This window comes from Pan troglodytes, chromosome 11 (assembly GCF_028858775.2).
Source record: "Pan troglodytes isolate AG18354 chromosome 11, NHGRI_mPanTro3-v2.0_pri, whole genome shotgun sequence".
Taxonomy (NCBI): Eukaryota; Metazoa; Chordata; class Mammalia; order Primates; family Hominidae; genus Pan; species Pan troglodytes.
The window spans coordinates 50,404,090-50,475,927 of record NC_072409.2 but is presented as its reverse complement, the minus strand read 5'-3'; the positions used below and the strand labels follow the sequence as shown (position 1 = coordinate 50,475,927).

Here is a 71,838-nt window from a genome sequence, read left to right as displayed (position 1 = left end):
CCCTGTCTCTACAAAAAAACTCATAACACTAGCCAGGAATGGTGGCAAATGCCTGTACTCCCAGCTACTTGGGAGGCTGAGGGAGGAGGATCACTTAAGCCCAAGAAACCATGGAGGCCACAATAAGCTTTGGTTGCACCATTGCACTCCAGACTGACCAACAGAGCGAGACCCTATCCCCCATAAAAGAAAAAACCCTGAGCAGACAACCAAGATTTACCAGACAAAGCCTCTAAAATGGAAGATACTGGCCAAAACAAGCAGAGACAGAAGCAAGTTGGAGGAACAAAACTATGGAAATGTATTATCGTGTTCACATATTTAGAATTTCTTTGATGATATTACACATCTATCTATGCCTATTTAGAGTATGTACATGAATATATAACTATGAAAAACAAAGAGGTTGCTGTTAAAAAGAGCATTCAGAACAGAGGAAAAACAAAAGGTGAGTAATTAAAAACTCAGTAGAATAGTTGGAAGAGCAAGTTGGGGAAATCTCTCAGAAGGTGGAGCAAAAGTACAGAGATGAAAATGAAAATGTTAAAATCAGAGATTAAGTTCACGGATTCCAATGTTATGACAGGATTTCCAGAAGACAGAATGGGAGGAAGAGGAGTGTTGGGAAAGAGGGAAGGAAATTAAATGTTGGACTGGCAAGATTCTTTCATTTTTGTTCAACTGATAGCAACAACTATTCTTATTAGTGGTATTGGCCAAACTCTCCTAAAGTCATTTTTTTTTTTTTTTTTTTTGAGATGGAGTCTCGCTCTGTCACCCAGGCTGGAGTGCAGTGGTGCAATCTCGGCTCACTGCAACCTCTGCCTCCCGGGTTCGAGTGATGCTCCTGCCTCAGCCTCCTGAGTAGCTGGGATTACAGGCGCATGCCAGCATGCCCAGCTAATTTTTGTATTTTTAGTAGAGACGGGGATTTCACCATGTTGGTCAGGCTGGTCTCGAACTCCTGACCTCGTGATCTGCCCGCCTCGGCCTCCCAAATGCTGGGACCACAGGCGTGAGCCACCATGCCCAGCCTAAGATTCTTACAGTTTTAGCTTTTATAGTTAGGTCTTTGATCCATTTTGAGTTAATTTTTGCATATGGCACTAGGTAAGGGTCCAGCTTCATTCTGTTGCATGTGGAGACTCAATCTCCCTACAACATTTATTATTTTTATTTTTTCAGAGATGGGGCCTCACTATATTGTCCAGGCTGATCTTGACCTCCTGGGCTCAAGCAATCCTCCTGCCTCAGCCTCCCAAAGTGCTGGGATTACAGGCATGAGTCACCATATCCGGCCTTTCAACACTATTTTTTGAAAAAACTATTCTTTCCCTGTAAATGGTCTTGGTATCATTGTTTAAAAAAATCATTTGAAAGCCTGGCGGGGTGGCTCACGTCTGTAATCCCAGCACTTTGGGAGGCCAAGGCGGGTGGATTGCCTGAGGTCGGGAGTTTGAGACCAGCCTGGTTAACATGGTGACACCCTGTCTTTACTAAAAATACAGCAATTAGCTGGGTGTGGTGGTGTGTGCTTGTAGTTTCGGCTACTCGGGAGGCTGAGGCAGGAGAATCACTTAAACCTGGGAGATGGAAGTTGCAGTGGGCCAAGATCATACCACTGCACTCCTGCCTGGGTGACAGAGCAAGACTCCATCTCCTAAAAAAATAAAAATCATTTGACCATATATATAAAGGTTTATTTCTGGGCTTTCTGTTCTATTCCATTAGTCTATGGGGCTGTTTCTATGCCAGTACCACACTGTTTTGATTACCGTAGCTTTGCAGTAAGTTTTCAAATCCAGATGTATGAGACCTCCAGCCTTATTGTTTTTGAGATTGTTTTGGTTACTTAAAGTCCAAGAAAATAACATTTTGACAGACACAATGTGATGCACTGACAGCAAATTATACCATTATTTGTAAAATGCTTGGTCAGGCACTTATACAGAGAACTACAGTAGTTTCCCCCCTCCTTATCCATGGGGGACACATTCCAAGACCCCCAAGACCCCCCAGTGGATGTCTGAAACCTCAGATAGTAACAAACCCTATATATATTATACTCTGGGTTTTTTTCTATGCATACATAACTATGATAAAGTTTATTTATTTATGTATTTTTTTTGAGACAGAGTCTTGCTCTGTCACCCAGGCTGGAGTGCAGTAGTGCGATCTTGGCTACTGCAACCTCTGCCTGCCAGGTTCAAGCAATTCTCCTGCCTCAGCCTCCTGAGTAGCTGGGATTACAGGTGCATGCCACCACACTCGGCTAATTTTCGTATTTTTAGTAGAGACAGGGTTTTACCATGTTGGCCAGGCTGGTCTTGAACTCCTGAGCTCAGGTGATCTGGCAACCTTGGCCTCCCAAAGTGCTGGGATTACAGGCATGAGCCACCATGCTCGGCCTTATGATAAAGTTTAATTTATAAATTAGGCACTGTAAGAGATTAATAACTAATAAAATAGAACAATTATAACAATATACTGCAATAAAAGTTATGTAAATGTGGTCTCTCTCTCTGTCTCTCAAAATATCTTATCCTGTACTTACTTTTCTTCCTGATCTGATAACTGAGACAGCTAATAAGTGACTAATGGGCAGGTAGCATAGACAGGGTGGATATGCTGGACAAAGGGGTGATTCATGTACTGGGTGGGACAGAGCTGGACGGGGCAAGATTTCATCCCACCACTCAGAACAGAATGCAATTTAAAACTTATTGTTTATTTCTGGAATTTTCCATTTAATATTTTTGGACCAAGGTTGACCTCCTGTAACTGAAATTGTGGAAAGCGAAACTCCAGATTAGGGGTGATGACTTTAGGTGTATTTCTTGTCTCATGTCACAGAGGAGCAAGATAAAAATAAATTATAGAGCCGGCTTCAGGCAGCTGCTGCCTAAAGTCAGGGCCTAGAGGGAAAATGTAAAAACTTACTCAGTTTGTTACCTGAGGCATTTTATTTTTCTGCCAAAGGCAGAATGAGCCACCGTGAGCTCTGCAGATTCTCCAGGCAAAAGGATTTAAATGGCTTCTGGGTACCTCTCCAGGGACAGTCACCACATTTGGGGGTCTTGAAACATTTCGGGGAGCATCTGCTATTTCAGTTCTTTAACAGGATCAGTCTGAGAAGCCGCTATTCCGTCTGAGGCACCCCTGGCATTCTTGCTATGTGGCCTACTTTTTCCTTTCTAGGTTCTTCCAACCCTTGAGAAGTCCCGCCAGACGCCTCTTCACCTTCCCAGCAGGAGGGGCTGGGCTGCGGGAAGAGTTGGGGGTCGGAATCACGCCGCCAAAGGGCAGGAATGAGCGTCTGTGACCTCTGAGCGCTGGAAGCACACCCACATAAGGTGTGAGCCAGCTAAGAGGAGGAAAGAAACCAAGAAAATCTTTAGCAGAAGAGAATCTGGAGAGGAGGGAGGTTAGCGTGGCTTACCGCAGGAGTCTGCTATGAGGAGAGGTGGGGACTTCCCAGACAGTTCTGCAAGTCATGTGAAATTTCCTTTTACATCCTGTGGCTTAAAATGGAGCGGCAATAGCCTCTCAGAGCAGAAAGGAACACCTACCCACACCCCACCCCACCACACCACACTGAGGGCAGGGCATGGGGGTTGAGCCGGCCAGCTAAGGAATGGCCGGGACATCAGCGTTCAGATGCTCGTGCGGGCCCTGCCGTTTCCATCCTGAAGCTGGCCCGGGAGGAGCGCCGCAGAGTGAGCCTGGAGCCTGGGGAGTCCCCCCACGCGCGAGAGCCGGAGCTGCCTGGACCGGCCTCCCTACTCGCTGGCTGGACTGCGGCCTCCGGGGCTGCCTCGAGTTCTGGGGTCTGCAGGGACTGGACACGACATCTGAGCTTCCTTCCCGCCTTCCCCTGCTCTGCATCCTCAGGCGCTGGAAGTTCCTCGGACAGGATGTGCTCGGATGGGCAGTCCCCGAGTTGTCCTGTGGCGGGGCGGTCCAGGGACTGGGCCACCCTGGGGCTGGGTGGTCCTCGGATGAGACTGTCCCCCCGCGTTGGGGGGCTTGGGGTTCCTTGAGAGAAGCTTCAGGTCATGCGGCTGATGGGCCCCCTGAACCTGAGAGTAGGGATTATCCTGGAAGCGGCGCTAGTGCTGATCCGCAGGTCCCCACGCTCCCGCCAGAGCCGCGACCCGGCTTGTGCCACCCAGCTTCGGGGCCTGCAGGGAGCGCTGCTGCTTCTGAGCCTGAGCCTGGGACCCTCCTTGCAGTGTGGCTGTGGGGGCGCTGGTCCCATCACGGCCTTTTTCATAAAGTAAGGAGACTGTTTTAGGCCTAAATAGTAGGATTATACTGATTTCCCAGGCAGCCTTTTTCCATGATTTTGGAAACATTAGCCTCAAATAACAACAAAAAAATTCGTTGATTCACAGCTATGTTGCAAATCCTGGCTGGGCGCGGCGGCTCACGCCTGTAATCCCAGCACTTTGGGAGGCCATGGCGGACAGATTGCTTGAGTCCAGGAGTTCGAGACCAGCCTGGTCAACATGGTGAAGTCTCTACTAAAAATACAAAAATTAGCCGGGCATAGTGGTGGGCACCTGTAATCCCAGCTACCCGGGAGGCTGAGGCACGAGAATCCGTCTCAAAAACAAAACAACAACAAGAAAACACATCCAGCCATCTCTTATGGAAAGAACATATTAATTTATGAGTGTCTAATATACTTTGTGAATAAAAACATAGTCTTGACTATATCAACTCAACTCACTATGGAATGCCTTGTTTGTTGTTGTTGTTGTTGTTGTGGAGACAGAGTCTAGCTCTGTCGTCCATGCTGGAGTGCAGTGGCACCATCTCGGCTCACTAGAACCTCCACCTCCCAGGTTCAAGCAATTTTTGTGCCTCAGCCTCCTGAGTAGCTGGGATTACAGGCATGTGCCACCATGCCCGGTTAATTTTTTGTATTTCTTCTAGTAGAGACAGAGTTTCGCCATGTTGCCCAGGCTGGTCTTGAATTCCGGAGCTCAGAAAATCTGCCCGCCCTGGCCTCCCAAAGTGCTGAGATTACAGGCATGAGCTATTGCACCCGGCTGAAATGTCTTTTGAGGAAAAAAAAGAAAAAAAAACCAACAAAAATTAAAACAAAACAAAACAAAACTTAGTGTTTTTGTTGTTGCTGTTGTTGTTGTTGTTGTTGTTGTTGTTGTTTTTGCCTCTTTCCCTGTTATTCTTTGAAGGAATCCAGAACTTCGATGGTCTCTCATGAGGTTCATGGAATATTTTTGAAGCCATAAAACAAACCGTATTTTCCTTGTTTATATACTTATCTTTAGAATCTTACCCAGTAACTGACACTGAACAGGCACCACATAGCAATTACAATCACAGAATTCAGTTACTTACGAATTGTATTTCAGTTCACCTTCATTTTTGAAAGGTATTTTCTCTGGTTATAGAATTCTGGTCTGGCAGGGTTTTTTCTTTCAGCAAATATGACATTAGTTCCATTACTCACATAAGAAAAATGAGGTTTAGAGCATTTTTTGGAATCTTCCAACTTGAGGGAGCTAGAAGGGGAGGAGCCAGAACCACAACAAAACCCACCCGATCTCAATGCCACACTCCGCTCCCTGAAAGAAAAGAGAGAGCCAGGTGCAGTGGCTCATGCCTGGAATCCTAGCACTTTGGGAGGCCGAGGAGGGTGGATCATGAGGTCAGGAGTTCAATACCAACCTGGCCAAGATGGTGAAACCCCGTCTCTACTAAAAATACAAAAAATTAGCTGGGCATTGTGGCAGGCACCTGCGATCCCAGCTATTCAGGAGGCTGAGGCAGAGAATTGCTTGAACTCAAGAGGCGGAGGTTACAGTGAGCCAAGGTCATGCTATTGCGCTCCAGCCTGGGCGACAGAGTGAGACTCCGTCTCAAAAAAAAAAAGAAAGAAAAGAGAGAGGAGACAGGAGGGGGAGATGAAGGGGGGAAGGGACGGGGAGACAGGGAGCAAGAGATAGAAGGGAGAGAAACAAATATGAGAAAGAGAGATTAATATTAAGAGTGATTGAGAGAACTAAAACTATTCTTTCCAAACTTATCTTCACCAAGGCTCTGTGTATCAGCTGTCTTCAAGGCCATCCTCCCCCAGTTGACTGAAATGAACCAAACCCCTTTAATATTTTTTCCCACACGTTCTGACCGTGTTCTAGACGACTAGATTCCCTCAATCATGAAATACACACTCAATAATAATAATGGCAACTTAATTTGACTGTGTGCTTACTACATGCCAGGAACCAGTCTAAGCCAGTTCATGAATTATTTTAGATATTCTTGACAATTACCATAAGAAATCAGTACACATGCAGCTTTTCAATGACTTAGTATGATTTGGGGGCTTGGTTCTTAAATTCCTTCCCTATGCACAAGATGACAGTAAACAGCCACACTAGACAATTCCTGTGAACTTGCTTGTCTTTAATCCACATGGGACCTAAGCAGCTGAGTGTAACAGCAGGGTGTGGCAGGAATGCTCTGAGGGTGCCAGCCTTCCTTGCCTAAGGTATTCAAATTCAAATCCTTCCTAAAATACTCAATCTGTCCTCATGTTTTAATTTCTATGCCCAAAATTTGACCTGCACTTGATTTTGCTTTCTACATATCAGCTCAAAAAATATTAGTCCGTAATAACCATTAGAGAAGAAACTTTAAGTCTATAATTTTTACAAGTTTTTTTTTGGAAGTAATAAATGACTTTATGATGATAAAGGTGAGGGGAGGGAAAGCTAGAATCCTCACAAATTGGTAGCAATTGAATTAGGTTTATCACTTTCTAAACTATGAGCTTGGCTGGGCACAGTGGCTCACACCTGTAATCCCAGCACTTTGGGAGGCCAAAGCAGATGGATCACTTGAGCCCAGGAAGTCAAGTCTGCAGTGAGCTGAGATCATGCTCCAGTCTGGGTGACAGAGTGAGATCTTATTTCAAGAAAACACACACAAAACTATGAGCTTACAATAAAGTTCCTTAGGAGTATGAATAAATTATAATAAAGATATTTAAAATAACAAAATTATAATGAAATATAGCCAAGCAGTTATGGATCTGATCCCAATACTAAATTTTCCTTATCTCTGAGATGGAACTGGCTCTGTTAGCTTAAGGGAGCTGATTATTATTATTGTGTTTTTTTTTGAGATGGACTTGCTCTTGTTGCCCAGGCTGGAGTGTAGTGGCATGATGTTGGCTCACTGCATTCTCTGCCTCACAGGTTCAAGCAATTCTCCTGCCTCAGTTCCCTGAGTAGCTGGGATTACAGGTGCCTGCCACCACACCCGGTTAAATTTTGTATTTTTAGTAGAGATGCCATGTTGGCCAGGCTGGTCTTCAACTCCAGACCTCATGATCTGCCTGCCTCGGCCTCCCAAAGTGCTGGGATTACAGGCATGAGCCATTGTGCCTGGCCAAGAGAGTTATTATTAAATTATTAAATTTTGCAAGCTAATTTTTAAAAACACTTGTATTAGTCTGTTTTCACGCTGCTGATAAAGACATACCAGATACTGGGCAATTTACAGAAGAAAGAGGTTTATTGGACTTACTGTCCCATGTGGCTGGGGAGGCCTCACAATCACGGTGGAAGGTGAAAGGCACATCTCACATGGTGGCAGACAAGAGAAGAGAGCTTGTGCAAGGAGACTCCCATTTTTAAAACCATCAGATCTTGTGAGAGTAATTCACTATCATGAGAATAGCATGGGAAAGACCTGCTCCCATGATTCAATTACCTCCCACCAACACGTGGGAATTGTGAGTGTTAGAATTCAAGATGAGATTTGGGTTGGGGCACAGCCAGTTCATATCATTTTGCTCCTGGCCCCTCCCAAATCTCATGTCCTCACACTTCAAAACCAATCATACCTTACCAACAGTCCCCTAAAGTCTTAACTCACTTCAGTATTAACTCAAAAGTTCACAGCCCAAAGTTTCATCTGAGACAAGGCAAGTCCCTTCCACCTATGAGCCTGTAAAATCAAAAGCAAGTTAGTTTAGTTACTTCCTAAATACAATGGGGGTATAGGCATTGGGTAAATATAGCCATTCCAAATGGGAGAAATTGGCCAAAACAAAGGGACTACAGGTGCCATGGAAGTCTGAAATCTAGTGGGGCAGTCAATTCTTAAAGCTCCAAAACGATCGCCTTTGACTCCAGGTCTCACATCCAGGTCATGCTGATGCAAGAGGTGGCTTCCCATGGTCTTAAGTAGCTCTGCCCCTGTGGCTTTGCAGGGTACAGCCTCCCTCCCAGTTGCCTTCACAGGCTGGCATTGAGTGTCTGTGGCTTTTCCAGGCACATGGTGCCAGCTGTTAGTGGATCTACCATCCTGGAGGATGATGACCCTCTTCTAACAGCTCCACTAGGCAGTGCCCCAGTAGGGATTCTGTGTAGGCGCCCTCACCCCACATTTCCCTTCCACACTGCTCTAGCAGAGGTTCTCCATGAGGGCGCTGCCCCTGCAGCAAACTTCTGCCTGGACATCCAGGTGTTTCCATACATCTTCTGAAATCAAGGCGGAGGTTCCCAAACCTCAATTCTTGACTATTGTGCACTCCCAGGCTCAACATCAGATGGAAGCTGCCAAGGCTTGATGCTTGCACCCTCTAAAGCCATGGCTGGAGCTCTATGGTGGCCCCTTTCAGCCATGGCTGGGGTGACTGGGATGTAGGGAACCAAGTCCCTAGGCTGCACAAAACATGAGGACCCTGGGCCTGGCCCACAAAACCACTTTTTCCTCTAGGCCTCCATGCCTGTGATGGCAGGGGCTGCTGCAAAGGTCTCTGACATGCAATGGAGACATTTTCCCCATTGTCTTGGAGATTAATGTTTGGCTCCTTGTTACTTATGCAAATTTCTGCAGCTGGCTTGAATTTCTCCTCAGAAAATGGAATTTTCTTTTCTATTGCATTGTTAGGCTGCAAATTTTCCAAACTTTTATGCTCTGTTTCCCTTTTGAAACTGAATGTCTTTAATAGCACCCAAGTCACCTCTTGAATGCTTTGCTGCTTAGAAATTTCTTCAGCTAGATACTCTAAATCATCTCTCTCAAGTTCAAAGTTCCACAAATCTCTAGGGCAGGGGCAAAATGCCAGCAGTCTCTTTGCTAAAACATAACAAGAATCACCTATGCTCCAGTTTCCAACAAGTTCCTCATCTCCGTCTGAGATCACCTCAGCCTAGACCTTATTGTTCATATCACTAGCAGCATTTTTGTCAAAGCCCTTTAACAAGTCTCTAGGGAGTTCTGAACTTTCCCACACTTTCCTATCTTCTTCTGAGCCCTCCAAACTGTTCCAACCTCTCCTGTTACCGAGTTCCAAAGTCACTTCCACATTTTTGGATCTTTTCAGTAATGCCCCACTCCCGGTACCAATTTACTGTATTAGTCCATTTTCACACTGCTGGTAAAGACATACCTGAGACTGGGCAATTCACAAAAGAAAGAGGTTTATTGGACTTACAGTTCCATGTGGCTGGGGAGGCCTCATAATCATGGTGGAAGGTGAAAGGCACATCTCACATGACAGCAGACAAGAGAGCTTGTGCAGGGAGACTCCCGTTTTTAAAACCATCAGATCTCATGAGACTTATTCACTATCATGAGAATAGCATGGGAAAGACCCACTCCCATGATTCAATTACCTCCCACCAGGTCCCTTTCACAACACCTGGGAATTGTGGGAGTTAAAATTCAAGATGAGATTTGGGTGGGGGACACAACCAAACCATATCAACAATCATTTATGAAAAATTAAATCATATAAACTTGTAATTAAATACATTATATTAAACACACAGGTATTGAATACTCAAACTCATAACTTCCTATTTATTTGACTAATTATTAGAAGTCACCCATATCATTGCGCAAGTGAAGTTCTCTCATGTTGGCAACAAAACTATTAAATACTCTTCTGGATTTTACAAGAAATAGCAGTTCAAAGTGAAGTCATAGGTGCATGAAATTTGTGATAGAGTATTGTATATTTTACTATTAGTAGTAAATTGTGTGCTATATATTCTTTATATCAGTAAAATTTATAATAAACTCATAAAATATATATAATAACTCCCTATAAGGCCTGTTGATAGACATTTAGTCATACACCACTGAATGAAGCTGTTTTGTAGCACATGGAACTACAAGGAGATTTGGGATGAAAAGCTCTAGAAGATTTAGGGTAAAATACATAATCCAGCATTTATTATGCAGTACTTTAGATCCTTAAATACATTATTATTTAACTTCTCCAGGCTTGTAAAGACTTAATAATAACAAACATTTATTGAGGTCTTAAGGACTTACTATGGACAGGCCAGTAACATGATGATCTCATTAAATCATTGCAGTAACCCTCTGAGAGGAATATTATTATTATTATCCCCAATTGAAGAGGGGGAACGCAGTAGTTGTCATGGTACCCCAGATGGTGAAGAGCAGTTTGAGAAACCTACTGCAGATGGCTGTGCTCTGAGCCCTGTCTGAGCCTATACATGCTCAGGTAGAGACAGAAGCTCCCTGAGATCGAAGCTTGGTTCATGGGTCTGGGCCCAGGAGATGGCACATTATGGACACTCAGCAGAGGTTTACTGATTTATTACTTAATGGATCAAGTAACAGTGGATCAAGTCATGATTTAAGCATCACGGGAAGCCACTGATTCAGTTTTAGTCTTGAGAAAATAGTGAATTTGGGGAGATGAGAAGCTGTGGAGGGGAGCAGAAAGATTAACTAGAGCTAGAGTTTAAAACACTTGCTGCAAATATATTAATATTTAACCCTCACAAAGGTCCTTTATGAGAGCTGTTGTCTCCTTCCTTCAGTCGAGGAACTGCAGGCACTTGCGTAGAAAATGGGACTCATGTCTTCATGAAGAAGAGCTTATAGAGGGTTGTTCTTGACCCGTAGTGTGTATCTGAGTCATCAAGGGACCTTGTTAAAAATGCAGAGTCTGGTTCAGTAGGTCTGGGGTGCTGCTCAAGCATTTGCACTTGTGACGAGCACCTACAGGAGGCTGAAGCTGCTGGTCTGCCAGTAATACTTGGAGTAACTAGTCAAGAGGGTTTGTGTTGTTTGTTTGTCATTGAGAAAACTTTCAATGAAAGTTTCAGTTGAGAACTTTCAAGCTCATTGGCTTGGATGGGATAAGGCAAAATAACGTATTCTGTGTATTCTGAATACACAGAATAACCTGGGGTCCTGCATAGCTCCCTTTTGATAAATGAGAGCTCCCTTTTCTAGACAGATAACTCACTGTTAACTTATGGTCAGAGTATCTCACACAAGATTCCATGGAATCCTCCCAGCAGCTCTGGGAGATGGATATTGTCTGTGGATAAAGATGCTAAAGCATAAAGAGAATTCCACATTCTAAAATACATAAGAGGAGGAGAGAGAAAATTAATCTAGAGTAAGTGAATATAAAGTCCAGAAATGAGGGATCTATTGACATTACTCCTGAAGGACAAAAAGTTGTCGAGATGAGTTTTAGGCTCCTGAACCGACCATGTCACTAGGAACCAATTGTTATGGGAGCCAGAAGAGAAACTGAATGCGCTAATGAATTTTTGATTGCATGAAGCTGGAGGCTCAGTGAGGGAGAACAGAGGTCTAAAAGAAAGATAGTTCTATGCCAGTTCCACTACCATTACTTTTGTCTGGAAATTTAAAGTTTGTATCAGTGTGTAAAGTTTGTTATTCACTCCCATTTCTTCATATACACATAGACTACCTCTGTCAAGAAAGAACTGCTGGGGCCGGGGGAATGTGGCTCATGCCTGTAATCCTAGCACTTTGGGAGGCTGAGGCAGGTGGATCACTTGAGGCCAGAAGTTTGAAGCCAACGTGGTGAAACCCTGTCTCTACTAAAAATACAGAAGTTAGCCAGACATGGTGGTGTTTGCCTGTAGTCCCAGCTACTCAGGAGGCTGAGGCAGGAGAATCGCTTGAACCCAGGAGGTAAAGATTGCAGTGAGCAGAGATTGTGCTACTATACTCCAGCCTGGCTGACAGAGCAAGGCTCTGTCACAAACAAACAAACAAACAAACAAAAAACAAAGAACTGCTGGATACAGGTCATCTTGGCTGCAGAAAGGAACCTGCCTCCTTACTATATATCTGTGCTAATATTTATATTTTAATTCATGCACTTACTAATTTTTCAAATATTTTATATTAAAATCAGAATTTATGTGCTTGCTTCTGCAGCACATATACTAAAACTGGAACGATACAGAGAAGATTAGCATGGCCCCTGCACAAGGATGACACACAAATTCATGACGTGTTCCATATTTAAACAAAAAAAAAAAGAAAAAAAAATCAGAATTTATGATAACTACCAAAGTCTGTTGGGTTATGAGCTCAAATTTGTAGCATAAATACATAAACATATTTTGAAAGAATAAGTATATGAAGGTATACCAAAGGAGAGAGTAAGAGTGAGAATCCAACAGGATGTAAACCCAGGCTTCAGCAGGGGCTGTCCCTGGGTGGACATGATTATGGGGGTAGTTCATGACTTTTGCTCATCTGAATGGAGTGAGGTTGTTTTCACTGAACTTGCTTTGAATAGTGATAAGAAGGTGTCAGTCCATTCTGTGCTGCTATAACAAAAAACCTGAGACAGAAATTTATAAAGATCTGAAATGCATTTCTTACAGTTCCAGAGGCTGTGAAGTCCAGGATCAAGGTACTGGCATCTAGTGAGGTCCTTCTTGCTTCATCCTCACATAGCAGAAGGCAGAAGGGCAAAAAAGAGCAAACCCACCCTTAGAAGCCTTTTTTTTTTTTTTTTTTTTTGAGGTGGAGTTTCACTCTTGTTGTCCAGGCTGGAGTGCAATGGCGTGATCTCGGCTCTCTGCAACCTCCGCCTCCCGGGTTCAAATGATTCTCCTGCCTCAGCCTCCCAAGTAGCTGGGATTGCAGGCATGCACCACCATGCCCGGCTAATTTTGTATTTTCTAGTAGAGACAGGGTTTCTCCATGTTGGTCAGGCTGGTCTCAAACTCCCAACCTCAGGTGATCTGCCCGCCTCGGCCTCCCAAAGTGGTGGGATTACTGACGTGAGCCACCACGCCCAGCCAGAAGCCTTTTTATACTGGCATTAATCATGACCTAAATACCTCCCCAAAGGCCCATCTCTTAACACTGTTGTCTTGGAGATTAAGCTTCCAACACATGAATTTGGGGGGACAGAGTCAGCCCGTAGCAGAAGGGAAAGAGGAAAAAAGAAACAAGCTGCAAATGAACCTTTGAAACCAACATATTGTTAGACCTTTAGCTGTTCCAACTAATCTTCTGTTGTAGGACATTTTTGTTCTATGTAATCTTCTATTGTTGAGAATTCACTGATTTTTAATACTGTACCTGGATTAACCATGAGTAGTTATTATGTGTGATAAAATAAAGATAAAAGTTAAAAGTACAATTAAGAGGAAAAACAACAGCGGATTAAATCTCCAAAATTCTGTCCAATATAAAAGCAACAAGAAAAGTAGCAAAAAATGGTCAGAATCAAACATTTTCAGAACTCTGGAAATTAATTCAGAGAGTATTTATTCAAAGAAAGTGGCTGAATTTCAGGAAGGACAGTGAGCTTTGTGATACCATCACTGGTTCTAGTCCCATCCCTTCTTGACCAGCTCCATAAAACAGCTGACAACTGCCAATGAAACCAGCAGCTTGGCAGCTAATGGAGGGGCATAGCAGGATTTGAAATCCTTCAAACCCTCATTCCCAGAGAATTGTCATTATTTGACTCGTCTAGTGGTTTCCTGGATACCCTACTCAATAACGCTATCTTTATCTCACCTAACTTGTAGTTAACCCAGTGCAAAAAGCCTTTGCCCTGGGACATTAGAAGCAATTTATTGATTTTGTAGCTGCATGATGCAGTAGATAACAATTTGAGCAAACAACAGGCTAACCAAAAAGCTTGAAAGAAAAGGCTGAGGAATGAAATGCTGACAGGGCTTTAAAAACTCTGACATATTCCTGGGAATCTAGAAGGCCATGCACATGTATGGTAATGTGTGCATGCCCAAGGCTATGTGCCTGCTCAGAAGAGATGTGAGAAGGCCCTAAATTCTCATCTCTGGGTCATCTTGAGGCTCTATGTAAGGAGGAAGTGAAGGATAAGTCCCAGTTAGCAACTTCCTAGCTGAGTGTTGAAAGTGTGTCCCAGCACATACACAGAATCCCTCTGCAGGGACTAGAAACCTAGTGGTTTCAGGTATTTAAGGAAATTTCTCTCTAATTATTAGTTGATCACTAAGCTAACTAAGCAGAGATTTCAGAGGCCACCATGATAAGAAAACAGACATTACTCAACCAAGTCAGAAAATACACTAAAGAAGCAAACAACAACCAAAAGCAACAACAATAAACCTGTAGGAAGAAAGAGAATCTGATTTCCAGAGTTGCCAAAATACGTTACTTTAAAAGTTCAGTTTTCAACAAAAAGTTATGAGACTTGCAGAGAATTTAAAAAGTATGGTCCACAAGCCGGAAAGTAAGCAGAAAACAAAAATTATCCCTGAAAAGCACAGATGTTTGATTTACTGGACAGACCTTAAATCACCTATTTTATTTTTTTCTTTGAGACAGAGTCTCGCTCTGTCACCCAGGCTGGAGTGCAGTGGTGCGATCTCTGCTCACTGCAAGCTCCGCCTCCCTGGTTCACGCCATTCTCCTGCCTCAGCCTCCCAAGTAGCTGGGACTACAGGCACCTGCCACCACACCCGGTTAATTTTCTGTATTTTTAGTAGAGACGGGGTTTCACCGTGTTAGCCAGGACGGTTTCGATTTCCTCACCTCGAGATCCACTCGCCTCGGCCTCCCAAAGTGCTGGGATTACAGGCATGAGCCACCATGCCAAGCGACCTATTTTAAATATGTTCAAAAACTAAGCAAAACTATGTGTAAAGAACTAAAGAAAAGTATGAGAATAATCTCTTCCCAAATAGAGAATATTAATGAAAAAGAGAGGAAATATTAAAAAGAACCATATAGAAGTTCTGTAGTTCAAAATTACAGTAACTGAAATGAAAAGTTCACTAGGGAGGCTTGTCAGCAGATTTAAACATTCAGAAGAAAGAATAAGCAAACTTGAAAATACATCAATGAACATTATCTAGCCTGAGGAATAAAATGGAAAAAAAAATGAATGAAATTGAATACAAATGAATCAGTGGGATATTATTAACTGTGCCAATATATACACACTGAGAGTCCCAGAAGGAGAGAAGAGAAAGGGCAGAAATAATATATTAACAAATAATGGTCTAAAGTGTCTGACTTTATTTTTTTTGAGACAGTCTCATTCCGTTATCCAGGCTGGAGTGCACTGGCATGATCTCGGTCACTGCAAACTCCACCTCCTGAGTTCAAGTGATTCTCTTGCCTCAGCCTCCCAACTAGCTGGGATTATAAGCACCTGCCACCATGCCCAGCTAATTTTTGTATTTTTAGTAGAGACAGGGTTTCACCATGTTGGCCAGGCTGGTCTCGAACTCCTGACCTCAGGTGATCCACCTGCCTCAGCCTCCCAAAGTGCTGGGATTACAGGCATGAGCCACCACGCCCAGCTCTTGGGCAGTTCTTTATAGCATCCTGAGAACAGACTAATATACCTGCCCTATAAGAAATGCTAAAAGGAGACTTTTGTACTGAATTGTAGGGCTCTAGATAGTAATAAGAATCCACACCTATAAATAAAGAGTACCAATAAAGATAACTACATAAGCAAATGTAAAAGACAGTATAAATGTATTTTTGTTTGTAACTCTTTCTTTTATTTGATGTAAAAGACAGCCACACAGAGAAATAATTCAATAATTATAAATCTGTGTTGATGCATACTCTATGTATAAAAATTAGTTTGTTTGCCAGTAACAGCACAAAGGAGAAGGGAAAGAACAGAGCTATAGGACCAAAGTGTTTAGATGCCATTAAAATGAAGTTGATATTAATCAAAATTAGATTAATATAAGTTATTAATTTTAATCCCAAAAGCAACATTAAGAAGATAATGTTTTTAAATATAGAAGGCCAGGCGCAGTGGCTCATGCCTGTAATTCCAGCACTTTGGGAGGCTGAGACAGGTGGATCACTTGAGGCCAGAGGTTCAAGACCAGGCTGGCCAACACAGCAAAACCTGTCTCTACTAACATACAAAAATTAGCCAGGTGTGGTGATACACGCCTGTAATCCCAGCTACTTGGGTAGCTGAGGCACAAGAATCACTGGAACCAGGGAAGTGGAGGTTGCAGTGAGCTGAGATTGCGCCACTGCACTCCAGCCTGGGAGACAAGAATGAAACTCCATTTCAAAAAAAAAAAGAAAAAAGAAAAAAGAGTGGGGAAACCCAGTGTCTGTCTAGGTTTTTTGTGGTCTCTGTGAGCATGCTTTCTTTCCTTCTGGGTGTGGAGCAGGGTCCTCTCAGCAGGGATCGGAGCCTTATGACCTACAATCAAACAAGGTAGGTCAGATAATCCTTTATGACCAGTTTTTACACAGAAAGATGGAGGAAAGGCTAGATTCATATTTTTAGGTTTTATAGCTGGCTTTGGGGAAAAGGGGTTCTGGTTTCTATAACCCACCTTGTGGAAAAGGGATTCTAGGTGTCTCTGGCTAGCCTTGGTGGAGAATGGGACTGAGAGACAGGAGGGTAGGAGAAGGTCAGAGAAAAACTTTTTCTTCTGAGGCTGTTTCTGAGGCCGTCATTCTGGGGTATGGTTTTATGAATGCCAAAATTCACAATGGGATGAAATTAGATATCAACAACAAACTTGGCAAATATGTGGGAATGAAACAACACACTCTTGAATAACCAATGCGACAAAAAATAAACACAAGAAAAATGAGAAAATGCTTTGATATTAATGAAAACAAAAACGCAGAATACCCAAATTTATGGATGCAGCAAAATTAATGCTTAGGGTGAAATTTATAGCTATAAATGCCCATATTTTTAAAAAAGAAAGATTTCAAACAATAATCCTTCCATCTTAAGACACGGGGGGGCCAGGGATGATGGTGTGTGCCTGTAGTCCTAGCTACTCAGGAGACTGAGATGGAAGGATCACTTGAGGCTAGGAATTTGAGGCTGCAGTGTGCTATGATTGCACCTGTGAATAGCTACTGCACTCTACGCTGGGCAACTTAGTGAGGCCCATTTCTTAAAAAAAAAAAAAAAAAAAAAAAACGCTGGGGAAAAAGGAGCAAAATAAACCCAAGGCAATCAGAATTAAGAAAATAATAAAGATTAGAGGGAAAATAAATGCAACTGGGAAGATAAAAACAATATAAATAATTAACAAACCCAAAAGTTAGTTATTTGAAATGATCGATAAAACTGGCAAAACTTCATTATAGCTAGAATGACCAGGAAATAAGAGAGAAGACTTGTATCACTGAAACCAAGAATAAAAAATAGGACATGGCCGGGCGCGGTGGCTCACGCCTGCAATCCCAGCACTTTGGAAGGCCAAGGCGGGCGGATCACGAGGTCAGGAGATTGAGACCATCGTGGCTAACATGGTGAAACCCCGTCTCTACTAAAAATACAAAAAAAATTAGCCGGGCATGGTGGCGGGCGCCTGTAGTCCCAGCTACTCGGGAGGCTGAGGCAGGAGGATGGCGTGACCCCGGGAGGCGGAGCTTCCAGCCTGGGCGACTCCATCTCAAAAAAAAAAAACAAATTCGTGGAAAGACACAGACTACCAAAACTGACTGAAGAACAAATAGAAATTCAGAATAAACACATAACAATTAATAATTATAAAGCTTACCACAAAGAAAAGTGCAGGACCAGATAGCTTCACCGGTGCATTCTACCAAGTGTCTAAAAAAGAATTAACACCAAACTCTTACAAAACATAAAAGAGGAGGAAATACTTTTCAACACATTCTATGAGGACTGTGTTACATTGATACAAAAACCAGACAATGACATTGTAAGAAAACTACAAACCATTATCTTTTATGAAAACGGATGAAAAAAATTCTCAACAAAATACTAACACACCAAATCTAGCAACATATAAAGATTACATCAAAAGAATATTAAGACAATTCATAGACTGGGAGAAAGTATTTGCAAAAGACATATCTTACAAAGGACTGTTATTTAACCCAATTAAAAAATTGACAACATGTCCGGGAGCAGTGGCTCATACCTGTAATCCCAGCACTTTGGGAGGCCAAGGCGGGTGGATCATTTGAGGTCAGGAGTTTGAAACCAGCCTGGCCAATGTGGCAAAACCCGATCTCTACTAAAAATATAAAAATTAACCAGGCAAGGTGGTGCATGCCTGTAATCCCAGCTACTCGAGAGGCTAAGGCAGGAGAATTGCTCGAACCTGGGAGGCAGAGGTTGCAGTGAGCCAAGATTGTGCCACTGCACTCCAGCCTGGGCGACAGAGCAAGACTCCATCTCAAAAAAATAAAAAATAAAAATAAATTGGCAAAATCATCTGAGATATGAGGACTTGAAAATAAAAAAAAAAGAAAAAATTGGCAAAAGATCTGAACAGATACCTCACCAAAGAAGATATACAAATGACAAATAAGCTTATGAAAAGATGTTCAACATCATATTTCTTTAGGGAATTGCAAATTAAAACAATAAGTTATCACTACAAATCTATTAGAATGGTGAAAATCCAAAACACTGGCAACAGCAAATGCTGGCTAGGAGATAGAGCAACAGAAACCCCCATTCATTACTGGTGAGAATGCAAAATGATATATCCACTTTGGAAGATAGTTTGGCAGTTTCTTACATAAGTAAACATACTCTTAACATACATTCCAGCAATCATGTTCTTTGGTATTTACCCAAATAAGGTGAAAACATGTCAACACAAAAACCAGCACACACATTTTATGGCAGCTTTATTAATAATTGCCAAAACTTGGAAGCAACCAAGATGCTCTTTAGATGAGATCAGGCGCGTGCAGGGTGGTATGGCCATAGATCAAGATGTTCTTTAGTAGGTGAGTAGATAAATAAATTTTGGTACATCCAGGCAACAAAATATTATTCAGCACTAAAAACAAATGAGCTAACAAGCCATGAAAAGACATGAAGGAAACTTGCATATTGCTAAGTGAAAGAAGCCAATCTGGAAAGACTACATATTTTCTGATTCCAACCATATGACATGTTGAAGAAGGTGAAACTATGGAAACAGCAAAAACATCAGTGGTTGCCAGGGGTTTGTGTGAGGGGAAGAAGAGGTAGAGCACAGGCATTTTTAGGGCAGTGAAACAATTCTATATGACACTATAATGGTGGATATGTGCCATTATATTTGTGCCAAAACCTACAGAATGTATGACACCAACAATGAAACTGAATGTAAACTATGGAACGTGGATGATAATTAAGTGTTAATGTTGGTTCATCAATTCTAGTAAATCTCCCACTCCAGTGCAGGATATGGATGGTGAGGAGTGCTATGCATGTGTGGGAACTCTGTACTTTCTGCTCTATTTTCTGTGAACCTAAAACTGTTCTAAAATGTCAGGTGTATTTTTAAAGAAAAGGATTAGACACGATGAGTAGGTGCGAGTTACCCCACAAATGCAAACTGGGTTCAACATAAGAAAACCATTCAATGTAATACACTATATTAATAAAAGACAAACTCTACATGATAATCTCAAAAGACAAAAGATTTGACAAATCCGAAACCTTTTCAGGATACAAAATATTCAACAAAGTAAGAATATTCCTCAACCTAATAAAGCCATCTACAAAAACCCCACAAGTAACATCCTACTTAATGATAAAAAGCTGAAAGTGGCTGGGTTCAGTGGCTCATGCCTGTAATCCCTACAGTTTGGGAGGCTGAGGTGGGAGGGTCGCTTAAGCCCAGGAGTTCAAGACCAGCCTGAATAACATAGCAAGACCTTGTCTCTACAAATAATTTTTTTTGGAGACGGAGTCTAGCTCTGTCGCCCAGGCTGGAGGGCAATGGCACAATCTTGGCTCACTGCAACCTCCGCCTCCCAAATTTAAATGATTCTCCTGCCTCAGCCTCCTGAGTAGCTGGGATTACAGGCGCCCGCTACCACGCCCAGCTAATTTTTGTATTTTTAGTAGAGACGGGGTTTCACTGTGTTGGCCAGGCTGGTCTTGAACTCCTGACCTTGTGATCCACCCACCTCAGCCTCCCAAAGTGCTGGGATTACAAGCATGAGCCACCGTGCCCGGTCTTACAAATAATAATTTTTAAAAACTAGCCAGTCATGGTGCTGTGCACCTGCGTTCCCAGTTACTTGGGAGGCTGAGGTGAGAGAATCACTTGGGTCCAGGTGGTTGAGGCTGCAGTGAGCCATGATCATACCACTGCACTCCAGCCTGGGTGACAGAGAGAGATCCTGTCTCAAAAAAAAAAAAAAAAAAAAAAAAAAGCTGAAAGTCTTCCTGCCAATATAGGGAACAAAACAATGTCTGTTTTTTCCATTTCTATTCCACATTGTACTGAAGATTTTAGTCAGGACAATCAAAAGAGGAAGAAATAAAAGGCATACACATTAGAAAGAAGGAATAAAACCATCCATTTGCAGATAATATGAATTTGCACGTAGAAAACACTAAGGAATTCACATGAAAATTGTTAAAGCTAACAAATAAGTCTGGCAATGTTGCAGAATACAAGATCAATATATGAAAATCAATTATATTTATACACACTAATAGTGAACAATCTGAAAATAAAATTAAGACAATAATTCCATTTACAATAGCATAAAAATACATTTTTAGGAATAAACTTAAAAGAAGCACAACTTGTTGAGATAGTTTTGATATTTGTCCTCTCCAAATCTCATATTGAAATGTGACTGCTAATGTTGGTGGTGGGGCCTGGTGCAAGGTGTTTGGGCCATGGGGACAGATCCCTCAGTAGTGGCTTGGTGCCTTCCCTACATTAATGAGAGTTCTAGTGCCATTAGTTCAAGCAAGATCTGGTTGTTAAAGAGTCTGGGATCTGCCCTATCTCTCCTGCTCCCTCTCTCCCATATGACATGCCAGCTTCCCTTGCCTTCTACCATGAATAAAACTTTCCTGAGGCCCTCACCAGAAGATCAGCCAATGCTGATGCCATGTTTCTTGTACAGTCTGCAGAACTGTGTGCCAAATAAACTTATTTTGTTTATAAATTACTCAGCCTCAGCCACGTGCAGTGGCCTGTAATCCCAGCACTTTGGGAAGATGAGGTGGGTAGATCACTTGAGGCCATGAGTTCAAGACCAGCCTGGCCAATACAGTAAAACCCTGTCTCTACTTAAAAAATAGCAAAAAATTAGCTGGGTGTGGTGCACATGCCTGCAATCTCAGTTACTTGGGTGGTTGAGTCACAAGAATCACTTGAACTCGGGAGACGGAGGTTGCAGTGAGCTAAGATTGTGCCACTGCACTCCAGCCTGGGCAACGGAGTGAGACTCTGTCTCAAAAATAATAAATAAAAATAAAAAACAAACAAATTACTTAGCTTCAGGTATTCCTTTATAGTGGTGCAAAATGGACTAATATGGAAAATTAATGCTGAGGAGTGGCGCATGGCTATAAAGAAAGCTGAAAATGTGGAAGCAGCTTTGGAACTGAGTAATGGGCAATTTGGAAGAGTTTGGGGGACTCAGAAGAAGAAAGGAAGATGAGGGAACGTTTGGAACTTTTATGAGACTGGTTAAGTGGTTGTGACCAAAGTGCTGATAGAATTAGGGACAGTGAAGGCCAGGCTGATGAGGTCTCAGATGGAAATAAGGAACTTATTGGGAACTGGAGGAAGGGTCACCCTTGTTACACCTTAGCAAAGAACGTAGCTGCACTGTGCCCATGTCCAAAGACTTTGTGAAAGTCTGAACTTAAGAGTAATGATATGAAAAACTACAAAACAACATTGAAACAAATTAAGATCTAAATAAGTAGAAAGACATCCTGTCTTCATGGGATTAGTATTTTCATCTTAAGATTGTGTACAGATTCACTACAATCCTCACAAAATTTAGTTGGCTGTTTTTGTTGGAAACGTTGAGAAGCTAATCCAAAAATTTATATCAAAATTTTGAAGTCTTCCAAGGACAAAAAATTTTTTTTTAAATCCAAGGAACTCAGAATAGCTAAAACAATCTTGAAAAAGGGAGACAAAGTTAAAGGATTTACATTTCTTGATTTCAAAACTTACTACAAAGCTACAGTAATTAAGATCAGGTAGTACTGGCATAAGGATAGACATGTAGATCTATATCCATATGAACAGAATTGAGAATCCAGAGATAAACTTATACATTATGGCCAACTGATTTTTGACAAGGGTTCCAAGACAATGCCAAAGGGAAATAATAATATTTCCAACAAACACTGCTGAACAACTGGTTATCCCTACATCCAGAGGAATAAGTTGGACCCCTGCCTCACATCATATACAAAAATGAGCTTAAAATGAATCAAAGACATAAATGTAAGAGCTAAAGCTATAAAAATCTTCAAAGAAAATATAATCATACATCTTTGTCATTTGGAATACTCAATGGTTTCTTGGATATTACACCAAAAACACATGCAACCTCCAAAAAATAGGTAAATTGGACTTCATCAAAATTAAAAAGGTTTGTGCTTCAAATGACACTATCAAGAAAATGAAAGACAATCTCCAGAATAGGAGAAATATTTGCAAATCATATATGATAAGACAGCGGTCCCCAACCTTTTTGGCACCAGGGACTGGTTTTGTGGAAGATAGTTTTCCACGGATGGAAGTAGGGGGATGGTTTCAGGATGAAACTGTTCCACCTCCGATTGCATAATCTAGATCCCTCACATGTGCAGTTCACAATAGGGTTTGCGCTTCTATGAGAACCTAATGCTCCCGCTAATACAACAGGGAGGCAAAGCTCAGGCGGTAATGCGAGCTTACCAGCTGCTCACCTCCTGCTGTGCCAGTACTAGTCTGTGACCCTGGGGTCTGGGGACCCCTATGATAAGGAACTAACACCTAGAATAATACATAACTCTATTGTTATATAAGTCAGTGGTAAGCTACAAATATCTCTAACGAAAATGGGCAAAGGATTTGAATAAACATTTTTTCCAAAGAAGACATACACATGGCCAAGAAGCACATGAAAAGAGGTTCAACCTCACTGATTATCAAGGAATTGAAAATCAAAACCACAATGAGATACCACTTTACACCCACTAGGATGGTTGGAATAAAAAAGACAATAGCAAGTGTTGATGAGGATGTGAAAAAGTTGGAACCCTCATACATTGCTGGTTGGGAATGTAAAATGGTGCAGCCACTTTGAACAGTGTGGAAGTTCCTCAAAAAGTTAAACATAGAGTTACCATGTGACTCAGCAATTCCAATCCTATGCAGATACTAAAGAAAAGTGAAAACATAAGTTCACACAAAAATTGTACATAAATGTTCATAGCAGCACTATTTATCATAGCCAAAATGGAAACACTCCAAATGTCCATCACTGATTAATATATAAACAAGATATGCAGCCTGGGCAACATAGCAAGACCCCATCTCTACGAAAAATGTTAAAACAATTAGCCAGGTGTAGTGGCATGTACCTGTAGTCCTAGATATTCAGGAGGCTGAGGCAGGAGGATCTCTTGAGCCCAAGAGTTCAAAGTTACAGTGAGCAATGGTCATGCCACTGAACTGCAGCCTGGGCAACAGAGGGAGATACTATCTCCAAATAAATAAATAAATATAAACAAGATATGCTATATTTATTCAATGGAATATTATTCAGCCATAAAAAGAAGTACTGATATACATTTCAACGTGAATAAACCTTGAAAATATTATGCTAAGTGAAAGAAGCTAGGCACAAAAGGTGACTTACTGTATGATTCTATTTATATAAAATGTTCAGAAGAGGCAATTCCATAGGGACAGAAAGTAGATTAGTGTTGTCAAGGACTGGGGGAAGGGAGGAATGTATACTGACTGCTAATGGGTGTGGGCTGTTTTAGGAGGGTGACGAACTATCTGGATTAGATAGTGACGATGGTTGCAATCTTGTGTATATAACAAAAACATTGTAAATATGCTAAAACATTTAATCATACACTTTATAAGGGGGAATTTTATAGTTCATGAATTCTATGTCAATTAAAAACTAACAGTTGGCCATATTAGTGTTAGTCTACTCTTGAACTTGATTCCCTTCCATCTATTTGTATGTCTGCCCCTGTGCCATATCATGCTATCTTGATTACAGTAGCTATATAAAACCTCTTAAAACTGGGTAGGGTGAGTCCTCCAACTTTATTCTTTACCTTCAAAACTTTAAAAAAATAGCTATTCTAGTGCCTTTGCTTTTCCATGTAAATTTTACAACCAGCTTGTCTCCATCTACAGAAAATCCTGTAGTTACCTGGTTGATGGTGCTGTTCAGTTCCTCTATACCCTTGCTGATTTTCTGTCGGGTGATTCTGTCAATTACTGTAAAGAGTGTTAAAATGCCTGACTATAATTGAGAATGTGTCTACTTCTTCTTTCATTTCTGTCATTTCTTTTGTTTAGTGCATCCACATTTTTGATTATATCTTCTTAGCGAATTGATCCTTTTATCATGATAACGTTCTTCTTTGATTCTGGTAATTCTCTTTGCTCTGAAGTCCACCTTATTTTCTAATAATGTAACCATTCTAGCATTCTTTTGATTAGTGTTTTCATTGTCTATGCTTTTTTATTACTTCTTTTTTTCTCTTTTCCTTTCTTGTTTCTTCTTTCTTCTTGTATAAATTTAGGGGGTACAAGTGCAGTTTTGTCACATGAATGTATTGTGTAGTGGTGAAGTCTGGACTTTTAGTGTAACCATCACCAGAATAGTGTACATACTCATTAAGTCATGTCTCATCTCTCACCTCCCTTCCACCCTGTCAAGTCTCCACTGTCTATTATTCTACACTCTATGTCCATGTGTATACATTATTTAGCTGTTACTTATAAGTGTGAATATGCCATATTTGACTTTCTGCTTTTGAGTTATTTTACTTAAGATAGTAAGCCGGGTGTGGTGGCTCATGCCTGTAATCCCAGCTCACCCTGTAATCCCGGGTGACAAGAGCAAAAGTAGCTGGGTGTAGTGGTATGTGTCTGTAGCCCCAGCTACTCAGAGGCTGACATGGGATGGTTGCTTGAGCCTGGGAAGTGGAGGCTGCAGTGAGCTATGATTATACCATTACACTCTAGCCTGGGCAACAGAGGAGACCCTTTCTTAAAAAAAAAAGGAAAACGGGAAAAGAAAGCCAGGCACGGTGGCTCACGCCTGTAATCCCAGCACTTTGTGGGGCCGAGGTGGGCAGATCACCTGAGGTCAGGAGTTTGAGACCAGCCTGGCCAACATGGTGAATCCTCAACTCTACTAAAAAAATACAAAAATTAGCCGGCCACGGTGGTGTGTGCCTGTAATCCCAGCTACTCAGGAGGCTGAGGCAGGAGAACTGCTTGAACCTGGGAGGCAGAGGTTGCAGTGAGCCAAGATCCTGTCACTGCACTCCAGCCTGGGTGACAGAGCAAAACTCTGTCTCAAAAAAAAAAAAAATATATATATATATATATATGTATATACACATATATACGTATACATATATACACATATATACGTGTATCTATGTATATACACATATGTATACGTATATATGTATATACACATATGTATACATATATATGTATACATATGTGTATACACACATATATACATGTGTATGTGTGTATATATATAGATATAAAAATGATATCCAGTTCCATGTTGCTGTAAATGACATGATTTTATTCTTTTTTTATGGCTGTTGGGAAAAGGGCTTGTGGGGTGCCTGCATAAACTGGCCATAAAAATATGGGACAATAAGTTGTGGAAAGCCACAAGAGGCCTCTGAGGAGGAAAGTCTTCTAATTGCCATAACGTTCCCATGACCAGAGCGTGACCTGCTCTCTTATCTATAAACACTGTGCTCAAGGAGAAAGACACTCCTTTGAAGCATTGGAATGTGGCCAGATATGCCGGCTCCTAGTTATGCCCACTCCCGATAGCTGCTCTCCAATAAGTTAAAGAATAAATCAGTAGTTAAGTTTATACTGCTTCAGCACAAAGAAAATTTACCTAAACCGCCATTGCTATAGATTAGATGTATGTCACACCGCCCCCCGCTTTCACCGTTTCACCCCTGAACATCTGCTTCTTAGATCTAAGTGACTGTACTCGATAAATAGTGTGGAGACCAGAGCTTGGCACCTTCGCAGCCTCTGATTTGCTCTGGCCCCCTGGCTCCCACCTTTATGAACTCTTAACCTGTCTCTTCTCATTCCTTTGTCACCACCGGACTTTGGGTACTCTACAGGTGGTGTTGGGGTTGGTCCCCAACATATGGCTGAGTAGTATTCCTGTATATACACATACATATGTGTGTGTGTGTATGTTTGTATAAAACATTTTCTTTATTCAATCATCCTTTGATAGACACCTAGGTTGACTTAGGTTGATTCCATATCTTTTCTGCTGGAGATAGTGCTAATACATACATACAAATGCAGGTACCTTTTTGATATAATGATTTCTTTTCCTTTGGGTAGATACCCAGTAATGGGATTACTGGATTGAATGGTAGTTCTATTTTTAATTCTTTGATAAATCTCCATACTGTTTTCCATAGAGGTTGTACTAATTTACATTCCCACCAACAGTACATAAGCATTCCCTTTTCTCTGTATCCTCGCCAACATTTTTTTTTCTTTTTTCTTTCTTTCTTTCTTTTTTTTTTTTTTTTACAATTTATTTATTTTGAGATAGAGTTTCGCTCTTATTGCCCAGGCTGGAGTGCAATGGCACGATCTCGACTCACTGAAACCTCCGCCTCCGAGGTTCAAGCGATTCTCCTGCCTCAGCCTCCCTAGTAGGTGGGATTACAGGCATGTGCCACCATGCCAGGCTAATTTTGTATTTTTTTAGTAGAGACAGGGTTTCTCCATGTTAGTCAGGCTGGTCTCAAACTCCCGACCTCGGGTAATCCACCCGCCTCGGCCTCCCAAAGTGCTGGGATTACAGGCATGAACCACTGTGCCTGGCCTTTGACTTTTTATTAATAGGCATTCTGACTGGTGTAAGCTGATATCTCATTTTAATTTGCATTTCCCTGATGAGTAGTGATGTTGAGAATATTTTCATATGCTTGTTGGCCATTTGTATGTCTTTGTTTGTCAAATGTCTGTTCATGTTCTTTGACTGCTTTTAGTGGGGTTATTTGGTTTTTGTTGTTGTTGTTAAGATGTTTGAGTTCTTTGCATATTCTGGATATTAGTCCCTCAGATGCATAGTTTGCAAAATATTTTCTCCTATTCTGCAGGTTGTTATTCACTGCGTTATTTTTCTGCTGTGCAGAAACATTTTAGTTTAATTAAGTCTCATTTGTCTATTTTTGTTATTGCTGTATTTGCTTTTGAAGTCTTAGCCATGAATTCTTTGCCTAGACCAATATCTAGAAGAATTTTTCGTAGGCTTTCCTTATGTATATTTATTTTATACTTCGGTTAATAATGTACTATTCTATCCGGCTTTGCTAGGGGAGGTGAGTCCGGCCGCAGCGGAACCGGCGGCTGAGGAGGCGGCGGCTGAGGAGAAGGCGGCCGCGGCGGCTGAGGAGAAAGCGGCCGCGGGGACGGAAGCCGGGTGGGGGGGAGGGGGGGAGACGGAGCAGCCTTGAGCCCTGCGGGGCCGTTGCGCGGGGGACCCACCCGCTCTCCCCCCCAACCCTCCTCAGCAGAAGCAGCCGGCGGCGGGGGCAGGAGTCAGCCGGCTTCCGACCGTACCCCGCCCGCCTCCCGGGGCTCCTGTTCTTTGGCCCCGGGACCCTAACCTTCTCCCAGGGCGGTTCCCTCTGTCTGGGCGTCCGAGCGCTGCCCACATCTTTCATTCCTCCCTGCACCTCCTTCCCTTCACTTTTGCCCCGGCTCTCTTTCTCCTCTCTGTCCTGCTGTCGCCTCCTCTCCTCACTCCAGCCTCCTTCCCTGGCTTATTCTGCCCAGGAAAGTTTGGAACCCCCGCCCCCCCTCCCCAATCAGGTCAACCTGACTAGGAGTAGGGGGAGATGTAGGAAGGCCTGAGAGTTCGAGGGGGGGGGGGAAGCTGGAAGCTGGTTTCCCAGAAAATTTCCCCCCATCTTCTCCATTTAGGGTGGTGGGAATTTTTTTAAATCCTGTTTTTGAGGAGGTGGTAGGTGTTTAGAAAAGGATGTGGGAATGGAAGGGGTAGATGAGTCAACCCTCTTTCAAGATTCCAAGGGTGGTGTGTTACCTGATCCTTTTCGTGTGTGGAGTTCAGGGGGTCGGGAGGTTTGGCCTTTATTCCCACATTCAAAGTTGGAACCTCCCCCAAATTAAGAATGGAGTTTTAGTACCCACTTGTGGCAGGAATCCTGGGGGGAAGGGGTCCTTTTTTCCTTTTTCTTTTCTTTTTTCCCTTTTTTTTCCTTTTGGCAACCCACACCCTTCCACACACGCTCACCCCAAAATTAAACACCAAGATCCTCTAACTTGTTTGGATTGACTGATGAAGACATAAAGCCAGTTACGCTCTATGTTTTTTGAGGCGGAGTGAGTGGTTTTTCTTCATTTTTAAATGGCCAAATGACAGCTTGACCCAGTTTGCTTTCCAATCAAAGGGCATTTATTTTGAATGTCTCTTTGTGGCGCAAGAGCCAACGCAAAAATGATGGCGGCTTACAACGGCGGTACATCTGCAGCAGCAGCAGGTCACCACCACCACCATCACCACCACCTTCCACACCTCCCTCCTCCTCACCTGCACCACCACCACCACCCTCAACACCATCTTCATCCGGGGTCGGCTGCCGCTGTACACCCTGTACAGCAGCACACCTCTTCGGCAGCTGCGGCGGCTGCAGCTGCAGCCATGTTAAACCCTGGGCAACAACAGCCATATTTCCCATCACCGGCACCGGGGCAGGCTCCTGGACCAGCTGCAGCAGCCCCAGCTCAGGTACAGGCTGCCGCAGCTGCTACAGTTAAGAAGCACCATCATCAGCACTCGCATCATCCACAGCAGCAGCTGGATATTGAGCCGGATAGACCTATTGGATATGGAGCCTTTGGTGTTGTCTGGTCAGTAACAGATCCAAGAGATGGAAAGAGAGTAGCGCTCAAAAAGATGCCCAACGTCTTCCAGAATCTGGTCTCTTGCAAAAGGGTCTTCCGGGAATTGAAGATGTTGTGTTTTTTTAAGCATGATAATGTACTCTCTGCCCTTGACATACTCCAACCTCCACACATTGACTATTTTGAAGACATATATGTTGTCACAGAATTGATGCAGAGTGACCTACATAAAATTGTCTCTCCTCAACCACTCAGCTCAGATCATGTCAAAGTTTTTCTTTATCAGATTTTGCGAGGTTTGAAATATCTCCATTCAGCTGGCATTTTACATCGAGACATTAAGCCAGGGAATCTCCTTGTGAACAGCAACTGTGTTCTAAAGATTTGTGATTTTGGATTGGCCAGAGTGGAAGAATTAGATGAATCCCGTCATATGACTCAGGAAGTTGTTACTCAGTATTATCGGGCTCCAGAAATCCTGATGGGCAGCCGTCATTACAGCAATGCTATTGACATCTGGTCTGTGGGATGTATCTTTGCAGAACTACTAGGACTAAGAATATTGTTTCAGGCACAGAGTCCCATTCAGCAGTTGGATTTGATCACGGATCTGTTGGGCACACCATCACTGGAAGCAATGAGGACAGCTTGTGAAGGCGCTAAGGCACATATACTCAGGGGTCCTCATAAACAGCCATCTCTTCCTGTACTCTATACCCTGTCTAGCCAGGCTACACATGAAGCTGTTCATCTCCTTTGCAGGATGTTGGTCTTTGATCCATCCAAAAGAATATCCGCTAAGGATGCCTTAGCCCACCCCTACCTAGATGAAGGGCGACTACGATATCACACATGTATGTGTAAATGTTCCTTTTCCACCTCTACTGGAAGAGTTTATACCAGTGACTTTGAGCCTGTCACCAATCCCAAATTTGATGACATTTTCGAGAAGAACCTCAGTTCTGTCCGACAGGTTAAAGAAATTATTCATCAGTTCATTTTGGAACAGCAGAAAGGAAACAGAGTGCCTCTCTGCATCAACCCTCAGTCTGCTGCTTTTAAGAGCTTTATTAGTTCCACTGTTGCTCAGCCATCTGAGATGCCCCCATCTCCTCTGGTGTGGGAGTGATGGTGGAAGATAATGTACTACTGAAGATGTAATGTAGCTTTCCACTGGAGTCTGGGATTTGCAATTCTGGAGGTTAATCATGCTTGTACTGTAATTTTACTAATGAAGTTTTAAATTAACAACCACTACTTGTATGATATGAATAAAATTTAGAAATGTTACTAGACTTTTAATCTTGTAAAGTGGTTGTGGTTTTAGAAGAAAAATATTTTACCCAGAGTTGCACATGTTTTATGAATTTAGTGCAGCTGTTATGGCTCACCTCAGAACAAAAGAGAATTGAACCAAATTTGGGAGTTTGGGGTTTTATGTTTTGTTTTGTTTTTCTTTTCTAAAATGAAGTGAGATTGTTCACACACACACACACACACACACACACACAAACGCAAACACAAAGGACAGTCATACATTTTGATATTTGAGCCATTCCTAAAGATTTGGGGTTTTCTAAAACTAAAGAATCTAGGAACCTTGCCTGCGACCAATCATGGAGCCACGTGAGCTGATCGTGGCTGCACCTGGGGGGAGGGTAGGGAGGAGGGGCATGCCACCTAATGATCAAGCCCTATAATTAGCTTCTCATTAGAGCCGTGATGGTGATGTGTGCTGTCTAAAATCCAATGTTGTGGGTAGAGAGAATGAGTTTGTGACTAGGAGAGACTAAACTTTTGTTTTCCTTACCCAGTATAAATATATATATATATATTTTAAATCTATTTTTATTAGAAGTTTTTCTGCTCTTTCTTACATAAAAGAACCCCAAGCATGCAAAAAAAAAATAATAATAATGTACTATTATATTTTTTATTGTCTTGGTCAAATTGTTCTAGCTTTGGCCATTAGGAATTCTTTCAGCTGGCTCCTGTGTCTCTATAACATACCCCCATCACTTCTCTTTACAACTTCTTAGTTTTTGTCACTACTCGTTTTCAAACTATTTATATTGTTATATTTGGAATGAGTTCGTTGTAGATGGCTTATGGTTGGGTCACGTTTTCTTTAGATTCATTCTGTTTGGTGTTCACTCAGCTTCATGAATCTCCCTTTCTGTATATTGCTTTTTTATTCTGTTGTGTCCTTTGATGCACAGAAGCTTTTAATTTTGATAAAATCAAATGTGTCTATTATTTTAAAATTTTGATTGACATATAGTAATTGTATGTATGTATGGGGTACATAATGATGTTTTGACAGGTACAGTGTCCAATACATAATGTATAAAGATCAGATAGGGTAATTACCATATCCATTATCTCAAATATTTATCATTTATTTGTGTTGGAAACATTCAATATCCTCCTTCTACTTATTTGAAACTATATATTATTGTTAACTAATATATAGTCATCCCTCAGTGCTACAGAACACTAGAACTTATTCCTTTTATCTAACTAGTTGTAATTTTGTATCCTTTAACAAATCTCTCACTATGTACCCCCCCTTCTCCACTACAAGTATGTTCTGTTCTACTTTTTACTTCTCTGAGATTAACTTTTCTTGGCTTCCACATGTGAGAATATGTGATGTTTCACTTTCTGTTCCTGGTTTATTTCACTTAACATAGTATCCTCCAGTTCCATCTATGTTGCAGTGAATGACAGGATTTCATTCTCTCTGAGGCTGAATAATATTCCATTATATATATATACCACATTAAAAAATTCATTCATCTATTGTTGGACACCTGGGTTGATTCCATATCTTGGCTGTTATGAATAGTGCTGTGCTGCAATAAACATGGAGATGAAGATGTCTCCTCAACATACTGATTTCCTTTCCTTTGGATAAATATCCAGTAGTGACAGCACTGGATCTTATGGTAGTTCTAGTTGTAGTTTTGTGATGAATGTCCGTACTGTTCTCCACAGTGACTGTACTAATTTACGTTTTCATCAACAGCATATTAGAGTTTTCTTTTCTCCGCATCCTTGCCAGGATTTGTTATTTTAGCCATCCTAACTGGGATGAGATTATACCTTATTTTAGTTTTGATTTGCATTTCTGACAATTAGCATCATTGAGTATTTTTTCATATGTTTCTTGGCCATTTGTATGTCGTCTTTTGAGAAATGTCTTATCTAGATCATTTGCCCATTCTTAAACTGAATTGTCGTTTTTGTTTTGTTTTGACTGTTGAGATGTTTGAGTTCCTTGTGTATTCTGGATATTAATCCCCTGTTGGATGAATGGCTTGCAGATATTTTCTCAGATTCTGCAGGTTGTCTGTTCACTGTGTTATTTCTTTTGCTGTGCATAAGCTTTTTAGTTTGATATAATCCCATGTGTTTATTTTTGCCTTTGTGGCCGTGTTTTTGAGGTCTTACTCATAAAGTCTTTTCCCAGACCAATATCCTGAAGCACTTCCCCTATGTTTTCTACTAGTAGTTTTATAGTTTTTTGTGTTACTTTTAGGTCTTTGATCCATTTTGGGTTGATTTTTGTATAAGGTGAGAGGTGGAGGTCTAATTTCATTTTTCTGCATATGGATATCCAATTTTCCCAGCACTATTTGTTGAAGACATTGTCTTTTCCTCAGTAAGTGTTCTTGGTGCCTTTGTCAACAATCAGTTTGCTATATATATGTGGATTAATTTCTGGGTTCTCTATTCTGTTCCATTGGCCCACGTGTCTGTTTTAAGGTCAGCACTATGCAGTTTGTGTTACTACAACTTTGTAGTAGATTTTGAAGTCAGGTAGTGTGATGCCTTCAGTTTCGTTCTTTTTGCATAGGATTGCTTTGGCTATTCAGAATCTTTTGTGTCTCCACATTGTTTTTAAATCTTTTCTTCTATTTCTGTGAAGAATGTCATTGGCATTTTGATAGGGATTGCATTGAATCTGTAGATTGCTTTGGGTAGTATGGTCATTTTTTTTTTTTTTTTTTTTTTTTTTTGAGACGGAGTCTCACTCTGTCACCCAGGCTGGAGTGCAATGGTGCAATCTCAGCTCACTGCAACCTCTGCCTCCCGGGTTCAAGCGATTCTCCTGCCACCGTGCCTGGCTATTTTCTGTATTTTTAGTAGAGACAGGGTTTCGCATGTTGGCCAGGCTGGTCTCAAACTCCTGACCTCAGATGATCCACCTGCTTCGGCCTCCCAAAGTGCTGGGATTACAGGTGTGAGCCACCATGCCCGGCATAGTATGGTCATTTTAACAATATTAATTCTTATACTCCATGAGCATGGGATGTCTTTCCATTTATTTGTATACTCTTCTATTTCTTTTATCACTGTTTTTTAGTTTCCTTGTGGAGGTCTTTCACCTCCCTGGTTGGATTTATACCTAGGTATTTTATTATTTTTTATTTTTTGTAGCTATTGTAAATGTGATTGCCTTTCTTTTTCAGCTAGTTTATTGTTCAAATATAGGAACACTACTGATACTTATATGTTGATTTTGTATCCTAAAACTTAACTAAATTTATCAGTTGTAAGAGTTTTTTGGTAGAACCTTTAGGTTTTTCCATATATAAGATCATGCCATCTGCAAATAGGGACAATTTGACTTTCTGCTTTCCAATTTTGATACCCTTTATTTCTCTTGCCTAATTACCCTGGCTATTATTACATTTGTTGCCTATGTTTTTAGTGTTACATGAAGAAGTCACTGTCAGGCCAGGTGCAGTGGCTCACGCCTGTAATCCCAGCACGTTGGGAGGCTGAGGCAGGCAAATCATGAGGTCAAGAGATCGAGACCATCCTGGCCAACATGGTGAAACCCTGTCTCTACTAAAAATACAAAAATTAGTTGGGCGTGGTGGCATGTGCCTGTAGTCCCAGGTACTTGGGAGGCTGATACAGGAGAATTGCTTGAATCTGGGAGGCAGAGGTTGCAGTGAGCCGAGATCACGCCATTGTACTCCAGCCTGGCAACAGAGTGAGACTGTGTCTTAAAAAAAAAAAAAGAAGTCACTGTCAAACCCAATATTATGAAGCTTTTCCCTTATGTCCTTATGTTCTCCTCTAAGAGTTTTATAGTTTTCGCTCTTTCATTTAGGTTTTCTTTTTTTTTTTTTTTTTGAAACAGAGCCTCCCTCTGTTGCCCACGCTGGAGTTCAGTGGCGTGACCTCAGCTCACTGCAACCTCCACCTCCTGGTTTCAAGTGATTCTCCTGCCTCAGCCTCCCGAGTAGCTGGGATTACAGGCATGTGCCCCAATGCCCAGCTCATTTTTTTGTATTTTCAGTAGAGACAGGGTTTCACCATGTTGGCCAGGCTGGTCTCGAACTCCTGACCTCAAGTGATCCGCGGGCCTTGGCCTCAAGTGATCCTGCCTCAGCCTCCCAAAGTGCTGAGATTACAGGTGTAAGCCAGTGCACCTGGTGTAAATTTGGGTCTTTAATCCATTTTGAGTTAGTTTTTCCATATGATATAAGGGGTCAATTTTTTCATTTTCTTGCATGTAGAGCTCTAGCTTTCTCACCATCATTAGTTAAAGAGACTGTCCTTTCCCCATTGAATGGTCTTCATAATTTTTTAAAAAATCATTTGATCAGGTATGTGAAGATTTACTTCTAGGCTCTCCATTCTATTCCATTGGGCTGTCTGCCTTTATGTCAGTACCACACTTTTTTGATTACTATAGCTTGTGGTAAGCTTTAAAATCTGGACGAGTAAGACCTCCTCCTTTTTTAAGATTGGTTTTGGCTGTTTAGGGCCTCTTGAGAATCCACATTGGTTTCTGAATAATTTTTTTTTCTAATTCTGCAAAAAAGAAATCCCATGGAGATTCCATTAAACCTTTAAATTGTTTTCAGTAGTATTGACATATTCAAAATATTAAGTCCTTCAGTCCATGAACACAAGATGTCTATTTATTTGTGTCTTTCTTTCAGCAACATTTTTTAGTTTTCAACCTATGAGTCTTTTGCTTCCTTATTTACTCCTAAGTATTTTACTCTTTTTGATATTATTGTAAATGGAATTATTTTCTTAATTTCTGTTTCAGAGTGCTCATTGTTAGTATATAGAAACTATTGATTTTTGCATATTGATTTTGAATCTTGCTACTCTGTTTATCTTGTTTATTAGTTTTAACGGTTTTTTGTGGCATATTTAGGATTTTCTACATATATTATCATGTTGTCTCTAGACAGAGATAGTTTTTTCTTTCCAATTTGGATGCTATTTATTTATTTACCTACATTCATTTATTTATTTATTAGACGGAGTCTCACTCTGTCACCCAGGCTGGAGTGCAGTGGTGCGATCTCGGCTCACTGCAACCTCCGCCTCCCGGGTTCAAGCGATTCTCTTGCCTCAGCCTCCCAAGTAGCTGGGACTACAGGTGCGTGCCACCATGCCCGGCTAATTTTTGTATTTTCAGTAGAAACGGGGTTTCGCCATGTTGGCCAGGCTGGTCTTGAACTCCTGACCTCAGGTAATCCACCTGCCTCAGCCTCCCAAAGTGCTGGGATTACAGGCATGAGCCGCTGTGCCCGGCCTATTTATTTATTTATTTTTCTAATTGCTTTGGCTAGGACTTCCAGTATTATATAAAATAAAAGCGGCAAAAGTGAGGATCCTTGACTTGTTCTTGATCTTAGAGGGAAAGCTTTCAATCTTTCACCATTGAATGTAATGTTAACTGTGGGCTTTTCCTGCATGGCCTGTATTATGTTGAGGTGGTTTTCTTGTATTTATAGTTTGTTGAGTGCTTTCTTCATTAAAGAGTGTTGAATTTTGTCAAATGCTTTTTCTGCATCAATTGAGATTATCGTCTCCTTTTACCATTTCTTGAAGAGAATAGTGAAATAACTCCCATTACCATAATCATACTAGTCTTTGTGCTGTGATGTTATGCACAAAATGGTGCTTCATAAAGCATTTGATAATTGTACGACAGTCTTATGTGTGGGAAGATAAGTAAAATTTAGTCATGTAAAAGTCATTATGCAGTTATTTATTTGGCAAAAAAAAAAAAAGAAAAAAAAAAAAGTCACTAGTCCAATAAAAAGGCATTTGCTTTGAAACTTTTCTTGAACCTCAAACTAGCTAGTAAAACTTGACAAAGTGGAGCCGTGTGTGGTGGCTCAGGCCTGTAAGTCCAGTACTCTGGGAGGCCAAAGTGGGAGGATCCCTCAAGCCCAGGATCAGCCTGGGCAACATAGAGAGACCCTGCCTCTACAGGCGTGGTGGTACGTGCCTGTGGAAAAAAGTGCCAGTTTTTCCAAGGGGTTGTATGAACTTGCACTCTTAGCAGCAGTGTATGAGAGTTCAAGTTGCTCTTTGCTAGCATTTGGTATTATCTATCTTTTTCATTTAAACTATTCTAGTGATTACAATAACACTGTGTTGTGGTTTTAATATGAAATTCCCTTCTAGTCAGGGAAGTTAAACACACATATTGCAAAATTTATTGGCTGTTCAGGAATCACCTTTTGCGAAGTGTCTATTCCAGGTTTTTCTAATTTTTTTTTGTAAGATTGTCTGCTTCTTCTTCAGTGTTATAATAAAAGTTCTCTATAAATTCTACATGTGAGTCCTTTGTCAGATATATGTATTACAGTTCTCTTTTGCCTTTCTGTGGCTTTCTTGTTCACTCTCTAATGGTATCTTTTTTTTTTTTTTTTTAATTTGAGATGGTGTCTCACTCTGTCACCCAGGCTTGAGTGCAGTGGCGTGATCTTGGTTCACGGCAACCTCCACCTCCTGGATTCAAACAACTCTCCTGCCTCAGCCTCCTGAGTAGCTGGGATGACAGGTGCATGCCACCATGCCTGGCTAATTTTTGTATTTTTAGCAGAGACAGGGTTTCACCATATTGGCCGGGCTGGTCACGAACTCCTGACCTCAACTGATTCTCCCATGTTGGCCTCCTAAAGCGTTGGGATTACAGGTGTGAGCCACTGTGCCTGGTCTCTAATGGTATCTTTTGATGAACAGATATTCTTAGCATTGATGAAGGCCAATTTCTCATTTTTGTTTTTCTTTTAGTGTATTCTGTAACCTAAGGATCTTGAATTAATCCAAAGCCATTAAGATATAATTTTCTTCTAAAAGCTTCATTATTTACCTTTTATATTTAGATTGCAGTCCATCTGGAATCAATTTTGTGAATGGTGTGAGACTGGGGTCAATATACATTATTTTCCCCTTATGACTTCTCAAATGACCCAGCACTATTTGTGAAGACCATCCTTTCCCTACTGTATCTATCCTTTTTTTTTTTTTTTTTTTTTTTTTGAGACCAAGTTTTGCTCTGTCGCCCAGGGTGGAGTGCCTTGGCACAATCTCGGCTCACTGCAACCTCCGCCTCCTCCATTCAAACGATTCTCCCGCCTCGGCCTCCTGAGTAGTTGGGACTACAGGCCGAGTGCCACCATGCACGGCTAATTTTTCTATTTTTCTTAGAGGCAGGGAGTTTCGCCATGTTGGCCAGGCTGGTCTCAAACTCCTGATCTCAAGTGATCCGTAGGACTCGGCCTCCGAAAGTGCTGGGATTACAGGCCTGAGCCACCATGCCCAGCCTATCTTCGCCAGTTTTAATGCTAAAAACTATTCCATTCTATGGCACTCCCTTAACTTAACTTAGCCATTTTTCCATCTGGGTATTTGGGTTGTTTTCAGATCTCTGCTATCATCAAACAGGAGGAATACTTTGTATGGACATCAAGTCATTCTTCTGCAATTATTAACCCAGAAGTGAAATTTCTAAGCTAGAAAATATTTGCTTTTTTGGAAAAGTAATAAATTATATTCAAAACTCAAATAATGTAAAGAGACCCAGTGAAAAGTCTGCCTCCTATTCTGTCCCCCTGTCCTCCCAGTCCCTCTTCCACCAGGTAACCACACTCAGGAAATCTTGGGTATCTTTCCAGATATCTTGTAATGGATGTACAAGCATTATCTATATTCTTTTCTCCTTTTGTTTACACAGCCAGTGGTACTCTATGCATTCTGTTCTGCATCTTTCCTTTTTCATTTAACAACCTATTTTAGAAATCTTCCAATTGCTGTACATAAAAAGACATAATACTTCATTTGAAGGATGCACCACAATGATGGACATCTGTGTTGTTTCCAGTAGTTTGCTGTTGAAACAACGTTGCAATGGAATAACTTTGTACATGTCATTTCACATGTGTAAAAGGTGTCTATTGGGGAAATTGCTAGAAGTGGCTTTGCTGAGTCTGAGGGTCTGTGCATTTGTGATTTGATCAACATCGTCAAATTATACTGCCACCAGCAATGTATGAAAGTGCTTGTTTTCCCGTAGCTTGGTCAATGAACTATTAGACCTGAGATCTTTAGCCATCCAATATGTGAAAAACTGTAACTTTAGTTTGCATTTGTTTATTGTATGTGAAGTTGAGCATCCTTTCAGAAGTTTAAGGCCTACTCTGTCCTGTCTGGGTCAGAGTATGCCCTTTTATTTTAGTTTTAGTTTTAGTTTTTGAGACAGAGTCTCGCTCTGTCACCCAGGCTGGAGTACGGTGGCGCAATCTCGGCTCACTGTAACCTCTGCCTCCCGGGTTCAAGCGATTCTTCTGCCTCAGCCTCCTGAGTAGCTGGGATTACAGGAGCACACCACCATGCCCGGCTAATTTTTTTGTATTTTTAATAGAGACGGGGTTTCACCATGTTGATCAGGCTGGTCTCGAACTCCTGACCTGATGATCCGCCCGCCTCAGCCTCCCAAAGTGCTGGGATTACAGGCGTGAGCCACCGTGCCCGGCCCTCAGAGTATGCCCTTTTAAAAATCTGTGGGTACACGTAGCCAACTGACATTTTTAAGACAAGAGGACCCACAGACCCTCTTTCCACAACGCAGCCCGGGACCTGTCTGTCTGCATCAATAGTGTGTGGCTTTCGGAGCTAGAAAACAGCACTTGCGCGTGGTCGAAGCCGGAACCTCTACTTACAGGTGCGGAGCTTCCGGCTTGCCAGGGGAAGGAGCCCGCCCCTCCCGGCTGCGTGCACCAGCGCAGCTAGTCACGTGATGCCGGGGGCGGGGGCAGATAGGAGGTGCCTGCTGTCATCGTTCCGTGGGCCCTGCTGCGGGCACGCTCTCGGCGCATGCGTTTTTTATGCGGGATTAAGCTTGCTGCTGCGTGACGGCGGAGGGCTAGGAAAAGGCGCAGTGGGGCCCGGAGCTGCCACCCCTGACTCGACGCAGCTTCCGTTCTCCTGGTGACGTGGCCTACAGGAACCGCCCCAGTGGTCAGCTGCCGCGCTGTTGCTAGGCAACAGCGTGCGAGCTCAGATCAGCGTGGGGCGGAGGAGAAGTGGAGTTTGGAAGTTCAGGGGCACAGGGGCACAGGCCCACGACTGCAGCGGGATGGACCAGTACTGCATCCTGGGCCGCATCGGGGAGGGCGCCCACGGCATCGTCTTCAAGGCCAAGCATGTGGAGGTGAGGCTGGACCGCGGCCGGCAGCCTGGCGGGGGTGTGCCCCCGCCACCCACCGGCTAACGCTCTAAACTCTTTCGGTTCCCTTTTTACATCCAGTACAGTTTTTAAAACCTACTCATATTCTAAACCTACTTTGGGCCGTTGCGCTTCCCTCCGCACAGCTGGCTTGGTCCCCTACCCCAGCGGCTGGGTCCCAGGCTAGTCCTAGACCCCCGAGGAGGGCCTCTGGCCGAGCCGGGGTCGCGTGTCTCTCTCTCAACCACCTTCCCCCCACCCACCTTCATCTCTCTTTCCCAGCCGAGGGTGGGCTGGCAGTGTCTGTCTTCTATCCTGCAGACTGGCGAGATAGTTGCCCTCAAGAAGGTGGCCCTAAGGCGGTTGGAGGACGGCTTCCCTAACCAGGCCCTGCGGGAGATTAAGGCTCTGCAGGAGATGGAGGACAATCAGTATGTGAGTAGGGGAGGGGGGGCATCGTATTCTCACCCTCCGTCGCTCGTTCCCACTTCTTTGTGCCTTCATTTTCCCAGCTACGCCTTCACCAGCTTTCAGGGATTTCCTCCCGCTGTCACTCACACACACTGCTCATTCATCTGCCTCCTTACCCCCTTTTGCCCTTTTTTGTCCACTTGTTCACCTTTATTTACCTATTTCTTTCATTTCTCACACATTCACTCTCATTTGCCTACTTATTTCTTAATGTATTCATTCATTCACCGACTTTTTTTCTCAAAACATGTAGCGATTTATAATGTAACTAGCACCTATTGAGCTCCCGATGTGTTCTGCAGGCATTATATACATTGTCATTTTGAGACCTCTTACTACTGTACAATGCAGGTTTCAGGATCTCTGTTTCTCAGGTGAGAGGAGGAGGTTATGTCACCAGCTCTTGGGCCCTCCGTTAGTCAGTAGAGGGTTTGGCCCAGGTTTGATTGAGAGTCCAGACATTCTTCCCTTGGGACCTCCCATAGGCCCTACCCTGTGTTGGGCACTGGTGACACAGAGAAACCAGCTCCAGCCCAGCTCCTGAGGACTTAAGTGTGCTAACAAGAGACAGAGGCAACAGGGCCCACCTAGTGTGGTTCGTGCTGTGATAGGGTACCGGGAGGGGCTGCTGGAACACGAAGAGGGGCATCTTTCACCCCTAGTGTCATTACTCTTTTGGTGCTCTCTCTCACCCATGTCGAAATAGGGAATGTATTTGACTCCCTGGAGAGTAACGGGGTTGGGTCTCTGTGATCCTCTGACTTATCTTTGCTGTTCCCTGGAGATATGCATGATATATTGGATGACAAAAGCATGTTATAAAATTTTGTATCATCTGGGTTTTGTTTGGAAAAATTATATATGTGAATGTGTATTTGTGTGTGCCATATCTGTTGTAAAGTCTGGTAGAATACACTCTAAGATTGACTGTAGGATTTTTCTTTTGTTCTTTTTCTGTTGGATTTTATGTCTCACCTGAATGTGTGCATGTGTTTTGATCTGTTAAATGGTTGTGTACTACCTGAAAAATCCGAAAACAGCAATCAGGCCATTTTGATTTTTTGAGGAAGATAAAAGGGCTTCCAGACAGCCATGTGTGGGATAGGTGGAGAGAGATCCATAAGGAAGCTGGTGATACGGTCCCTACATCCAGTTGGTCAGAAATTCTGAAGGTTCTAACTTTAAAACATACTCTAGTTTTGCTCCTTGCCCAAGTCATCATCACCACTCATCAGAATGACAGCGGCAGCCTCCCCACTGCTCTCCATAGCCACAGTCCGGAGGGCTTTGTCAAAAGTGTAAGTTAAGTCATCGGCTCCCCTGCATAAAAAGCCCTGGTGGCTTCTCTTCACACTTAGAGCACTATCACCATGTGCCCACCTCCAGCTGGCCTCTCCCTTTTCTCTCATTCAACACAACTTCTTAGGCATCTCTCCAGTGACCAGCACCTATCTAGGGTCCAGGAGCACAGAACAAGGCAGACACATCCTTCCCTTAAACGACCTCATGTACTCACATCCCTCTAGCCTCCTCCTGTGCTGGCGTTAGGGCCTTGCACTTGCTTTTCTTCCCGCTCAGAGCTTTATCCCAGATCCCCACAAACTGGGTCCTCATCTAGCCCCACCCCACCTAAATAAAGAAGTATCCTTTTCTCCACTCACAGAATCACACTATCCTCTTCTAGTTCTGTTGATTTTTTTTTTCTTTTTTTGATACAGGGTCTCACTCTGTCACCCAGGCTGGAGTGTAGAAGTGCGATTTTGTCTCCCTGTAGTCTCAACCTCCTGGGCTCAGGTGATCCTCCCACCTCAGCTTCCCAAGTAGCTAGGACTACAGGCACGTGCCACCATGCCTGGCTAGTTTTTTGTATTTTTTGTAGAGACAAGGTTTCACCATGTTGCCCAGGCTGGTCTCAAACACCTGGGTTCAAGCCATCCGCCCACCTTGGCCTCTCAAAGTACTGGGATTACGGGCATGAGACGTCATGCCCAGCCCCCTTGTATTTTGGTTCCTGTACTTACAGAATCTGAATATATCCCTTTTATTCATTTATTTGTTAAATTGTCCTTTGTGCTGTGAGTTCATTAAGAGTCCTGTCTCTCAGCTCACTGCTCTGTGTAGCCTGGCTCCTCTGACAGTAGTGGCCTCAGTGTTTGTGATGTGTCTGTAGCTGTCCCAGCACTGGGAAAGGTGGGATTCCTGGTGTCCTTTCCTTGGTGCTGGGATTCGGTGGTTCTAGAGGAAACAGGAGGAGACCTGTCCATCTCATGTGTGACCATCCAGATGATTTTCAGGCGGGTAGGCTGGGTGGGCGGACCAGATGGTGCCACTAAATGACCTTTTTTAGACCTTTACTTTTAGTGTTCATGGAGAATTAGAGTGGGGGCACACCTTATCTCAGGAGAGCAGAGCAAATCATGAGCATCGAGCTCTCTGATTCTTAGCTCAGGTCCACGTCACCTTCTTTGCTTACTGCCTTTTTGGATACAGGGTCCTCTGTCAGGGCATGGGCTTGGGGTCTCAGGGTCACAGAGAGGGTCTGGTGACTCGAGTCTGGGGGCTAACAGGATGTCCTGCCCACAGGTGGTGCAACTGAAGGCTGTGTTCCCACACGGTGGAGGCTTTGTGCTGGCCTTTGAGTTCATGCTGTCGGATCTGGCCGAGGTGGTGCGCCATGCCCAGAGGCCACTAGCGCAGGCACAGGTCAAGAGCTACCTGCAGATGCTGCTCAAGGGCATCGCCTTCTGCCATGCCAACAACATTGTACATCGGGTCAGTCTCAGCATAGGCCGGGCATGGGGTCTGGGGAGCTGACTTGGCTTGGGGATGGGGCTAGCCCTTGTAAAAGGTGTGATAAGAAGTTGGGACAGAGCTGGTCAAGGCCTCCAGGTAAGTGGCCAGGGCATGGCCCTGGAGGAGGCGGGGACCGGGGCTGACCTGAGTGGTTAGACTGCCAAGCCCGCTTGTCCCAAGGTCCTGTGGGGGATTTGGAGGGACTGATGCTTCTTTTGGTACTCCCAGGACCTGAAACCTGCCAACCTGCTCATCAGCGCCTCAGGCCAGCTCAAGATAGCGGACTTTGGCCTGGCTCGAGTCTTTTCCCCAGACGGCAGCCGCCTCTACACACACCAGGTGGCCACCAGGTAGGGAGGGCCAGATCCCTTCCAGTCCTTTCCGTGGGGAAGAGATGCTTCTGGGCCTTTTCTCCAGACATTGCTTGTGGGGCTGGGGTCACCTCCCCAGGCATCCTTTTCTCAGCCCAGTGCCTGCCAGCCCTCTTCCTCGCAGGTGGTACCGAGCCCCCGAGCTCCTGTATGGTGCCCGCCAGTATGACCAGGGCGTCGATCTGTGGTGAGACCCCTGTGGGTGGTCAAAGGGTAACATGGCTCATGGATTTCTGCTAGGCTCTGAGGTCTCTGAGCTGTTTGGTGGTCTTTTCCCTGGTGGGAGTTTAGGCTTCCTTAAGGGTGTCTTCCCTGGTTGGGGTATTCTGAGCACTTTGGGGTTGGGGTTCCTCACTATGATGTTTTCGAGCTGGGTGGGGGCCAGGTGGGATGAGAATGGTGGTCCCAGGTGGGAAGCTTTCTGGGCTAGTTGGGGAGGTGGTCTGAGCCGATATGTGCTGGAGTTAGATCCCAGGATATGGCATCTCTGAGCTGGTCAGAGGCCTGTGTCCTTGGACATGAAAGGTCTGAGCTTGTTTTGCAGCAAGAAGATAGTTGGCAGTGCCCATGGGTCTGAGATTTGGGGCAGGTTTGCAGGTCTGCCCCAGAAGTGTCCTAGAGCAGGAGTCTCTGAGAAGTCTTGGAACAGCTGGGGCTTTGCTCTGGGTTCTAGGGTTGAGGGCTTTGAGGGTTCAGGGACTGGGCCTCTGGACTTGAGGCTCCAGGGCTGGCTTGTGGGGCCTTGCCCTGGAGTGCAGTGTTAGAGCTGCTCTGTGGGTGGGTCTGTGGTCCATGGTGGGAGATCTCTGACCTGCTTGGGGCTCTGTGTCCACAGGTCTGTGGGCTGCATCATGGGGGAGCTGTTGAATGGGTCCCCCCTTTTCCCGGGCAAGAACGATATTGAACAGCTTTGCTATGTGCTTCGCATCTTGGGCACCCCAAACCCTCAAGTCTGGCCGGTTTGTAGGGGCCCTTGGTGAGGTGGGTGTGGGGCAGGTTTACTCCACTCCCAACAGCAAGTAACCACTCCCTCCTCTGAACCTTCTCTCTCCTGGCCCCAACCCCCCTTGATGGACAGGGACCACTGTCCTGGCCCAACTCAGGGCTTCCTCCTTCCTGCTGTCATTTGGGTTGGGGTAGGTCCTGTCCTTTGTCCCTTTTCACCCCAGTACACACATGTGCAGTGTCTCAGCAAGCTGTGCACAGAGTCGTCATCTGAGAGGGCAAGGGGATGCATGAAGGAATACAGGGGTGGGTGAGTGAATGAATGATGGGTCAGGGAGACACATGGATGGGAGAGCACCCCCCATGTGAGTGTGTGTTAGGGGCTGAGAGTTGACAGCAGAGAGCATGGCAAGGGTCGGGGACTACTCTCATTGTACCCTGTTCCTTCTCCCTGGCCCAGGAGCTCACTGAGCTGCCGGACTACAACAAGATCTCCTTTAAGGAGCAGGTGCCCATGCCCCTGGAGGAGGTGCTGCCCGACGTCTCTCCCCAGGCATTGGATCTGCTGGGTCAATTCCTCCTCTACCCTCCTCGCCAGCGCATCGCAGCTTCCAAGGTAGGGGGAGAGGCTGTAGTCTCTGCTCCTTCAGCTCCCCTCCCCATCACCCTGGTACTCTGTACTTGGTAGCCATGTGACCCCATCACATCAGCGACCCTCAGAACCTATGATTGGCATGGACCAGCACCAGACATCTGGAACCCAGGGGACAGGGGCCTTGGAGCAGGTGTGCCTCTCATGAGTAGACCCCACTGGACATCCCCAGACTTCCTCTGAGGGTGGCGCATACGAGGGGCATGCCCAACTCTCAGGAGAGCGCGTATCCGGGAGTGCAGGTTTCTGGGCTGCCCCTGACCCTGTGGCAGATACAGTAAGAGAGTCACTGGGGACTCATTCCTTTATTCCATTAGCAAGTATTTTCTGCACATCTGGCACATGCAGGGATTGTCCTGGGCCCCGCACAGATGGTAAACAATCAGTCCTACCTCCGCGGGGCACTCCTGGTGGTGAGGTAGCTTCAGGTCCAAAAGGTCACAAGAGGTCATGTTCTCCAGCTGTGGGAGCCCCAGGAGAGAGGCGAGGCCGACTTTGGGGTCAAGCAAAGCTTCCTGGTGGAGGGCAGGTTTAAGCATGAGATGTTTGAGGAGGTGTTCGCTGAAGAGAGAAATGGTGGGCAGAGGCCTGGAAGAGAGGACCCAGGAAGGCTGGTTATGGCTGGTAGGCCTGGGAGGACGATGACCACAGGAGCATGGGCTGACAGGTGTCAGGGTGTCTCTCTCAGGGGTCCCCGCGCCCTCCCTGCACTCAGCACCAGCAGTGTGTGTTTACATATGCCCTCTTGGTCTCCACTGTCAGCAGCTCCTGTGGGCTCTGTGTCCACAGTATACCCAAGCCGTGTGACCCTTATCTCTTGGATTGCCTCCCAGAATCTGGGTCTCCCCTCATCCCATTTAATCTCTTCTCCACCTGGCAGACAGAGTAACTTTATCCAAGTAGAGCAGGACACATTCCTTCTCTGCCAGGGCCCTCCTGTGGCTCCATCTCAGAGGAAAAGCCAGGGTCCTTTTTGTGACCCACAGATGTCATATGCTTGGGTGCCATCACCTCATGACGCTGCCTGCTGTTGTGCCCTGTGCTCACTCCTCTCCAGCCCCAGGGGTCAGTATACTTTTGTCCCTGGCCTGGAGCCTCATGTCCCACTTGCTTATGTCTCAAGTCTTGGCTTAAATGTCACTTCTCAGATGGCCTTCCCTCATGACTCTTCAGATCTGCAACCTCTCTCCAGGATTCCTCATTCCTCTGTCTTGCTTTCTCTTTTCCACTGCACTAATCATTATCTGACATACTGTGTATTTTACTTCATCTTGTTTATTACCCCCCACCCTCACTTATGTCAGAAAAACAGAGCTTTTGTCTGTTTTATTAACGGCTATGTTCCTAGCTTCTGGAATAGTGCTTCAGACATAGTAGACACTCAGAAAACACCCAGACACACTGAGTCAGCTGAATGCATAGATGAAGGAACATCTGCTTGAGGCTGGGGACAGGGAGGTGACTAGTTTCCTTCTGCTGTTCCTTACTTGCCACCCTCAGGCTCTCCTCCATCAGTACTTCTTCACAGCTCCCCTGCCTGCCCATCCATCTGAGCTGCCGATTCCTCAGCGTCTAGGGGGACCTGCCCCCAAGGCCCATCCAGGGCCCCCCCACATCCATGACTTCCACGTGGACCGGCCTCTTGAGGAGTCGCTGTTGAACCCAGAGCTGATTCGGCCCTTCATCCTGGAGGGGTGAGAAGTTGGCCCTGGTCCCGTCTGCCTGCTCCTCAGGACCACTCAGTCCACCTGTTCCTCTGCCACCTGCCTGGCTTCACCCTCCAAGGCCTCCCCATGGCCACAGTGGGCCCACACCACACCCTGCCCCTTAGCCCTTGCGAGGGTTGGTCTCGAGGCAGAGGTCATGTTCCCAGCCAAGAGTATGAGAACATCCAGTCGAGCAGAGGAGATTCACGACCTGTGCTCGGTGAGCCTTACCTTCTGTGTGCTACTGACGTACCCATCAGGACAGTGAGCTCTGCTGCCAGTCAAGGCCTGCGTATGCAGAATGATGATGCCTGCCTTGGTGCTGCTTCCCCGAGTGCTGCCTCCTGGTCAAGGAGAAGTGCAGAGAGTAAGGTGTCCTTATGTTGGAAACTCAAGTGGAAGGAAGATTTGGTTTGGTTTTATTCTCAGAGCCATTAAACACTAGTTCAGTATGTGAGATATAGATTCTAAAAACCTCAGGTGGCTCTGCCTTATGTCTGTTCCTCCTTCATTTCTCTCAAGGGAAATGGCTAAGGTGGCATTGTCTCATGGCTCTCGTTTTTGGGGGTCATGGGGAGGGTAGCACCAGCCATAGCCACTTTTGCCCTGAGGGCCTCCTGTGTGCTTCACATCACTGAGCACTCATTTAGAAGTGAGGGAGACAGAAGTCTAGGCCCAGGGATGGCTCCAGTTGGGGATCCAGCAGGAGACCCTCTGCACATGAGGCTGGTTTACCAACATCTACTCCCTCAGGATGAGCGTGAGCCAGAAGCAGCTGTGTATATAAGGAAACAAGCATTCCTGGAATTAATTTATAAATTTAATAAATCCCAATATAATCCCAGCTAGTGCTTTTTCCTTATTATAATTTGATAAGGTGATTATAAAAGATACATGGAAGGAAGTGGAACCAGATGCAGAAGAGGAAATGATGGAAGGACTTACGGTATCAGATACCAATATTTAAAAGTTTGTATAATAATAAAGAGTATGATTGTGGTTCAAGGATAAAAACAGACTAGAGAAACTTATTCTTAGCCATCCTTTATTTTTATTTTATTTATTTTTTGATGGAGTCTTGCTCTGTTGCCCAGGCTGGAGTGCAGTGGCACAATCTCGGCTTACTGCAACCTCCGCCTCCTGTGTTCAAGTGAGTCTCCTGCCTCAGCTTCCCGAGTAGCTGGGACTACAGGCGCGTGCCACCACACCTGGCTAATTTTTGTATTTTTACTCAAGACAGGGTTTCACCATGTTAGCCAGGATGGTCTTGATCTCCTGACCTCGTGATCCACCCGCCTCAGCCTCCCAAAGTGCTGGGATTACAGGTGTGAGCCACTGCGCCTGGCCTGTCCAGTTCTTCTTGAGAAACTGGACTTTTATCATTTACATATTGAATTAGAAGTTGACACATCACATCCTCATTAGACCCAAACTTTGGCCAGAAGATTGAGGGATTGAGGATGGGTCCCTGAGTCCAAATAAAATAGTAATATTTTATCATTTGTTGCTTTTTCTTATGTTTAGTTCTCTCATTATCTTTCCAATATTTCAACATGAGACCTAGGGAACTATCGGGGGAATATCTTTATTGCTATCTTTATCCATTTTTTTTTGAGATGGAGTCTTGCTCTGTTGCCCAGGCTGGAGTGCAGTGGCATAATCTCAGCTCACTGCAAGCTCTGCTTCCTGGGCTCACTCCATTCTCCTGCCTCAGCCTCCCAAGTAGCTGGGACTGCAGGCACCCGCCACTGCACCTGGCTAATTTTTTGTATTTTTAGTAGAGATGGGGTCTCACTGTGTTAGCCACAATGGTCTCAATCTCCTGACCTCATGATCCGCCCATCTCAGCCTCCCAAAGTGCTGGGATTACAGGCGTGAGCCACCGTGCCCAGCCCTATCTTTATCCTTTTTACTCCTTGTCTTGCCTGGGGTATTTCCCATGTTGGGTTCCAATTAGGCTCAATCTCTCATGCTAGAGACTTCTTACCTATTCTTCTCTTGAGGCTTGCTGAGGCTCAATCCCTCATATTAGAGATTTCTTGCTTATCCTTTAACCCCATCTGCTGGAGGCTCTTTGCACCCTTCTCCCTTTGCTTCGTCCACTCTGGCCACTTTCCTCTTTGGAATGTTTCAGGCCCCTCTTAGCATTGATGGCCGGTCAGTATAAACCCCTGCTGGGACCCCCAAAGGACCTCCCTAAGCCATATGAGGTGACCACAGAACTGCAGATTGGACTCACTCACACTGCACAGCAGTCATGCTTGTTGCCATTCATGTGCTTTAAGCCTCCAGAATATCCCAACCACCAAGGAAGTACTTTGTTGCTGCTGCAAAGTTTCTTACCTTAGTATGTGCACAGAGTTACTTGGTCACCACGGTGTTGCAAGACATTTTCTCCTCGCGTTGCTGAGAGTCTGGGTTTATTCGTTGCACCAGGTGGGTCCTGATCCCTCACCCTGAGGCCACCTCAATGAGGCAGTGGGACGCATCTCCTCACGAGAGGTGACTGGAGACCCCTTTCCTGGAGGAAAATGGGGATCCTGGATGAGTCCCCAGATTTGTTGGAAACAAATGCTCAGAGCTGCAAAGTGAAACCAGCACTCAGGCAAAGGTTTTCTCAGCAAGGCAATTTACTTCTGCAGAAGGGTGCTGCATGTGTCAATCACGATCACAGGAGCACACTGAACAAAGGAGGGAAAGGGTTTTTATCCCTAATGCAGTCCCTACCTCTGTGTCACTACCCCAGGGGTTGGGGTTGGACCACACATTCTAAGTTGACCTGATTGGCTATTTGTGAATACTTTTCCAAATAAGGAAGGGAAGGGGGATGTGAGTTACAGTGATGGGACGTGCAGTTTCAGTGGGAAGAATGGGTGCAGAGTGGGTAACCAAGGGAAAGATGTGAGTTATTGATTAGAACTGGCGAGAAGGTTGTTACAGTAACTAGAGGCAAGGAGGCATGGAGAACAAGGAAGCTGAGTTTGAGAACAAAGAATAAGGAAGTTAACAGGCTAAATCTTTGAAGGGGAATTTACTGTATATTACATTCACCATCCACCCATTGCTCAGCAGATAGCCTGTGCTTTGCTCAGGGTCGTGCTATGAGTGCCCACCAAGGCCCTCACGCATTGGGACATCAGGCGGCAAGTACACATGGTAGCCCCAGGTGTGAAAATGCCCAAGGAGAGCATCAAGAGAGGCCACACTGTCAGCCACCGCCTCTAGACACGATGGTTGAAGAGAGCTGTCTCACTAGATTAGTGCTTCTCCAGAGAAACAGAGATAAGATGATCTATCTATCTATCTATCTACCTATCTATCTGAATGTAAACCAAATATAAAGTCTAAGCCTCCTAACTGACTGAATGGATCAGTGGCCAAAGGGATTCCAAAGACACGGGAAAAACTAGTTCAGGTCATGACAAGAAGGGACGAGGGGTCAGACATGCCTCATTATACTCCCTCCCTTTTGGAGTTTAGAAAAACTGACCAGTATTATCATTAAAATAGAGATCCCAAGACTGACAACACAGATTCTGTGTAGCAATGAGATACCCACTCTGAACTGACCCTGGTATAACATCCCAAGACAGATAACAGGCCCTAAAGGGAATCAAAGGATTTTACTCCAAAATTTATTTTTCTTTGACATATATTAAAATGGACCCATAAAGCTTTTTCTTTTCTTTCTTTCTTTCTTTTTTTTTTTTTTTTTGTGTGTGTGTGTGAAATGGAGTTTCACTCTTGTTGCCCAGGCTGGAGTGCAGTGGCATGATCTTGGCTCACTGCAACCTCCACCACCCAGGTTCAAGTGATTCTCCTGTCTCAACCTCCTGAGTAGCTGGGATTACAGACGCCCACCACCACACCTGGCTTATTTTTTGTATTTTTAGTAGAGAAGGGATTTCATCACGTTGGCCAGGCCGGCCTTCAACTCCTGACCTCAGGTGATCCACCTGCCTTGGCCTCCCAAAATGCTGGGATTACAGGTGTAAGCCACAAAGCCCAGCACAAAGCCATTTCTTGTGGGGAAAATCTATACTCTGTAGAAAATCCCCTTCCCTTTCCAGGTCTTTTCCTGACCCAGGAGAGATTTAATTAAGAGTCTGGCACCTTTTAAGGTCTGATAAGAGACAGTTACCATCTATTCTCTCTGAAGCGTGCCACCTGGAGGCTCCATCTACATAACAAGTACCTCAGCTTCCACAGCCCCCCTTATCTTAACCCCAAGCATTTCTATCTGCTGACTTCAACTCTTCAGTCAAAGTTTAATTCTTCCAACTAATTTCCAATCAGGAAATCTTTGAATCTGCCTATGACCTGGAAGCATCTTGCTTTGAGATGTCTTGCCTTTCCAGGCTGAACCAATGTATAGCTTACATGTATTAATTTATGTCTTTGCCTATAACTTCTGTCTCCCTAAAATGTATAAAATCAAGCTATAACCCAAACACCTTGGGCACCGGTTCTCAGAACCACCTGAGGATCATGATCCTCACATTTGTCTCAGAATAAACCTCTTCAAATATTTTACAGAATTTGGCTTTTTTCATCAGTCTGTCTATCTATCTATCTATCTATCTATCTATCTATCTATCTATCTATCTATCTACCTATCTACCTACCTATGGTAAAAGGAATATAAATCCTGGGATTTCCAAATCACTAAGCCAAAGGGAAAAGTCAAGCCAGGAACTGCATCAGGCAAACCTGCCTCCCATTTTATTCCTAAATAAGATAGCTACAAAGATGAAAAAGCTACATGTTTCCCTAAAATATATAAAACCAAGCTGTACCCCAGCCACCTTGGGCACATGTCATCAGGACCTCCTGAGGCTGTGTCATGAGCACATCCTTAATCTTGGCAAAATAAACTTCCTAAATAGATTGAGAGGTTTATTTTGAGGCACTGGTTCATATGACTGTGGGGCTGGCAAGTCTGGAATGTGCAGGGCAGGTGGCAGGCTGAAAACTCAGAGAAGAGTTGAAGCTGCTGCTCGGGCCCAAAGGCAGTTTGCTGGCAGAATTCCCTCCTCCATGGGGGAGGTGAGCCTTTTTCTTAAGGCCTTCAACTGATTGCATGAGCCCTGTAGGGGAGGAATAAAATATCTTTACCCTATCCATCTTAGGGTTCATTGGATGAGGCCCCGCAAATTAGACTAGTAGAAGACGGAGAAACAGGAGAAAAACAAACCAAAGTTTGCTAAAGCATGCTTACACATGGGAGGACTCAGAGGTGAGTCGTTGAAAGGGGTAGTTAGTACTTGGGCTTAGGGCCGGGCACGGTGGCACACACCTGTAATCCCAGCACTTTGGGTGGCTGAAGTGTTACAGGAAAAGGGTCCTGATCCAGACCCCAAGAGAGGGTTCTTGGAACTCACACAAGAAAGAATTCAGCACGAGTCCATACAGTAAAGTGAAAGCAAGTTTATTAAGAAACTAAAGGAATAAAGAATGGCTACTCCATAGGCAGAGCAGCCCTGAGGGCTGCTGGTTGCCCATTTTTATGGCTATTTCTTGACTACGTGCTAAACAAGGGGTGTATTATTCCTGCCTCCCCTTTTTAGACCTATAGGGTAACTTCCTGATGTTGCCATGGCATCTGTAAACCGTCATGGTGCTGGTGGGAGTGTAGCAGTGAGGATGACCAGAGGTCACTCTTGTCGCCGTCTTGGTTTTTGTGAGTTTTAGCCCACTTCTTTACTGCAAGCTGTTTTATCAGCAAGGTCTTTATGACCTGTATCTTGTGATGACCTCCTATCTTATCCTGTGACTTAGAATGCCTGACTGTCTGGGAATGCAGGCCAGCAGTTCTCAGCCTTATTTCACCCAGCCGCTATTCAAAATGGAGTTGCTCTGGTTCAAACTCCTTTGACAGAGACAGGTGGATCACTTGAGTCCAGGAGTTTGAGACCACCCTAGGCAACATGGCAAAACCCCGTCTCTACAAAAAAATACATAAAAATTAGCTGGGCATGGTGGCATGTGCCTGTGTTCCCAACTACTTGGGGGGCTGAGGCGGGAGGATCACTGAGTCTGAGAGGTGGAGGTTGCAGTGAGCTGAGGTTGCATGGACATTGCAGTGAGTCCATACCGCACCACTGCACTCCAGCCTGAGTAACAGAGTGGGGCCCTGTCTCAAAAACAAAAAAAGAACTTGGGCTGAGATTGTTGCGTCTTAATAAAGAACAATAACTTTGTCGAGAATTGACTAGACAAAGGAAAGAGGAGTTAGGCTTTTAGGGGCAGCAAACAGACAAGGTTAATGTCTGGGGAAAAGGCAAGAAAGGGCTTGTGTGAGTAGTCTTCCTTGGTGCTATCTCATCTTGGTGATCTGGCTGTTAGCCCCTTCCTGATACAGGAAAGTGGGGAGCACCTTCACAAATGAAAATTTGTGCTCTGTTTTAAGTAAGTGAGTGGGGCAGCAGAGAGCTCACTTTGTCTACTTTTTTCAGTTGCCTTCAGCTCAAAATAATATTTACGCCAGAGCGGCTTGTTCTGGGCGGCACACCCTGAACCCCTTCAGCCCCACCTGTATTACGCAGGTTCATCTGCTTCACTCAAAGTCTGGTTACTTAAACTTTAATCTCATCTGAAAAATACCTTTCCAGAAACCATCTAGAATAATGCTTGACCAAATATTTGGGTACAAGACCCAACTAAGTTCACACATGAAATTAACCATCACACTGACTAAGTGAAAATGATGAAGACCATTCCAGGAAAGTGGATGATGGGTCCTGACTTGGATGAGAAAAGGTGGGGAAGTGGTCTGAGTGCACCACAGTGAAGCAGGGAGAGGGGAGCTGAAGCCACATGGTGGAGGGCCCTGAGGATATATAGGGAGTTTTGAGTATTCTGAGAGGTATGGGGATGAAACTGCTAAAGGAAAAAAATATATATTTGTGGTGTTAGGTACCAGGGACTTCTATAAAGATCTTCTAGTTCTACATGGCAGGTGTAAAATAGGGTGCTCTGAGGAAGACTGTTTGCCCTACTGAAGAGTGAAGGCTGGATTCTAGTTGTGATGGGGAAGAACAATATTAAATGTGACAAGTAGCCCTCACTTTACACTTTTATTCCAAAAGGATACTTGAACCGTCACTGATACCCTAATCGCCACCTTTTTTTTTTTTTTTTTTTGAGATGGCCTCTCGCTCTGTCACCCAGGCTGGAGTGCAGTGGCTCGATCTCGGCTCACTGCAGCCTCCGCCTTCTGGGTTCCAGTGATTCTCCTGCCTCAGCCTCCCGAGTACCTGGGATTACAGGCATGTGCTACCATGCCTGGCTAATTTTTGTATTTTTAGTAGAGACAGGGTTTCACCATGTTGGCCAGGCTAGTCTTGAACTACTGACCTCAGGTGATCAGCCTACTTCGGCCTCCCAAAGTGCTGGGATTACAGGTGTGAGCCACCGTGCCATCCCCTAACCACTACTTTTAAACATTTTTTTATGTGATGTTAAATGGCATTGCATTGGCTTGCGCTACAGGCTCCTATAGTACTGAGGCTGTAATAAAGAGCCAGTTTCCACTAGAACACAACTGAAGCTTTTTTTTTTTTTTTTTTTTTTTTTTTGACTGCCTGGAAAGTCAGTTTCGCTTTCATAATGACAATTATTGCAAAAATGTCAAGAAACTTTCACCATGTTTTCTCCGGAATGTCTCATACAGCCCTTACTAATTTTTTCTTTTTTTTTTTTTTTGAGTCAGGTTCTCACTCTGTCACCTAGACTGGAGTGCAATGGCGTGATTTTGGCTCACCATAACCTCTGGCTCCCAGGCTCAAGTGATTCTCCTGCCTCAGCCTCCCGAATAGCTGGGATTACAGGCGCCTGACACCAGGCCTGGCTAATTTTTTTGTATTTTTAGTGGAGATGGGGTTTCACCGTGTTAGCCAGGATGGTCTCGATCTCCTGACTTCAAATGATCCACCCGCCTCGGCCTCCCAAAGTGGCAAAGCGATGGGATTACAGGCGTGAGCCACCGTGCCTGGCCACTGATTTTTAAGTAGCCACCAGGTAGCACTTGAGAGCAGAGAGAGGAAAAATGGACTCTCAGTGATCACAAAACCAGGCGGCTCAGGACCAAGGCCAGAGCTGAAATATTTATCAGGAGTCCCCTCCGAGTACTGTAAAGTGACCCTTTAAGAGTTCTTGAGAAAAAGAAGCCCCAGGAAGGGGGGCTGAGTGTGAAGAGGCCCTCCCCACCCCATCTATGGCTGTGTTTGGGTCTGTGGCCCCTGCGGGGAAGAGCTTCCAGAAGAGCCTCCTTTCTTTATCTGGAACTCAGCAGTGTTTCCAAGAGGCTTCTATTCCTAGCTCTCATTGCAATATGCATCTTGAGCCAGCTTGATGAGCGCAGAAGTACTGGAGAAAACAAAAGCGAACCGTAAGAGGCTGCGGGCTCTGGCAGGGTGTGGATGCCCTGCAGCAGTCTTTCCACCCTGCTGCCCAGGTGTGGGGTGTTGTCATGGAAAGTGCGGCGTGGCCCAGGGTCCAGCTGGTCTGTGCTGGTCCCCCCACCCCATCTCCCAAGAACTATCTTCCCAAAACATCTGCTTCATCCTGCTCTTTCTTCTCTGAATACGGCGATGGCTTTCAACTCTAGGACACCCAACCTAAAAAAAAACCCAAACCGAGCAGTACACCTAACCTGTTGTTCCCCAGATGGTTTTTTTTTTTCTTTTTGAGACACAGTCTTGCTCTGTCACCCAGGCTGGAATGCAGTGGCGTGATCTCAGCTCACTGCAATCTCTGCCTCCCGAGTTCAAGAAATTCTCCTGCCTCAGCCTCCCAAGTAGCTGTGATCACAGGCACCCGCTATCATGCCCGGCTAATTTTGTATTTTTTTTAATGGAGACGGAGTTTCATCATGTTGGCCAGGTTGATCTTGACCTCCTGACCTCAAATGATCCGCTCGCCGCGACCTTCCAAAGTGCTGGGATTACAGGCATGAGCCACCATGCCCGGCCCCCCAAATGCTTTTGAAGGAAATGCCACCTTCTCACCTCCATTCCCCTCCTCGCTGTGGCAGCAGCCCCTCGCCTGCAGAAGCCAGCTACCACCATGTGTCCTGATGGCCTGTTCTCGTGAAAAATTATGACGCTCACACTGGGCTCTGTGTCACGCCTTCTCTGGGAGCCTGGCATGTATGAAAAAAGGTAGCTCTTCACAGAGAAGGGGCTAAAGTCAGGCTCTGGTCACACCAGTGGCCTCTAAGCTTTCTGCGAAAGGCCAAGGATTATTTTTCAGGGATCTTCTTAAAATTCAAGAGTTTTTCCCTCTATGAGCAGATATTTTCATTTTCTAGCAGAAGCTAAGTGTGTAGGTAGAAAATTGAGGTGCATGTCAGAAATTTCTTTTTTTTAGGACATAAAGATAGTTCAACTTAAAAAAAAGGAAGAGAAATGAACCCCATCCTTTGCCCAGCGGGAATCTCATTGACCTAATGGAAATCAATAACCGCTTTCATTTCCTGCAGATTTACTTTCTATAGAAACGTGCCTTTGTGGGGCATGCGGCAGCAGGGCAGCCCCGGGCCTGTGGTGAGCACTGGTAGTAGCGGCTTGTGGGGCTTGTTAGCCCTGAGCTCCCCTGGCTGTGCCGCTGGTGGGTGGTCCCTGTGTTCTGCAGTTAGCACCTCAGAGTAGGAAGGCAGGTGAGGAGGCCAACCAGAGACCTGCACAGGAGGCCCTGGGTGCTGTCAAAACAAAAACTGGGCTGTGCGCGGTGGCTCACACCTGCAATCCCAGCACTTTGGAAGGCCGAGGTGGACAGATCACCTGAGGTCAGGAGTTCGAGACCAGCCTGGCAAACAGGGTGAAACCCCATCTCTATTAAAAATACAAAAATTAGCTGGGTGTGGTGGCATGCTTCTGTAATCCCAGCTACTCAGGAGGCTGAGGTGGGAGGATTGCTTGAACCCAGGAGGTGGAGATTGCAGTGAGCCGAGATCACACCACTGCATTCCAGCCTGGGCAACAGATTAAGAGTCAGTCTCAAAACAAAACGAAACAAAAACTGTACCAGACAGTCAGACAGGTATAGAATACTTTACTCCAGGCTATGACCATGGGGGAGAGAGGGCAGAACTCAGTCTGAACTCATCTTTGCTGAGACAAAGGGCAGAGGGCTTTTAAAGGCCTGTAGCCAGGCACAATGGCTTACGCCTATAATCCCAGCACTTTGGGAGGCTGAGACAGGAGGATCGCTTGAGCCCAGGAGTTTAAGACTAGCCTGGGCAACATGGCAAAACCCCATCTCTATAAAAAATACAAAAATTGTCCAGGCACCGTGGCATGCACCTGTAGTCCCAGCTACTAGGGAGGCTGAGGTGGGAGGATTGCTTGAGCCCAGGAAGTAGATGCTGCAGTGAGCTGAGATTGTGACATTGCACTCCAGCCTGGGCGACAGAGCAAGACTCCATCTCAAAATAAATAAATAAATACATACATAAATACATAAATAAATATTAGTGGGAATGGTGGCATGCACCTATAGTCTCAGTTACTTGGGAGACTGAGGCAAGAGGATTATGTGAGCCCAGGAGGTTAAGGCTGCAGTGAGCCATGTTTGTGCCACTGCACTCCAGCCTGGGAGACAGAGACTCTATCTCGAAAAAATAAAATAAAATAAATAAAGGCCTGCAGAGTGGACTCCTCGGGCCATCTGTGTGTGCTAGTGGGCTTTACCCAAAGGAAAAGTAAACTTCTCACATCTCTAAGACAGGAAGTAGTTTTACAGCATGGAGGTTAGGCTCCTACCCTCTCACAGTCACTGGGAGATTATAGTTCAAAGAAACGGTTTCTAGGCCCTTAAGAAAGATATTCCTGGGTTGTAATGCTGGCAAGAGGCCTTTAAAAACATTTTACATACACCTCAAAGGGACAGAGAAAGAACTTACAACCAGTTTTCTAAAGAAAACTTTCTAAGAAAAGATAAGTCAGGGCCCTGGAGGCAGGAAGAAGCTGTCAAGCAGAGGGCATGTTACGGCCACGGTGGGCCATCACACCATCCCCCACCCCCAGCTGCCACAGCTGCGTCCCTGGTGCAGCTGCATCCCAGGCAGAGGCTCACTGGCCACTGGAGCCCTCTCTGTTTGGGTTTGTGTCAGGCCAGAGCTGCCCACTGGCCTTCAGGCATGACCAAGGAAGCCAGAGCCCAGTGGGGAGATGACTTTGGGTTGCACATTCCACCCTGTCCCCAGAGCTCCTGTTAAAGGACAATATCTTCATGACACCTGCGAAAGTTCGGTGGGGACCGTCACTGCAGGTGCAGGAGATGCTGCACTGGGGTCTTGTAGTGGGCAAGAGAGATTGAGCCCAACTCTGAATAGAGCATGGGCAGGTGGGATTTTACAGCCAAGGAGCAGGGTGGGGGTCAGCGGATGGAGAATTGCTAAGAGGAAGTGTCGGGGTGAGGGGGATTCTGGCTAAACTGACCTAATAGGATTCTCGCTGAAGACAGGCCAGGGTGACCAGATGTCACCTGAAACCGATCAGATATGGAGGGTGATCAGATATCAAGGGTGGGGGTTCTAGCCAAACTGGATCTTACAAGGTCTAGGAGAAGGTTCGGGAGCCTGACTCAAGTACCGTCAGGGCAGCAGTCTTTGTCACTTCCCAGTGGTCCCTTCCTGCCTCCTCCCCTCCTTGCGCAGAGTCTCCTCTGAGAGAACCCAAAGTAGCTCCTGACCTTGCTCAAGGTACTGGGCTAGACATGGGGGAAAGACTTGGATATTCAGGATAGGGCAACATCACCAACAGGGAGCAGTGGCTGCCACTTATTTTGTCCAGGAGAGAAGCAATTACTTGGCTGATCACTGGCCTTTAGTGCAGAGGGCCCCAGTGGTGTGCAGAGCACACCAGATATTTTCGGCTCCAGGCATAAAAAGAAGGCTGATTTTGAGCACTTATCTGATAGGTAATCCATAAGCCACACTACAATGGCTGGTTGGGTTGGCACAGGTCTATGTGCCCTGGGTGGAGGGAAGGTGCCATTTCCCACCTGCATGTGGGTACTCTGAGCCCACAGGCTTGGTTCTTCAGTACAAGTAGCTACAGGGTGGCAGGAGAGAAGGTAGCCCAGATGGTTCTGCACGTCTCGGTTTAGCTACTAAAGGACTGAGTACACAAACAGACAATGGTCAGACTATATAAAAAAAACAGAGCCCTGACCCACAGTCTGCAGCAAGCTGCCCAGGAAACCAATGTTTTATCTACAGGAACCAGCCCAGGCAGGCAGGCTGTCCATTACAGGTCAGACTTCTAGGAAGTCAGACTGCTATCTCTAGTGACAATCCAGGAAGCCAACCAATAACTCTCCTGTAACAGTTGGCCCCAAATGGCCAGGGCTTGATCGGTAACTGACAGCTTCCCATTTTTTGTTCCTGCTTCCAACTTAGGACCAACCAGAGAATGCCAAATATGCTTGTCACATTTGACCTCAACTCCTCCTCCCACCGTTGATTCCGTATAACCAGGAAAGGGGCCAACACACTTGCTAAATGGCCACACGTGCTTCTGGGAACTGGCTGAGCTTATGGCCTTGGCCAGTCTAGAGGCGCTAGAATGTGCTCCCTGGTCCTGCACACAGACACGGACTTGAAAAGGCCAAGCCCTTCCAGCACCTGAGTCATTCGCGCTGCAACCTCTGCAGCTGGGACGGGAGCCCAGGTGTTGACCACCTGACCCAGGCCACCCAGGGGCATCCAGCCTGGAGGGGAAGTCACCTCCTGGGAAGATCTTCTCTTTTGGTTTGATCTGAATTCAACAACAGCTTTCATGTTAAGAGCAACATCTGTAACTATGATGCTCCTCCAATGACGGAGCCTGGGTCCTGGGCACTGGGTGGTGCAGACGAAGCTGTGAGAGAGCTCAGTGCTTCTGTGATACACAGAAGGGTGAACGCAAGTATCTCAGCGCTGTGCCTTTGAGAATTCGCCCTGCCTCTGCGAGCCTCAGCTTCCTCACATTTGAAGTTGCTACCACTCTGGTTTTATGTTGAGCTTGAGCAAGTGTGATTTGGGTATGAATTTTTATGCAGAAACTTTTGTTTGATCTACATAAATTCCTTACATTTGACTTGTTTCATTTTCTTCTATTAAATTGCAGAAAATTAAATTTGACAGCTTTATTTAAAAATTGCATACATAATATCATCTGATTTTTGTGAAAATTTTTCTATTCTTCTGTCTGTGTTTAGGGATGCATTGAGTGTTGTTCGCTGGGTGCTACCTAATACTGTTGTTGGCTGATGGGAGTTAGGATGATAGTTTATGTTCTTTGTGTTTTTTTTCTGTTATCACCTATATTTTTTAAAATTAATAATCATCTATTATTTGAAATAAATAATAATGTTAAAAAAGCATATTCTTAAAATTTAATAATGTGAAAGAAAGTAGATTACAAAACTGCAGGCCGGGCACAGTGGCTCATACCTGTAGTCTCAGCACTTTAGCAGGCCAAGGTGTGTGGATCACTTGAGGCCAGGAGTTCAAGACCAGCCTGGCCAACATGGTGAAACCCCATCTCTACTAGAAATACAAAAATTAGCTGGGTGTGGTAGTATGTGCCTGTAGTCCCAGCTACTCAGGAGGCCGAAGCAGGAGAATCACTTGAACCCTGGAGGCGGGGGTTGCAGTGAGCTGAGATCATGCCACTGCACTCCAGCCTGGGCGACAGAGTGAGACTCCATCTCAAACAGTCAAAACAAGACAAAACCCTGTATATTATGCTGTTGTGCAATTATATAAAGAAAAATGATTGGGAATAATTGCATTTAAATGTTTCTAGTTATTTCTGAGAATTGAGATTTTAGGTGAATTTCTTTATTCTTTTTTTCTTTTTGAGACTGGGTCTGGCTTTGTCACCCAGTCTGGAGTGCAGTGGCATAATCTTGGCTCATTGCAACCTCCACCCACCAAGCTCAAGTGATCCTCCCACCTCAGCTTCCCCAGTAGCTGGGACCACAGGTGTGCACCACCATGCCAGGCAATTTTTGTTTTCTTTTGTTTTGTTTTAGTAAAGGCAGGGTCTTGCCATGTTGCTCAGGCTGGTCTCGAACTTCTGACCTCAAATAATCCACCCACCTCGGCCTCCCAAAGTGCTGAGATTACAGGCATGAGCCACTGCACCTGGCCTATAGGTGATTTTTAAAATAGCTTTTATAAATTCTAAGTTTAAAAAAGTTAATGTATGTATTACTCCTTTGTATTAGGTCAGGGTTTTCCAGAGAAATGGAACCAATAGGATCTGTATATATATATAGAAAAAGATTTATTATTAAAAAAAATTGGTTCATACAATTGTGGAGGCTGAGAAGTCCCAAGATCTGCATCAGCAAAAGCTGGAGACCCAGGAGAGGTGGTGGTATCTATAGTCTAAATCCAAAGGCAGGAGAAGACTAATGCCCCAGCTGAAAGGCAGTCAGGCAGAGAGAGCACGTTCAACCTTCATCCACCCTTTTGTTTGACTGAGGCACTCAACAGATTGATTTGATGATCCCACATTGGGAAGGGGCAACTGTTTCCCTCTCTCCACCAATGCAAATGCTAATCTTATCTGAAAACACCCTCACAAGACACACCCAGAATAATGTTTAACCAAATATCTGGGTACCCCATGGCCCAGGCAAGTTGACAAATAAAATTAACCATCACACTCACTATAATGAAAAAAAAGTCACTGAAAACACACAGAGTGATCTTTCAAAAGAAGCATTTGGACAAGTTGAGCGGCTGTTTGTTTGAAAATTTTTACCAAGTGTTGGGGGAGGGAACCTCACGTTGAGACCTTTCTCAAGACATCAGTAAATATTCTAGATAACCTCACATCTTTGTGTTTGTGGAGGGTATTCAGTATCAGAAGTGGTGAGGTAGAGAGTCCTGGGATCCAAGCAACCTCTATTTTGATTTTAATAGCTTCTGTTCTCGGAGTTCCCAGGGTCAGCCTGCTATGGCACTGGGTACTTTTTTAGATGTGTGGAGGGGGTATGACTCCTGTCTCCAGATGAAGAAACAAAAGGTCCAACACAAATAAAGACAGAAGATTTAAACCCAAGTTTGAGTCAGCATTTGAAAGGAAAATAAAGAATGGTTGCTGAGGTGGTTGAGAACTTGTTTCCTGGGTCTGAAGCTCCATCTCCTGTCTCTCTTGGATGCTGGACAAGAGCCGGTGGAATTTTTTCTTTCTAATCAGGGCATTTTTATTGCAACACACACATGTATAAAATTGCAGTGTATTTTATATATCCTTCAATGGGCTTGAAATATTAATTTCCCAGCTATTTAACATAAAATTGATCATAGGAGCTCAGAGATTGGAGAACAAGGAGTAATGAGTGAAACAGTGAATTATATACCCCAGGGCTGCTGTCTACCTCCACTTCCAGGGCAGGTGGAGAACAGTCACTGTGGCGGGGAAGTATGTCTTTGGCAAAATTCACACTGTCCCATGTCTCCTAAATAAAAATCATCTATTAAATCTTGCAACACAGCCGTTTGCTTTCAAACAGGGAGTCTTGGGGATTTCCCATACTTAGAATTAAATTAAAACAAACTATTCTATCCCGCCAGATGTTCTGCTTTTGTGTCTGGACTATGTGAAATTATGAGGAGAAGAAGCATTTCTGCCAAGTGCCAACACGTTTTAAACACTGAAGCAAGATAGGCTCTAATTTGCCTTAAGACTCAATATTTTTTATTCAGCAGGTAAGTTTTTAGATTCTTAGACTAATGACAAAGAACACATCCCAATTCTTAGCCTTCTTTTTACCACTGGCTACACTAATACAATTTTAAGCACATTTTAACATGTAGCTGGTAAGGTATCCTCCTAGTCCACACACCTGGGGTTTTAGCACATTTAATTTCTTCTACAACTTCCCTCCTAGACATGGCCCACTATCTTCCTCATGGCAAAACTTGTTTATGACAAATCTTTTATGACACTGAGTACCACTGCTTATGACACTCAGAATTCATGGTTTTGAGATTCAGAAGTCTTTTCTTCCAAACTATTATTTCTGCTGAGACCTTCAAAGTCCATTTTAAGACTCAAGGTACTATCTCCATAGATTTCTCCCACCCCCTCCTCTAGGGCAGTGTTCTGTGCGGGAAATGCATGAGGGGAAAAGAAAAGGCACAGACAATACTTTTAAGGGTAAACAGCCTTTATCCCAAGTATATCGCAATACACATATAATAAGCAAATGATATAATAAGAAAATTGCAATGGGAAGGGGAGACGGGAAAAGATATATATGTATATATATATTTACACTCACCAGACTATGGAGGATTCATCACCAGACCAGGAAGCAACAGCCTGGGCTCCAGAGTCGGCCACCAGTCCGTGCACAGATGAGGAGAGGTCTCATGGGGCTTTGGTGCGGTCTGGGACCCTAGCTCTTTTTGTAACAAGTTGTTTGGCATGAGGCCCAGTCATGAGGGCCCTTTGTGACTGGGCTCAAGGAACACAAAAAGGTCAACTTGTTTTTGTGATTGTCTGTTGTTTTTCAGTAAGTAACACATAGGAATAGTTTGAAATAGAGATTTCTCCGAAACAGGGCAGGATAAATGCCTCAAGGGACTCACACAACCTGTTCCCGGACTTGGTGACCATTGTTTGTGTCCACATTCAATTGAGTTCAAATTTAATATTTAACTTTTCCTCCACAGGCAGGAAGTGAGGATGTCAGCCAGGAAAAAAGGAATGACTGGATATGAAAAACATACTGGCCAATGTCAAACTAGACCAAAGCATTCTTTGAGTTTTGCCAACTTCATGAGTTTTGAGTTTTGACTTTACTAAAACTCATGAGAATGACTTTACTCAATTTCAGTACTAGCCAAGGACTCCAGGTATCAGAGGTGAGAGAAATGAAATATGAAGTGAGACTATATGTAATATAAACAGAAAATTCTTTTTTTTTTTCTTTTGAGATGGAATCTCGCTTGTTGCCCAGGATGGAGTGCAGTGGTGCCATCTTGGCTCACTACAACCTCTGTCTCCCGGGTTCAAGTGATTCTTCTGCCTCAGCCTCCTGAGTAGCTGGGACTACAGATGCCTGCCACCATGCCCAGCTAATTTTTGTATTTTTAGTAGAGATGGGGTTTCACCACGTTGGCCAGGCAGGTCTTGAACTCCTGACCTCGTGATCCACCTGCCTTGGCCTCCCAAAGTGCTGGGATTACAGGCATGAGCCACCGCGCCCAGCAGAAAATTCTTTAGTTCAGCATCAAAGCAGGAATTATTACAGCATTTATGGATATTTAATTTTATTTGATACACTTGGATGCAACTTTACTCATTACCATTTTTAAACCCATGTTTAAAAGTTTTAAAATTTGGGTAGAGGCAGAAAGAGGAGGTTGAGTTGGAGATGCTGGGGTAGTCAGCAGCTCAGTCATCGGTGCTTGTGGGCTTTTTTTGATCCGGGCCTTGACTCTCTCTGGAATGGGAGGCTTCGACGTCAAGAGGGAGCTGCTGCCACCCGTAGTTCTGAGCTTGAAGTTGCTAGGACTTCTTTCAAACTTGTATGCTGAAGAGACTCAGATGTTGGCCTCAGCTCCTAGGCTGAATTCAGCAGATCGGCCCATGAAAAACCCTATATTGAGACAAAGCAAAGGATCTGTCAGAAAGCAACACCTGTTGTCCTGGGCTTGACACCAAGGAAGAGGACAGGTAGTGGAAATCCTGCAATCTGAAAAGCAGACAGAAAGGTGACAAAGCAGCTGAAGATAGGTGGTGGAGAGAGGAATAACAACCCAGCTCCTCCATCTAGAAAGGAGAGTAAGAACTACCAGTAGCTTAATAGAAGACCAAGGATCAGAATTCCCCGATGAAGACTGTTTGTAAGAAGAAAGAGGACAGGGTTATAACTCATCAGCAACTGCCTGGCAAGCCATGCAAGATAAGGGGACTAACAAAACTTTTCCAAATAATCAAATTGGAGCTCTAGTTTATCAAGTCCCAGCTTACTCTAAGATCTAAAGTTATGGCCGGGTGCAGTGGCTCACAACTGTAATCCCAGCACTTTGGGAGGCTGAAGCGGGTGGATCACCTGAGGTCAGGAGTTCAAGACCAGCCTGGCCAACATGGTGAAACCTTGTCTCTACTAAAAGTACAAAAAAATTAGCTGGGCATGGTCGTGGGCAACTGTAATCCCAGCTACTCGGAAGGCTGAGGCAGGAGAATCGCTTGAACCCGGGAGGCAGAGGTTGCAGTGAGCCAAGATCACACCATTGCACTCCAGCCTGGGCAACAAGAAAGAAACTCTACCTCAAAAAAAAAAAAACAAAAAAAACTTAAAATCTGAAGCTAACCAGAATGATGCCAGAGCCAAATGCAGTGAGCTGCCATCACCAAGTATTCTTCCCTCACCACCAAACCACTGGGTTCCTGATATGGTTTGGATCTGTGTCCCCGCCCAAATATCATGTAGAATTGTAAACACCAATGTTGGAGGTGGGACCTGCTGGGAGGTGATTGGATCATGGGGGCGGATTTCCTTCTTGGTGCTGTTCTTGTGATAGCGAGTGAGTTCTCATGAGATATGGTTGTTTAAAAGTGTGTGGCATCTCCTCGCCTTTCTCCTGCTCCTGTCATGTGAAGTGCTTGCTCTCCCTTTGCCTTCCAACACGATTGTAAGTTCCCTCCCCAGAGGCCTTCCCAGAAGCTGATGCCACCATGCTTCCCATACAGCCTGCGGAACTGTGAGCCAATTAAACCTCTTTTCTTTATAAATTACCCAGTCTCAGGTATTTCTTTATGGCAATACAAAAATGGACTAATATACTTCCTATTGCCTTTACTCCTTTAGATAAGAAAATAAAGACATTTGAACGTAAAATCTAAAGTGCAGATATAGGCCAGGCGCAGTGGCTCATGCCTGTAATCCCAGCACTTTGAGAGGTCGAGGCAGGTGGATCATTTAAGGTCAGGAGTTCAAGACCAGCCTGGCCAACATGGTGAAACCCCATCTCTCTACTAAAAATACAAAAATTAGCCAGGTGTAGTGGCACATGCCTGTAATCCCAGCTACTCGGGAGGCTGAGGCATAAGAATTGCTTAAATTCAGGAGGCGGATGTTGCGGTGAGCCAAGATCATGCCATTGCACTCCAGCCTGGGCAACAAAAGCGAAATTCCATCTCAGAGTGAGACCCTGTCTCAAAAAAACAAAAAGTGCAGATATAAAATAAGATAAAGTACTTATGTTTAAATTTAATTATGTTTACAGATAGTTGTCAATTGGTCTGAAACAAATTCACCAGGGAATTAATCTATTTGCATAGAACTGCTAATTAATGTAAAAAATATGCCCGGGTGTGGTGGCTCATGCCTGTAATCCCAGCACTTTGGGAGGCCGAGGGAGGCAGATCACTTGAGGTCAGGAGTTTGAGACCAGCCTGGCCAGCATGGTGAAACCCCGTCTCTACTAGTAACACAAAAATTAGCTGGGCATGGTGGCATGTACCTGTAATCCTAGCCACTTGGGAGGCTGAGGCAGGAGAATCACTTGAACCTAGGAGGTGGACGTTCCAGTGAGCTGAGATCACGCCACTTCACTCCAGCCTGGATGGTAGAGCAAGACTTCGTCTCAAAAAACAAACAAACTATATATATATATAAAAAAAAATTATATATATATATATATGTGTACACACACACATAATTAGACTTCATCTCATCTGCTTTATGTGTTGCTTTATGTGTTGGGTGCACTGTGATGTAATGGTAGCATCAGTACAACTTAAAGTAACTAAATTAATAATTGTACTTGATATTAAATGTTCTCAACTGAGTAACTTTTAAGTGAAACCAATCATGTTTAGACCTAGGGAGTGGTAAAAGAACCAACTTTTTCTATTGTTGGGTTGAGGAAAATAGTAATATAAGATTATCAATCATGGACAGTAAATTGCTGAAAGTTGCTGAATCAGATTATAAGCATCTAGCTAAGAATATAAAGATTGAGAAGTAGGTAAACATCTAAATGTTTAGTATACTAGAAATACCCAAGACAGTAATATGCCAACAACTTGATGTACTGTAAAATAAAAAGATGAAGTTTTCCTAATAGTTGCATTTTAGTAAACTGTACAGTGATGAAGGTGGAACGGGCACTTGGGGCTCATTAGAATGAGGCACAGTATACCCCAATAGCTCTCTTTCTTAAATGCAGTGGATAGGTGTCTGCCAACAAATACACCAAAACCATTTTTATAGAAACATTATTTAATAGTGACTCAACAGCTTTCAAAATACACTTTTATATTATAGCACTGCACAAGCTATTCTTTTTTTTTTTTTTTTTTCAGACAGAGTCTTGCTCTGTCCACCAAGCTGGAGTGCAGTGGTGCCATCTCAGCTCACTGCAACTTCCGCCTCCCGGGTTCAAGCAATTCTCATGCCTCAGCCTCCCAAGTAGCTGGGTTAACAGGCATGGGCCACCAAACTTGTCTAATTTTTGTATTTTTAGTAGAGATGGGGTTTTGCCATGTTGGCCAGGCTGGTCTCAAACTCCTGAGCTCAGGTGATCCGCCTCCCTCAGCCTCCAAAAATGCTGGGCTTACAGGTGTGAGCCACCATGCCCCGCCTGCACAAGCTATTCTTATGGTGATTTGGCCTTATTGTTTCTGCAAAGCTTGCTTTGGGGAGAGGATACTTACTTTGGGGAGTTGTATAATGTGAAAATTTTAAGTAACTAGGGAAGAAAGAGCCATATAAATACATGTAATAAACTTGTAGCATATGTAAAGTTTTCTTGGTCTTTATCCTACAAGAATGGGATATTTTAGTATGAATTTGCTGAATATAAGAGCGTGGACTTGTTTTTTATACTATGGCCTACTTTTAAAGGTCCAAAACAAATTTTTAAAAAGTTTGCCCTTGTGCTAAAGTGCCAGTGTCTGTATATTATACTTGATTTGGTTGTAAACTATATTTCCAAGTAAACCCTAGTGTAATAAGTTTTAGAGGTAAAAAGGCTTCAGCTGCTAAAACACTATTTGTAGGAGATGTGAAATGTAGTATAGGACAATTTTTTTTCCTTCTCTAAGCCCAAAGATGTACTACTAACGGGTCCCTCCAACCTTAAAGGTTCCCTTTGGCTTTCACCAAGTCTTACAACCTATGATACAAAGATAGTTTAGAGTATGGTGCCAGCAGTGTTTGTTTTTCATTTGGTCAAGAATAAGCGCAACCCAGGGCACCACTTACGCAAAAGATGTAAACTCCTGCATAATACCTTGATAGGATGTTTCAACAACCTTAAGGGTAAATGCTATATATAAATTAACCCAATAGCAGGTTAAAAGAAAAAAGTATGTGGGTAAATCTGAAAATTCTGATTGTAACAAAAAGCTGGTTCTTTGAAACAATAAAATTCATAGATCATTAGTGAGATTAACCAAGAAAAGAAGAGAGAAGATCCAAATAAGCTCAATTAGAAATGAAACAGAAGGTATTACAACTGATATCACAGAAATACGAAAGATTTAAAGGCTATCTTGAACACCTGTATATGCAGAAACTAGAAAACCTAGAGGAAATGGATAAACTCCTGGAAATGTACAACCCTCCTAGATTAAATAAAGAAGAAATAGAAACCCGGAAGAGACCAATAACAAGCAGTGAGATTGAAGCAGTAATTTAAAAAAATTGCCAACAAAAAAAAAAGTCCAGGACCAGATGGATTCACAGATAAATTCTAGCAGACATTCAAAGAATTGGTACCAATCCTACTGAAACTATTTCAAAAGATAGAGACAGAGGAACTCCTCCCCAAATCATTCTATGGAGCCACTATCACCCTACTACCAAAACCAGGAAAGGACATAAGAAAAAAGAAAACTACAGACCAATATCCCTGATGAATATAGATGCAAAAATCTTCAACAAAATACTAGCTAACTGAATCCAGCAGCATATCAAAAAGATAATACATCTTTTTGATCAAGTGGGTTTCTTCCCAGTGATAGAGGGATGGTTTAACATATGCAAGTCAATAAATGTGATACATCATATAAACAGAATTAAAAATAAAAACCATATGGTCATCTCAATAGATGCAGAAAAAGCATTTGATAAAATCCAGCATCCCTTTATAATAAAAACCTGCAGCAAAATAGGCATAGAAGGGACTTACCTGAAAGTAGTAAAAGCCATATATGACAAACCCATATGCAACATCATACTGAATGGGGGAAAGTCGAAAGCATTCCTCTGGAGAACTGGAACAAGACAAGAATGCCCTCTCTCACCACTTCTATTCAACATAGTACTGTAAATCCTGGCCAGAGCAATCAGAGAAAAGAAAGAAATGAAAGGCATCCAAATTGGAAAAGAGGAAGTAAAACTCTTGCTATTTGCCAATGATGAATGTATACTTAGAAAACCCTAAAGACTCATCCCAAAAGCCCCTAGATCTAAAAAACAAATTCAATAAAGTCTCAGGATACAGAACCCATGTATACAAATCAGTAGTACTGCTATATACCAACAATGACCAAGCTGAAAATCAAATCAGATTAAGAACTCAATCCATTTTACAACAGCTGCAAAAATAAAATACTTAGGAATATACTTAACCAAGGAGGAGAAAGATCTCTACAAGGAATACTACAAAACACTGCTGAAAGAAATCATAGATGACAGAAACAAATGGAAACACATCTCCTGCTCACGGATGGGAAAAATCAATATTGTGAAATGACCATACTGCCCAAAGCAATCTACAGATTCAATTCAATTCCCACCAAAATATTATCATCATTCTTCTAGAAAAAGAAAAAGATATCATGATCATCTAGAAAAAACAATCCTAAAATTCATATGGAACGAAAAAAGAACCTGCATAGTCAAAGCAATACTAAGTGAGAAGAACAAATTTGGAGGCACCACATTACCTGACTTCAAATCATACTACAAGGTTATAGTTACCAAAACAGCACGGTTCTGGTATAAAAATAGGCATGTAGGCCAGGCGCAGTGGCTCACGCCTGTAATCCCAGCACTTTGGGAGGCCGAGGTGGGCAGATCACAAGGTCAGGAAATCAAGACCATCCTGGCTAACACGGTGAAACCCCATCTCTACCAAAAATACAAAAAATTAGCCGGGTGTGGTGGCAGGTGCCTGTAATCCCAGCTACTGGGGAGGCTGAGGCAGGAGAATCGCTTGAACCCAGGAGGCAGAGGTTGCAGTGAGCCGGGATTGCACCATTGCATTCCAGCCTGGGAGACAGAGCGAGACTCTGTCTAAAAAAAAAAGAAAAATAGGCATGTAGACCAATGGAACAGAATATAGAACCCAGAAATAAAGCCAAATACTTACAGCCAATTGATATTTGACAAAACATACAAAAACATAAATTGAGGAAAGGACACTCTATTCAATAAATGGTGCTGGGAAAACTGGCAAGCCACATGTAGAAGAATGAAACTGGATCCTCATCTCTCACATTATACAAAAATCAATTCAAGATGGCCAAACACTTTGTATTAGTCTATTCTCACATTGCTATAAAGAAATACCGGAAACTGGGTAATTTATAAAGAGAAGAGGTTTACTTGGCTCATGGTTCCACAGGCTTTAGAGGAAGCGTGATGCTGGCATCTGCTCGGCTTCTGAGGAGGCCTTAGGAAACTTTCAGTCATGGCAGAAGGCGAAGGGGAAGCAGGCACAGGCATGTCTTACATGGCTGGAGCAGAAAGAAGAGAGAGTGAGATGGTGGGGAGGTGTCACACACTTCTAAACAACCAGATCTCCTGAGAACTCTTATCATGAGAACAGCACCAAGAGGATGGTGCTAACCCATTCATGAGAATGCCACCCACATGACTCAGTCACCCTTCATCAGGCTCCACCTCCAACACTGGGGATTACAATTCAACATGAGATTTGGTGCAGACCCGGACACAGATCTAAACAACATCAAACTTAAATCTAAGACCTGAAACTATAAAAATTCTAGAAGATAACATCAGAAAAACTCTTGTGGACATTGGCTCAGGCAAAGAATTCATGACTAAGACCCCAAAAGCAAATTCAACAAAAACAAAGATTAATGGGACCTAATTAAACTAAGAAGCTCTGCATAGCAAAAGAAATAATGAGCAGAGTAAACAGACAACCCACAGAGTGGGAGAAAATACTTGCAAACTGCATCCAACAAAGGTCTAGTATCCAGAATCTACAAGGAACTCAAACAAATCTGCAAGAAAATAATAATAATAATAATAATAATAATCCCATCCAAAAGTGGGCAAAGGACATGAATAAACATTTCTTGAAAGAAAATATACAAATGGCCAACAAACATGAAAAAATGCTTAACATCACAGATCATCAGGGAAAAGCAAATGAAAACCACAGTGAGATGAAACCTTACTCCTGAAAGAATGGCCATAATTAAAAAGGCAAAAAACAACAAATGTTGGCATGGATGTGGTGAAAAGGGACCACTTTTACATTGCTGGTGGGAATGCAAATTAGTACAACCACTATGGAAAACAGTGTGGCGATTCCTTAAAGAACTAAATGTAGAACTACCATTTGATTTGGCAATCCCACTACTGGGTACCTACCCAAAGGAAAACAAGTCATTATATGAAAAAGAAACATACACATGCAGTACAATTCACAATCGCAAAGACAAAGAACCAACCTAAGTGCCCATCAACCAATGAATGGATAAAGAAAACGTGGTACATACACACCACAGAATACTACTCAGCCCTAAAAAGGAATGAAATAACGTCTTTTGCAGCCACTTGGATGGAGCTGAAGGCCATTGTTCTAAGTGAAGTAACTCAGGAATGGAAAACCAAATATTGTATGTTTTCACTTATAAGTAGGAGCTAAACTATGAGGATGCAAAGGCACAGAATGATATAATGGACTTTTGACTCAGTGGCGAAGGTTGGGAGGGGGTGAGGGATAAAAGACTACATATTGGGTACAGTGTACGCTGCTCGGGTGACGGGTGCACCAACATCTCAGAAACCACCACTAAAGAACTTATTCACGTAACCAAAACCACCTATACCCCCAAAACCATCGAAATTAAAAAAAATTTAAATTCTGATTGTTAATGCCCTATTTTCTCATTTGGCACATTTTTTGATGTTTATAAGCAGACAGCTAAGTTGTATTTCTCCAAATAAATTCAGATGAAATAATACTGCCCAAGTTAAATACTGATATCCTAAAGACAAGTTTACATAGCACTTAATG

General features: G+C 43.8%; 2 protein-coding genes and 1 non-coding gene across 20 annotated transcripts; all 3 read left to right on the top strand.

The window, feature by feature from the left end:
* Positions 1-12,209: 12,209 nt before the first annotated feature.
* LOC112204512 (U6 spliceosomal RNA) lies at positions 12,210-12,316 on the top strand. Its single transcript, XR_002938144.1, has one exon. It is a non-coding gene; the product is annotated as a U6 spliceosomal RNA (small nuclear RNA).
* A 15,329-nt stretch (positions 12,317-27,645) lies between these two features.
* Positions 27,646-30,419, top strand: LOC472977 (serine/threonine-protein kinase NLK-like). The gene has a single exon (XM_054658215.2). It carries the CDS (start codon positions 28,726-28,728, stop codon positions 30,292-30,294), a length of 1,569 nt encoding a protein of 522 aa, XP_054514190.1. The 5' UTR covers positions 27,646-28,725; the 3' UTR covers positions 30,295-30,419.
* An 8,745-nt stretch (positions 30,420-39,164) lies between these two features.
* On the top strand, positions 39,165-65,350 carry CDK20 (cyclin dependent kinase 20). Of its 18 annotated transcripts, none has more exons than XM_054657772.2 (10): positions 39,218-39,648; positions 39,985-41,432; positions 41,853-41,928; positions 42,718-42,906; positions 43,156-43,277; positions 43,408-43,485; positions 44,134-44,257; positions 44,704-44,859; positions 45,882-45,960; positions 46,396-48,098. In XM_054657772.2, the coding sequence occupies exons 2-10, from the start codon at positions 41,371-41,373 to the stop codon at positions 46,446-46,448; spliced, it is 939 nt and encodes a 312-aa protein (XP_054513747.1). In that variant the 5' UTR covers positions 39,218-39,648; positions 39,985-41,370; the 3' UTR covers positions 46,449-48,098.
* Positions 65,351-71,838: the final 6,488 nt, after the last annotated feature.

Excerpts from the sequence above, each read along its gene's own strand:
- LOC472977 (XM_054658215.2), top strand. The coding sequence starts at position 28,726 with ATGTCTCTTTGTGGCGCAAGAGCCAACGCAAAAATGATGGCGGCTTAC.
- CDK20 (XM_063787132.1), top strand. The coding sequence starts at position 39,574 with ATGGACCAGTACTGCATCCTGGGCCGCATCGGGGAGGGCGCCCACGGC. Across the intron at positions 43,278-43,392 it reads ACACACCAGGTGGCCACCAG|CCCAGTGCCTGCCAGCCCTC; the intron begins GTAGGGAGGGCC and ends TCCTTTTCTCAG. Across the intron at positions 44,258-44,703 it reads CAAACCCTCAAGTCTGGCCG|GAGCTCACTGAGCTGCCGGA; the intron begins GTTTGTAGGGGC and ends TCCCTGGCCCAG.